Here is a 71,502-nt window from a genome sequence, read left to right on the forward strand (position 1 = left end):
AGGAGGAGAGCGCCGCGGCGAGGCGGCAGAGAAAGAGAACCGAGCCGAAGCTGGGCAGAAATCGCTAGAGAGAGAGCGACATGTACGCGGCGAGCAGCACGTCGTGGGCGGTAGAGGCCGAGCGAGCGTCGGAATCCTCCCGAAGACCAACCAGCCCGGCTATATATTTCGTACTCAGACCCAGAAGAGGATAGTCAACGCCCGGCCCTCAGCGAGAAGAGTCAATGCCCGGCCCTCAGCGCGAGCAGTCATTCAATGCCCGGTCTTCAGCGCGATCATTCAATGCCCGGCCTACAAAACAATAGCCGATAGTCAACGCCCGGCCCTCAGCGAGAAGAGTCAATGCCCGGCCCTCAGCGCGAGCAGTCAACGCCCAGTCTTCAGCGCGATCATTCAAGGCCCGGCCTACAAAACGATAGCGGAGAGTAAACGCCCGGCCTTAAAAGTGATCAGTCAGCGTTCAGCCATCAACACGGGACGAGATCCAACGCTTAAATCAACGAACCCAGCACGACCAGGACCACAAGGACAATTCCAAGGACAACGATAGCAAGGACTTTCGACCAGGACCCCAAGCAGCAAGGACGCCAAGGACGCCTCCACTGGACAACCGTGTTAACCGTACATACGCCGTGCTTCCGTGACTAGCCCCAAGGACTCCGGTATTCAGTGCGTGACCTAAGAAAAGATTCTACCGGAGGCTCAATACGTGATACTACCGTCGGAAACGCGAAAGACCTCGAAGTGCCAGTTCGACCACCGTGCTTCGACATGGGGGTACAGTGGATTTCGTATCGGCAATCAGTGACAATCACCACCAGCACCGCTTCCCCGAGGAAGCCGGAACTTCGCGACCCGGAAGGGAAGAAATTTCCTTCGCCGCCCTGGCCGATAAGCTGCGCAATTGGGGTCTGAAGTTCGACGGACACTCGGATGCGCTGGCTTTCATCGAACGGTTGGAAGAAAGGGTCGACTCATATGGCGGAAGCCCAGCACAACTGCCGCGAGCCATCTCCGGGCTACTAACTGGCAAGGCAGAAGGATGGTTTAGGACGTTCCAGATGCAAGGCAAGCCATGGACCGAGTTCCGGAAGGAGTTCTTGGAGTTCTTCCTACCCCCGCGATACTTTCAGCGCTTGGAAGATACGATCCGCGCCCGTCGCCACCGACCCCGAGAAGCCATTCAGGACTACTTGATCGACCTCCGACTCATGATGCAACGAGCTCAGTATACTCCAGACAGGGAGCTGGACAGGATCTACGAGAACCTTCGGCCGGAATACCAACTGTTCACCCGTAGACATGAGTTCGAGACGTTGCGAGAACTGACCCAATTGATAGTAGCGTACGAGACAACGCAGGACCGCGAACAAACCCACCCAGCTAACGACCGCCCAAATACGAAAGCCAGAACGCCATCATACCAATTACCCGGATTATCCACCCCACAGCATGCTCCTCCAGACGACACCGGGCCCTCCCGGAGCGCCGAGAAGTTCTGCCGCGTAGTGACCCAGGATGGAGACCGGCCGGTGAACACACGCCGGGCCTGCCGTAATTGCGGGGAGGAAGGTCATTTCAGCAGTTCATGCAGGAATCGGCGAGTGCTATTCTGTTGGGAGTGTGGCCGCCGCGGCATCCGGACGATCGACTGCTGTAGGCTATCCGAGTCGGGAAACGGGCCGAGTCTCCGCTCGTCAGGAAACCGATCGGAGACATACCTCCAGGGCCCCAGGAGTAACTCATCCCTTAAGTTTGGAAGGAGGCAGAATCGCCGCGCTAGTAACCATCGAGGAGTACCGCTCACAGCTACCCTCGACACGGGAGCAACGCGGTCGTTCGTCAGTCATCGCATCGCTCATGAAGTAAGTACCGGAGGGAACGCACGGAATATAAGGACTACCGTCCGCCTGGCGGACGGTACAGCAAAGGAGGTGACGCAAGCAGTTTCGGTCAAGGTACGTCTGGATCAACAGGAAACGCTGGTGATTCTATTAGTCCTACCCATGGTAGTGGACGACATCATACTGGGGCTCGATTTCCTTTGCGACGAGCGTACTTGCAGTTGACCCAGCGGGCGATCCGGGAAACCAACCCGATCCCCACATCATCCTCGACCCGGCCCCGCATGGTTACTTTTAGTGACGAAAGTCCCGCGACTGCATCCGCTGGTCCTACCCACTCGACCAATCCAACGGCAACCCACCGGACGAAGACAACGCACCAGAATCCCAACCACGGCAGACCCAGCAACGTACCAGTGACAACGCACCAGAATCCCAACCACGCCAGACCCAGCAATGTACCAGTGACAACGCACCCGAATCCCAACCACGCCAGACCCAGCAATGGACCCACGACAACGCATCAGGATCTCGAACACGCCAGACCCAGCAACGCCACCCGAACCCAACCCACGATTCGATACGACCGCGCCAGAACCATCAACGAAGATTCGACGGAGACGACTGCGACACCGCTGGACACACCCTGGGCCAGTCCGTCCGCCTCGAAGAACACCCAAAGCAACGAAGACGACTGCGACACCGCTGGACACACCCAGGGCCAGTCCGTCCGCCTCGAAGAACACCCAAAGCAACGAAGATTCGACGGAGACGACTGCGACACCGCTGGACACATCCAGGGCCAGTCCGTCCGCCTCGAAGAACACCCAGAGAAACGAGGATTCGACGGAGACGACTGCGACACCGCTGGACACACCCAGGGCCAGTCCGTCTGCCTCGAAAACCACCCAGAGTATCCCTACCAAGACAACGGAGCTAAGCCACGACCACGCCAGAACCAGCAGTAACCTCAGGACAACGTTTCTAAGTTTCGACCACGCCAGACTCAGCAGCAATACAAGGACAACGCATCGAAGCCTCGACCACGCCAGACCCAGCAGCAATACAAGGACAACGCATCTAAGCCCCGACCGAGACGGACCCGGCGGCGCTAAAATTATAACACGATCGACGCGAGCCAAATCAGAAATGCGCAGCAGTGCGGCTCAATCAGAGCGAACGACCCCACGGGAAACCAGCATCGCTCTACACCACGACCCGCTACGCCTGGAAGACCACGGCCCCGAAGGACATGGGCGGGTCAAGGTAGACCAACTCGCACCTCACCCCCCAACGAATTATCAACTCGCCCCGTTAGCCGATGCCGCGGCCGGTCGACAACGCAACCCTTTTCGAAGATCAGACTCGACTTACCCAGTTACCGTGAACCTCGACTACAGGTTCATCAAGGCAAACGAAGGAAAACTGCGAGTTTAGCCGACTTAAAGGCGTTCCACGGAGTGGACCACCCCGAGGAGAACCCAAGTAATTATGGGAAAATGTTTCTCTTGTTTCGTGTCGTTTGCAGCCTGACCGCTATGTGCCCGGCTCCCCCATTTTTCGCGACAGCAGTCCAGCGCGCCCCGCCACCTCAGCCTCAGGGGCGCCTATAACAGCTTCTTCTTGTGACAGTTGAGAACCTTGACGGCACTGGCGTTCCTTACACAGGAGTCATCACTGTAGCCGTTCTAATAGGTGCAAACATAGCATTCGAGTGCTGCAAGAGAGGGAGAGAGAGAGTGAGAGAGAGAGAGACATAGAGAATATTGAACGAGGTCATGACGCTGCTATGCCTTTCGCTTTCGTTTCGTTGTTTTTCTGCTTCATTAAATGTCGCCTTTTGCTGAATACAAATCCACACCGCAAATATCTTGTATGGTAATCCAAGAAAACTCTTTTCACACACCATATGAATGTCAAAGGGTGTTCAGGAGGTAGTCTTTCTTTCTGGTTTTCTTTGAAGAAATTCCCTGAGCGCGTAAAGGGAGCTGGCTGGCGGTAAATAAGAACAAAGTGAACCACAGCCGTGGCCACCCATTTCTGGGGGCCTCTGTTGCTTATGGCCCGCTGTGGTGGCAAACTGTCAAGTGAGCATCGCCTGCACCTACACGCCCCACCCCACCCACATCGTGGCACCTCAGCGGGACCGCCGACTGGAGGAATGCTTTCAACATTTCTTTGGGTGACTCGCAATTGGGATCAAGTCAATATTTGCAGAGTAAAAATAAAAATTACTTCCGCCCGAAACTCGAGCGCTTCTTAAGTATGTCACATCCACCACTCTCCACCAGGATGGATGACCCGCCGCTTGGCGCCGCTGTGACGAGAGCAGTGGAGTGGCGGACGATTCCAGTGAACTGAATAGCGGCTCACTGGGACCAGAGTTGTCGCCTAGTCGAAGGAGAGCGTATAACAAAAGATGCAAAGCAGGGTTGAGTTGGAGACGGGGACCAGTCGCGAATGGGAATGGTTTTGAATAATTTTCATAGGCATTTTTGCAAAATTTGCACTTGAATTTTCGTGTTGTGCCGCACTTTATCAATGAATAAAATATGAAATCAAATTCCTGGTCTCATTTCGACGGAGGAAATGGTAATTAAATAATTGAAGCATTGAATTAAATAAGGAAAGTAATTAAATTCAGGGAAATTCTTCGAAAAGATAGCCACGAATAGAGTTCGATATGGATACATATACTTCATACATTCGTACATCCGATGTAAATACATATACACCCCCAAAACGACAAGTTTTTGTTTCACGGCTGGCCCCTGACCTCACATCTAATGCTGTAATTGCTTTTATTCAAAGCAAAATAAAAGCCGTGGGTTTAAAGGTGGAGAAATTTAACTTCTCTTATGCCAGGGAGATAGCCTCGTTTAAGATAAGCATCCCCCCAACTCAATTTGACACCATTTGCTCCGCCAAATTTTGGCCGGAGCATTTGGTGGTGAAGGAGTTTAAGGCTAAGAAGAAGAATAGGCCCCCATATCCCTTCCAAATCTTTCCAGTGTGCCACCCTCAACCTCAACTTCCTCTTCCTCAACTTCCCGTCTTGCTTCCACCTTTCCAAAAAACTAACTTCTCTTTTAGTAACCTATCAGAATGTAAGAGGCTTGCGTAGTAAGCTCAGCATTCTTTTCCGGGATAGTGTTGCATTTGCTTCCCACGTTATTGTGTTTACTGAAACCTGGTTAAAGCCGGACATTCTTAGTTCCGAGGTTGGGTGGGTTCTAATTGCAGTGGACTCTTACTTCACGTCGGAACACTTCACAGTCCAAGTTCAACAGGAACTGGAATTCCTGTGTGTAAAACTGACTCTTCCCGCTTTCGTTATATTCATTACTTGCTCGTATATCCCACCTTCTTCGGATATTTCAATTTATGAGCAGAACTTGTCCGCTTTAACCGCTGTTTCTTCCTCGCTATCTGATAAAGATCGTATGATAGTTCTTGGTGACTTCAACTTGCCAGGAACTGTTTGATCTTCGGTATACGAGTCTAGTATCCTAGTGCCCATGTTACGACATGACTTTGCTGACGGCTTGCTTGACCTGTCCCTGTCTCAAGTCAACCATGTGAAAAATTCCTTGGGTCGATTGCTTGATCTGTGCTTTGTATCGGATCCGACCATAGTGTTGTTAACCCGAGCCCTTCCGCTCACTATACCTGAAGACGCCTACCACCCTACTTTCGAGGTGTCGCTAGATATAGGACCAACTGTATTGGATCGGTCGAGTAGGCTATCCGAACGTGTCCGCTGCTTTCGTAAAGCCGAGTTTGCGAAGCTTAATAACCTCATTAGGGATTTTGATTGGTCCGCTTTGTACTTGTGCACTGATGTCATAAAAGGCACAAACATTTTTTACAATGCTCTTGGCACATTTTTCGATTCTTGTGTCCCGCTTTGTTGTCCGACTAGATCTGGAAAACCCCCTTGGTTTACCAAAGAGCTATCCAGTCTAAAAAACTTAAAATCAAGACTTTATAAAAAATTTCAAGAAGTGGGTTCTCCTACTTCTCACTCACGCTACGTATTAGCTCGGTCAAACTTTTCAGTTCTTAATGCTCAATTCTATAAGAACTACCTATCTCGATGCAGGATACGTTTTTCTCAGGACCCTAAACAGTTTTACAGCTTCGTAAACAGTAAGCGTAGAACGTCCGCACACCCATCCTCGCTATCATTTTGTAATACGTCGGCAAATAATGATCAGGCAATTGCCGATCTTTTTGCCCAATTCTTTTAAACCACCTATTCTGAGGAAAGCTACTCTGGTCATCCGTACCCATACGGTTTACCGAGGTCGAACGTCATTTTCAGTCCCTTGTTAAATGAATGTTCCCTACTTCATGACCTTCGACTAGTTAAGCCGGTGTTTTCACCGGGTCCAGACGGGGTTCCAGGTTGTGTACTCAGGTACTGCGCCGCGGCTCTGTGTGGACCTTTGCTTAAACTATTCACCCTGTCTATTGATTCTTCTTGCTTCCCCCCTCTCCATAAAAAAGGTAGCAAGTCTGATGCAAAAAATTATAGAGGTATAGCAAAGTTATCCGCTATTCCTAAAATGTTTGAGAAGGTTTTAACTTCGCACTTGCAACATCTCTGCAAGTCACTTATATCTCCAACTCAGCATGGATTTATAAGGCGGCGATCAACCACCACGAACTTGTTAGAGTTTACCTCTTTCATTATTAAAGGCGGATGTTATTTACACCGACTTTAGTAAAGCATTCGACTCTGTAAACCATTCCCTTTTAGCGCATAAACTTGACCTTTTAGGGTTTCCGCCCAACCTCCTGAGATGGATTTCTAGCTATCTTTGTTCTAGGTCTCAAAGAGTCCTCTTCAAAAACTCCCTCTCTTTACCAGTAAAGGTTTCTTCGGGAGTACCACAAGGCAGCCATCTAGGCCCCTTACTCTTCACACTCTTTATTAATGACTTACCTTCAGTATTAACATACTCTCGAGTACTTATGTATGCGGATGATGTTAAACTCTGTGTCCAGTACAAGGACATTTCATTTCATTCTCGCTTGCAATCCGATCTCAATAACTTTCAGTCATGGTGTTGTGCAAACTTGTTACACCTTAATGCCTCGAAATGCAAAGTTATGACATTTCATCGTTCTAGCCCTTTGTTGGCTCCCTATACCCTATTTGGTGGTTCTCTTGAGAGAATTACCCTGGTGGATGATCTGGGTGTTATGTTAGACCCCAAGTTAAAGTTTTCCGAACACATTTCTACCATGGTAAATAAGGCCATGGTCAGGTGGTCAAAGGAATTTGACGACCCCTATATAACAAAGGCTCTCTATACCTCGCTTGTTCGTCCGATCTTAGAATACGGCTCCTGTGTATGGTGCCCTCAGTACAAAGTACACCAGGACCGTATAGAATCAGTACAGAAAAACTTTTTACTCTTTGCTCTGCGGGGCCTTAACTGGGATGCGGGTGTAAGACTCCCATCTTACTCTAGTAGACTACTATTAGTAAACCTCCCATCCTTAGTTAACCGTAGAAAAATGCTTGGTGTGATATTTATGCACAACTTGATCAGGGGTGACATAGACAGCCCTGATCTGTTGAGCCGCATAAACTTCACGATTCCTATTAGACTGACTAGAAATTTTATACCGTTGTTCCTTCCACTTTGTAGATCGAATTATTCCTTGCATGAACCGTTTAGAGTCTTATGCTCGGATTATAATTCCCTCTACCATATTATATCCACCACTAATTCTCTTCCTCTTATTAAATTATTAATCCTTACACACCTTTCTATTAATTAGTAACTGTAGTGGTATTTGTATTTTGATTGCATGCTTAGTTTCTTAGTAAGTTCAGTACTAATTTTCCTCGAATGTTAGTCTAATAGCTATCTTTCTTGCATGTTCGCGTTTGGTTCGGCTACGCACCGCGCGTCATGCGGCAACGCCCCTCGGTCGATTGGGCGGGAGGAGGGCTGCGTTTTGCCTGGGATCCGCGCGTAACAGCCTTCTGCTGGTGTCACACGGGCCACTTGACGGTGCAGTAACTGCATCGCCTCTTGAAAGATGCAGTCATTGCATGTCAACGTCCAAAGAACATATGTACATACGTTTCTACCCACAAATTATTATTATTTTTGATGTGTGAAGGATGCTCACATACACAGAAAATGGATTGCCCTGAATGGTGTGTGGAGCGGGCGTTCATTTTGTAAAAATAATTGCTTTGCTCACGGATTTTTACAGAAATGATTATTGATGAGCACTTTGGCCTATTTTATCAAAATCAAACCCGACACGACAACGTCACCGCCGGCATCCGTCCGTCCCGCTGTCCGTTTGGTTTTCCCGTCGCTGGCAAATGAAGCGTGAAATGTGGCCCGACACCGCGGCACCGCGCCAGCATACATTAAATCTTTCGAAAGTTTTGCATCAGCTCCGCCCCACGTACACCCTCTGGCCGAGTGCTTAGCACACCTCAGCGCGGGGAAAGGGCCGGTTGGATGGGGTTTTTGGTAAGTACCGAGACGGCAGATGACGTCAAGAGGCCGGCACGGCAGACATAGACCGCAGACCAATCCGACTAACCATCCGACCAGCCATAGATCCCCCTCGGACTGTGTGTTCCTCTTGGGTAAGCCACAGCGGAGGCGACAATTGCTTCCAGGAAATCCCCATGATTCACTCGAGGATGATGTCGCCGCGGGCTCGGATTTACTTGAGATGTGTAAACAACACAGTCACTCAAATTTCACGAGCCCTGCGCGATGATTCGATGAGGAATAAGGAAAATGCCTGGAAAGCCAAAATTTTGCAGGAAGTCAAGCCGAGGCTTTTAGCCAGGCGACGCGTGCCAATCCGCAAGATCTTCTCCCATGTACACTTTTTTTTTTTCTTTTTTTTTATATTCATATACTTATTTATTTGCTCTATAATATATACTATACAATTTATATTTAACTTAATTTAACGGACAAGAGTATGTTGGGACTAGGGGCCACGCGGACTGCGGTTCTGCCGCAAAGCATTGCTTCGCAGTGGCGTGGACACCTACTCCGTCTGCTCCTTCCGCCTTCTCGCCAAGGACCTAAGCGTTCGCATCACGCTAGAGGCAAACTCCGCGGCCGCTTCCCACACCTTCGGGTCTGCCAGCATCAGCGGCACCAGAGTCTCGGTGCTGACCCTAGACCCTGCTGCTGTCTCCAATGTCTGACGCTCGAGGTCAAACCTGTGGCAGTCGAAGAGGACGTGGCGAGCGTCCTCTATGCCTGTGCCACACTCGGGGCACCAGTCCTCTGTCTCGTGGCCGAAGCGCTTGAGGTAGCCGCGGAAGCAGCCATGTCCGCTCAGTGCCTGGGTAAGGTAGAAATCCACCTGGCCGTGCTTCCTTTCAACCCAGCATGCTATGCTTGGGATGAGGGTGTGGGTCCATCGGCCTTTGGGTGAGTGGTCCCATCGAGTCTGCCATCTGTCTATGCTGGTCCTTCTGGCGGCGTCCTTAATTTCTGCCTTGGAGCGTACCTCGGCTGCACTGTCCGTCATGGCATCATGGATCTCCTTCCTCTCCCTTATCAGCTCCCTGAGCGGAACTTGCCCGGCAATGACTAACGCGGCTTCGTCTGAGATGGTCCGGAACGAGCACGCGATCCTAATGGCGCACAGTCTGTACGTTGCCTCCACGTCTCGCATGTAGCTCCTCACCTTCGCGGCTTCTGCCCACACCGGTGCGGCGTAAAGCATCTGCGACGTCACGACGCTCGTCAGCAGCTTCCTCGTTGCCTGCTTTGTCCCTCTGGTGTTTAGCAGCCAGCTCCAGCCCCGCGGCGGCTAGCCACGCCTCGACGGCTTGTATAGCGACGTTGGCAAGCTCCTCCACTGCGGCAAGTTCCTTCGCTACCGCCACTATTGCGACGTCGTCAGCGAAACCCACCAGGTTAGTGTTGGCTGGCATCGGGAGCCGTAGGACCCCGTCGTACATGGCGTTCCAGAGCAGAGGTCCCAAAACGGAGCCCTGGGGGACTCCGGCTGAGACTTCGTATGCCTTAGAGCCCTGACATGTGTCCATTGTCAGCACCCTATTGCTGAAATAGCTGCGCGCTATATTCAGTAGGTAGCCCGGGATGTTGAAGGACCTCAGTGCCTCCAGCGTCCGGGTCCAGTCGGCCGAGTTGAAGGCGTTCCTTATGTCCAGTGTCACCACCAGACAATAGGACTTGGTTCCGCCTCTCCACCTAGTCCCAGCAATGGCTTCCTCCGCCGTTTGTACGACCCTCAAGATGGCGTCCAGCGTCGACCTCCCTTTCCTGAACCCGTATTGGTTCTGGGAGAGACCGCCTGCTGCTTCGATGGCTGCGCTCAGCCTCGCACCGATCACCCTTTCGAAGACTGTAGGAAGAGGCCACCCCTGGCGGCTTGCCCGGCTTGGTTAATAGTAGCAGCCGTTGCCTTTTCCACCTCTCGGGGAACGTCTTCTCCTGGAGGCATTTGTTGAAAAGGCCCGCAACTTCCCTCGGGAGTAGAAGAAGTGCCAGCTTCAACGAGCTGTTGGGGATCGCATCCGGACCCGGAGCCTTCCTAGGTATCAGGTTTCTGCCTGCCTGCACCACTATGCTCGAACCGCAGGGAGCTAGGGATCTGCCGTCCTCGAGGAAACAGTGCCCTGACTATACCCTCCAGTGCCTCTGGATCTGTTGGAGCTTTGCTGCCCGCGTTCAGCCTCTTCACCACCATCCTGTACGCGCCTCCCCAGGGGTCCTCTTCGGCGGCATCACACAGCTTAAGGAAGCATTCCCTCTTGCTATTCCTTATGGCGGTCTTCAGATCCTTCCTCGCCGCTTTGTAGGTCTCGCTGCATCGGGCCAAGCGCGGTGTGCCTCTGGCTCGCTGGAGCAGCCTTCTGGCCCGGTGGCAGGTTCTACGGAGAACCGCAATCGCTTCGCTCCACCAGAAAACTGGATCCTTGTGGTTCCGGAACGTCCCTCTCGGTAGCATGCTCTGGTCGCAGGCGCCTTCAAGTGCGTCCGCCAATTTGGTCGCCATATCGTTGGCTCCGACTGCATCGTTTGCAGAGTAGCTCTCAAGGGCGCCTGCAGTGATTCAGGTTGAGTTGAATCAACTGCATGTCGTCCTGGGTTTGCCGAGCCCGCTTCGCGTGGCTGGGCAGTTTTTAGTGCCTGCCTGGTGCGTGACCTACTTCTTTCCAGCTGCTGAGCAGATGAAGCACGCAGGCTCTTTTTTGCATTCGGCAACTTTGTGCCCTTTCTCCCCGCATTTGATGCAGCAGCCACTCCTGTCCACTGTACTCTTGCAGTTCCGTGCGATATGCCCGTGCTCCAGGCATCGGTAGCACCTTGGGAGTCCATCTCTTTCCCGGATCCTACATATGGTCCAGCCGATCCTCACCTTGCCGCCTTTCAGGACCGCTTGGCCCAGGGAGAAGGGCAAGCTGACCACCGCCAGCTGGGACTCCGCGTATCCGCGGCGCAGACTGCGGACTCTTACTCGACCCTCGTCAATGTTGAATTGGCGAGTTAGAGCGGCACAGATCTCCTGCTCCGTCGCGAGGGAGTCGATGTCCCGTATCTCCAATATGACCACCTTCGAGTCTTCCGTCATTGCGCGCACAGATGCTCCATCGCCGAGGACACGTGCGATGCTGGCTTTCATGCCCTCAGCACTCTCCACGCTGTCTTTTGCCACCTCCAGCAGAAGGTTGCCGTTTATGGTGCGGCGTACCTTGGAGACGCAGCTTCCCAGGTCGGAAAGCTGGTTGTCGTGTCGTCTGGTGACCATTGCCAGAACCTCGCTGTACGACTTCCCGGGGGCCTGAACTATGACCGCGTCTGGGCGAGCGCGGCGTGCTGCTCTCGGCCTCTTGGCCACCACGCTCCATTCGCTGTCCGGGATTCCGGGGCTCTTGGGCTGCCTCATGGCGCTGGTCGTCGCCACGTCTCCGTGTGGCCGCAACGGGGCCTTTTTAAGGGTCCTCTTGATTGCGATAGCTCCTGTTCGCTGCCTTGGGCGCGTAGGTGGGGTTCCCGGCTCCCCCATTGGACCTTCGGCCACGGATGGCTGGCTAAGTCTACGCCACGGTTCGGTTTGCGCTGCGGCATCTTTCCTCCAGACGGTCGTTGTCTGCTGCTCCTTGTCTGCGCTCCGCGTGCTCTGTGAGCATTTCGGGCACAGGCCTTAGGCGTCGGAGCCTTCCTGCAGCGCGCTTCTACCCGCTGCAGCCTCTTGGCTCGATTCGGTGATGTTCGAGTGCAGCTCCTTTATGCGCACGAACAGTGCTCTGGTGGCCATGTTGATGTGGCGCGTATTTTTGTCCATCATCCTGGTCTGAACCTCAACAAGGATTTTTCCCAGCTCCGAGAGGTTCTCAAGGCAGGTAGCCTCCTGGGGGGCCTTGCTCTTCTTGGGCGGCGTTTGCCTCTGGGAACTTCCCGGGCTGGCTGGGTCCGGAACCCTCTTGGGGGTCTCCCTAGAGTCAAGGTCCCGACTCTGCGCCGCTGCTGCTGGCGATGGAGATGGCTCGGGTGCCGACGATCGGGCGAGCATGCTACCCTTCCTGAAGGCGAGCTTTTCATCCTCCTCCATTCCTATTGTTTACTTTAGAATTTGAATTTCGAAATCTCCCTCCGTTGGCGCGCAACTCCAGCTCTCTCCAACACTCTGGCAGCCCTGGGTCGATCGGGACTGTCTGGCAACACCGTCCGTGTGGCAACTCTACGCGATCACCTGTCTGGCGGCGCGATCAGCTGCTGTGTGTGAAGCTCCATGTACACTTGTACGTGTGTGTGTGTACACGGATATGTGTGAATGTAATTTCATAGCTGACAGACGACGCGGCATTATCTACTCTATATGCGAGTGTGTGGCAACAAATATCGCCTGCTGAATGACCAGACACATTTATTTGTTGCCGCTGCCTCATCTTGACAATCAATTAATTTTCCCCCTCCCAAACCGGAGGCAAGGCTCCCCCGCTCCCTCTCCCGCTGTCGACAAAGGAAAGTGGCGTCGCGGGCGCTAATTTTTTTTAATGCAAATGGAAAAGGATTTAATAGCGAAGGCGAAACACATAAAGAATGGATTTTTAAAACCATTTCAATTATGCCACAAGTTCCCCATCAATCTGGCTGCGTGCCTCTTCTACTTCTGCCGCCTGATGACGCCTCTGTTCCAACTGCTATGACGTCAACGATTGCAACACTCTTCAGCTGTGCAGCCAGTGCATCCCGTCTCGGCCGGATTTGTCTGCGCCAAAGTTCACTGACACTTTCATGAGTTTTCTTGGGTCGACGAAAATAGTTTTTCCACATTTCGCATTCGACCGAGTGGAAATGAAATCCCCTTGGAGCATAGATAGAATATTTCAGAGCAGTGCTCGCTGCCAAAAGCTTACTGTTACACATTCGTTCTGCGAAACGAAATCCAGTTAATTAAAATGTGGCAAGCAAATAATCAACAAGCAATTAAAACTAGAAAAAGACCACAATTCTGCTTCCTCTCTGCCTTTGCCTGCCGTAAATGGCCGTCCAATTGGTAATGGCTCGACAAAAATCCCACATTCATATTTACGAACCATAAATATGGACTCGTACTTCCAAAAAAAGGAAAGGAAAAAAATAAAAGGAGGTTAACCAATTTGTTCGCTTGCGGCTGCTGTAAGTGACAACAAAAGAGGTGGTGGAGCCGGTCAAGGCATTGTAGCTTTTTACAAATGAGTTTCCGTATTTCATTCGGATTCCATGCATATTGCGTTTTCTATAAATACAGTATTTGCCAACTGTTCTTTTTTATTTTCACTCTCAAACTGAGTCAATGCAGGGCGTGGGCGGAGGTGCAGATGCAGCTGCAACAGCAACAGCAACAGCATCGGAGTGGCAGCATCAGCACCGAAAATAAATTTCAAATATGTCACAAGCAAAATGAGATAGAATTTTTAGGCGAATATTCGCTGTGCCATGCTGCGTGGGCAGCGATGGCCAAATACAGGGGAAGTCAATGCGCTCTAGCCGAAAAAGTGAAAGCCAGCATCAATCATGTGAGCAGGCGAGGGGATATAGTTGTCAATCGATTCGCAAGAAGTGCAGGGTTGCCTACTGAACTGAACCGTTCGACAATAGTTATCTACGATCCAGACTACAAGGTGGCAAAACAATAACACTCCCCCACACACCAGACGTGCGATGTCTCAGCTAATTTTCATTGCCACAAGCGCGGACGGGCGTCCTTCAGGGCCTGCCAAATTCTAAATTTTGGCTAATTTGTCAACAGCCCCCAGCATTATCCGCACATATCCGACAATTTGGGTAGAACCAAACATCTAACAAAAGCTGTACACATTCGCTACTTACACTATATGGATAGTACAAAATCCGTACGGATTGAATTACTGGAACCATGTGTCCGCTATAGAGAGCTTAGCTTGTACATACATAAATGGGCACCTAGCACTATTATATTTTGCATGCAAATTCCAGGACACAAGTGTGTACCCTCACGAAAAGATGATGCCAGAAATTCCAACTGACGAAGCAGATATGCGATACACTGCATCAGCAGTAACCTACCAAGATGAGGCTCCTCCGTGCTTAGCCGCCTCCTTTGGCACTGACACTTGGCATTTCGCAACCTTCTCGAGCCAAGGCGAGCACTTCAGAAAATTGAAACTTTCAGTTTTATGCCACCATCGAGCACACAGCACAGTACTTTTACATGGCCAAGTGCAACTCTTTTGGCTGACTTTTCAATTTTCTAATATGCTTTAAAGCTTCTGCTTGATGCTGTTGGGAGCGGCGCCTATTGCTTAATTCGATTTTGCTTGACTTTGATGCTGGCAAACTTCATTTGTCCGACTCTAAAAGCGTGAAATAGGATTAGGCCGACGGAAATGCATTCATGACTTAAATCCATTTCTAGTTGGGCAACGATACAAAGTACCAATTAATAATCTATAGGAAATCAGATTTGAGAGGAGTTAGGGAAGAGAGAGTTGCAGTGCACGCAGCTTATGGAAGAGATCCAAATTAAATTAAGACTGCCAGAAGTATTCCACAAATAGCCATAACCAGAATGAAGTTACTTTGGGCCAAAACGATGACGGGTCAATACTTTTTTCCAGGCTTGTGGATAGATCAGCGTCAGTGCGGCGCCTTAATGCAAGTCTGTGCACGAATTGTATTTGGTAAATTTTCTTTACAGCAATCCGAAAGGATCGAACAAGGTGAAAATGAGCAGTGTACGAATTAAACATTTTACCATTTAACCATTTGGTAATTTGGTAAACCATTTTTTTGTGAAGCTCAAGACTCAAGCCGAACACGGAGTACCATTAATAATACGAAAATGTACAGTAATTAGTATCTGATCTACATCCATACAACATTGAAATGCAGCCCTGAATATCGCTCCGATTATAATCGGGAGTCAGCTCTGCTTTTCACTTTGAATTCCGGTTTGAGCAGGCGACGACTTTTAGTGTGAAAATCCGAACAGTCATCCTTTCGAAAATTGTGCCAGCGAGCGGAGCTCATGTAAAGTGGAAAATTAAATATAAAAATTAAAATTCCTCTCAGAGTCGTAGTGAGAAGTGTCGAACAAAATATTCTAAAACTGTATTTAGCACGCGCGTGTTCTCAAGTAAGTTCACACATATTTAAAGTGAAAAATTTCGCATTTGCCGCACACACGAACACACGCACGCACACACAAACGCCGGTTTTGTGAACTCACTTGACGAAAAGAAAGCGAGAAGAAAAAAGTTGCCAAATCAAAATGGTCACCGAGCCGAAGTCCGTTGAGCCCAAGGGCTGCACCAAGGAGGCGAAGTGCCAGTCATCAGACTGCGAGACTTCCCAGCAGGAGCCGGTCTCGCAAGTAAGCAGCCCGAAGGGCGACCGTGTGGGGATCTTCAATGCCGAGAACTTCTTGTCGCGTGCTCAGATGAGCACCAACAACCCATCGCCGGTAAGTGAAATTCCAAGCAACGTGAAAGTTTCTTCAGTTTTCAGACATTTTGTTTTACAAAACTGCCGCATCATCGCGCTAGCAGGGTATCAACAGCGAGTTAACAGCCGCCGCAGTCTTAACAGCTCGGCAAGAGCAGCATTGCCACATCACCTCATTGCCCTCTCCTGTTATTTCAGACCTTCTTATTTTCCGTCTCGCTCTTTTCCACCATTGCTCTCTTACTTTTCGACTTTAATATTCGAATTTTCCTTCTCTATTCCCCCCTCTTCTCTTCTCTTCTAATACTATTCAAAATAGTTTGGTTAATTTCTATAAAAATCAAATGCAAATTGGGAAAAACGCACACACGTATGTAAATACATATATGTATGTATGTATGTATATGCATGCGTTAACAGGATGTCGACAGAATGTTAGCAACAGTTGCAAAGTCATTCGATTTCTGCGCTGCTGACACTTTCTCTCGTATCTGTCGTTTTCTCTCCTGCCGGTATTCAATTATTTTCTGGCACTTTCACTTCCTCACCTCTTCATTTCCTTCCGGATCTAACTTCCGCTACTACCTCTCGCCTTCTCATCCTCCTCCCTTAGCAAGCAAGCTTGCGTGTCGGCATGACTGGGGGGCAGCTGTCCCAACGCATGAGCAACATCTCGCTGTCCTCCCCCACGGACTCCGTGGGCCACATGGATCGCGGCAGCAGCTCCAGTCTCGCTAGCAGTGCCACCGTTGGCACCAACATCATCACCAGCGGCATTTCCAAGGAGTGCGCCAATTACCCCGTCGGCAGTCAGTCGGCCCGTCCATACGTCCAACTGCCGGGCATACACATTTCCAACCATCCCCAGTACGGGCCAGGGAATATGCAGGAAATAGACGCTGGCAAAATGGCGCACAACGGCAAGGCACTCACAGGGCGCTACAATGCCACGCCCACCTATGGCTTCGACAACGAGCAGAACTACTGCCTGGTAAGAGGCTCCTGCATATCTGTTAATCTAGCCGATTCTATGCTCAATCTCAGAATTCCCAACAGTTGCCGTCTCCAATGCCCCCTCCACCATACGCCTTGGCACGCGTGAGCAGCACACGCAACTTCGAGCTCGAGAACCACACACCGCCGGCATGTCCCGGCTCTGGACCCATTGCCATGACGAACGGCACCATCCAGTTGCGCCTCCGCGGTGAGTGTGGACGCCCCCAGCCCCTTGGCTCTTCTTTAAGACCGACCCCTAATGTTAATACCTTTCTTTGCATGGGGCAGCATTGACATGACTCTGGACAAGGCGGTGCGCGTGCTCAATCAGCGCAGCATGGTGGCAGTTGCTCTATCACGCAACTGCAGCAACTCGGCTTTGATCCACCCCAATGGACGCATCTTGCAGAGCGGCGCTAAAGTCGAAATAGTCACCTACGACGGCATGAAGGGCAATAACTTTGTGTGAGTGGGAATGGCCCTTACCCCAACGTGGCATCTTTTGAATCCTTTGAATTATCTTCCCATTACAGTCGCTATGCCAAGATGTGGTACAAGGGTGTGAGCTTCACCAGCGAGGCGTGCGCTCTCATCTACCTGGTGGACACAGCCGGGACGCGCACCACAACCGACACTTTCACCGATCTGACCAAGGACTACACCCTGGCAGTGTTCTATGAGTGAGTCCCCCCGGCCAATTGCATCGCTTCTTATTTGGCTAATTTCGATTTAATTCCCGAACTTCTCGCAGCGACTCGCGCCATGGTCCCTCTTATATGGCTGAAGCCCATGACGTGACTGCCAATTCAGCTTACACCTGTACCGAGGATGGCACTGAGATCTATGACATAAACGGATTTCGCATCACCCAGGCAGCCGATGGCCTGGTGAAGGTCACTCGTGTGGACAACAAGTGCTTGATTCGCACCAGTCCCGGCAATGGATCGGCCACTTTGACCACACCTGGCATCCATTGCACTGCCTCTCTGGGCAAGACCTCGCATCTGTTTGTTCGGTGAGTGTCAAACCGATGCTCTCAACCTCCCCCTCCCCCTCCCCCACGCCCGTCATCCTGCTCTGCTAACTTCCGTTCTGTTCTGTCCTTTGTAGTCGCAATGAGAAGCGCATGCACTTCGATGGATCCTGTTTCATTGTACGCAACGCCGGACACTCCGCCGGCTTCAATGAGAACAACCTGCTCATTGTCTACTGAGCGGCGTTCGTAGCCCATCTCACACGCACACACTCACACATGTCAACACATTTCACCTGGAACACATACATAGACACCTACAGCAGCACACTTGAGGGACCTTGACGTGGAGAGAGGGATTCAGTTAGGATCCCGGAATTTAGGAATATCAAAATCAATTTGGGAAATAAGTTAGAAAGCAAATATGTTCGTACAAAAACCAGCACCACACCACACCACACACACACACCTCAGCGAAGGAACTCAGCCCAGTCCTATCTGGGTTCCGATTGCTCGACATGGGCGCAACACAACCACACCACCAACCCCCAGGGAATACTTGTTGTCTTTCGTTTACCATTGCCTACATATATATCATGCCGTATATATGCGTGTATTACTAGTTGTTATTGCAAATCGGGAGCGCTTTCCTGCTTCCCCAAATCAGTTGGCCAAATCAGACCGATCTCAAGCTGAAGCGGAACCAATCAGAGCCGAATCGCATCGAACAGGGCCGTGCCAGCGTTTGGTGTTCAAAAAAAGAAACATCGTTTTTCTACTCGTTTCCATTTCGGCTTTTTCAGTTCTTCTAAATTGTTTCTTTTACGCAGTTCAGTTCTAAATTTTGTTTGATAGACTTTAAAAATGGCAAAACTCAAGAAAAAAAAGTTTAAAGAAATATCTCCCAAAAAAAAATTTACAAAATTATGCACAGTTGGTGCGTCTGACTAAGCAACGTGTTTTCAACAATTATAGTAGATCAGAGGACTAGTTCTCTTGGGCGTTACGTTTAGGCAACGCAACGCCAGTGCCGATACATTATTTCTAAGCTACCAGTTCTTTCAATGCAATCCAATAATGTTCATCCACACCCGTAGCATACAGACACTCGAACACGTAACCCATAATCACACACACCGCACACTCTTTACAAGAGGCAAAAGAAAGTGAATTATTTGCAAGTGGCACAGCGCCAGCCACAGTTAAAACAGCCACAGGACACACATGAAAAATAGAACAGATCCTGTGAAAGGTAGAAAGAGTTTATTAAATTAACCCCAATTGTAATTTGATTAATATACACTTGTCCTGTGAGGAGGACAATGAAAGAAACCCCCATACAAACACAAAACATAGGCTTAATATATACATAAATACGATGGGATGTCCAATTATAATACAAAGTTAAGCCCAGTGTAAAAAACCGGGATTAGCCTCACGTCAATCTCCAACACCTAAAGTTTCTATCATGTAAAGAGAAATTCATGTGCCCCAAAATCAATACTATGAAGTATAATAAATTTAAAATGCAATCTGTTCATTCAATAAATTAATTTATTCCTCCAAAAGAATGGTGGAGCAATGGAGCTCGTTTCGTTTCCTACCCTCCATCCTTTGCTAATTTCTTGGTGGAAAGAAAATGTCGACTGCCTCCTGCCCCGTGCCTTTATGTGTTCGAGTATTTATGTACCTTCTGTCATACATGGCCGGGGGTATCGTAAATTTACAACAAAATTGTTTTATGGCCCCACTCCATGGGCCCTCCTGGCCCCCCTCAGGCGGAGCTTGGCGTTTACGCCGTCACCTGAAGTGCCATCAGGAGTTGGACAATTTCAGGCCCTAGACGACAGTTTGGTTCGGTTTCCCATCTTTAAGAGCACTTGGAATTGAATCATTTAAATTTCTGTGAGGATTTCCAAGAAAATAAATTTGAATATCTGCCGCTATAGAGTTTATATTTAAATCCGATTTAATGTAAAAGCGGATTACGCTCTTCCATTTTGAAGGGACTTCGGATAAGCCCTATCTTCGGAGACATCGGGATATGGAAGACCTTTTTGATCTCCAAAAACCAAGATTCGCGGGGATACAAATATTTCGTTGAATTTTTAATCGCACATTTACGACACAGCTGTTTTTATTTTATCGTGGCGTGACAGCCCTGGGCGGCCAGTGTGTACACTCTTTTGGACTACAATATTGTTTGTCTTGCTGTTGACAGCGGTAAATTAGGCAAATGGAAGGAAAAGTACATTGATATTTAATTAGTAAAATGTCTTGAGCCTTGTCGTTACCTGCAAACAAATCAAAATGCACAGGGATATCGGATCGACTGTCATGCCGACTAAAGTTTCCAACAAACTTAACCTGGAGCTGGAGGTGGAGGTAGGCACGCGGCGCGGATGCTACAGCGCTGGCTGTGGCTGTTGATAAAGATTATTGGATAATGTCTTGGCGGAACTATCTGCCACGTCTGTCTCTGTCATAAAAAGAAAGTTGTTACATGGTTAGAGATACACAAAGAGAGAGAAAGAGAGATGCATACGGAAAGTGTGTGAAAGCGTGGAGCAGTGAGAGCGGGTGCAGAAGCCACAGCGTGGATACAGAAGCAGCGGTAAGTACAAATAGCCCAACCAGGAAAGGATCAAAATATTGATGTCTGGAATGGCTTTATTCAAGTGTGAGAGCCTAACTGGGACTCGTGCGAGCAAAGGACCGACCCCACATATGTATCTGTGGCATATTCAATGCTCACACTTGTGTGACTGCGCCCCTGAGAGTCCTTGTCTGCATCCATTTGCCGCTCGCACCCGTGTGCCCAAAATCAAAAGCTTTTCACACTTAATTGGGCGTAAAATTAAATCAGAATTGATTAGAACACTTGAATGACAACAGCCGTGGCCGTGTTGCTGATGTCAATGGCATCAGAGAGAGCCGCATCCTGCCAGCATCAAAGCCCCCAAGCCTCCCAGCTCCCAGCTCCCACTCCACCTCCTGCCAGCAATTCCGCTGGCATTCTAAGCATAAGCAAACTTTTTGGTTTCGATTTTCCCCAGCTGACGCACGGCACGACAAGGCACGGCACGTCGGTGACGTCGGCCACCTTCCTGCCGCTTCTCGGGGCTCCTGCCACTTCCGAAGCCGGGCACTCCCGAGACAGAGCGCACTAATTACTGCTGGGAACTTCCCTGGGGAGGCTCCCCCGCAACCCTGTTTTTCATCCGAAAGTTTATGAAATTCAATTTCCCCCAAAAATGGGGAATGGAATGGAAAAAGGCCGGGCATCAATTTTCCTGCATTATCGTTTAATGAGCCGACAATTATGCGAGGCCCCTCTGCTTCGGCACCATGCACGTCTATAGATATTCAATTAACTTGAATTCACAGCCATAACTCTCCGAACGAGTTCATTCCACATGCATTTGGCCAGGGCATAGGGCAAGTCAACTCGATTTCCGGCTATTAAGACATGGCTGAATTTCAGACGTGGAATGCAACGCCATGGAGTGCCGAGTCCAGGCAGGATAATTACATTTTAACCGGGTGATTCGAGCGGAGAGGAGAGTCGACAGCAACGTCAACGGTAATGGAAAATGCACATCTTCCGCCGCCCTGGGGGTCCTGGGAGCCGTCCTGAGGCACGGCACATTTAATGGGAAATGAATGGCAATGTTGGAGGTAGAAAATTATGAAAACGTTCCCAGGGGTAAGTTGTACGAAAACCAGCACGAAGTGCCCTCCATAATCTTCCACTTAAAGTTGATAAAAAATGTAAACGACTTTCATTTCGCCCGGGAGCGATACCTCTGACGAGGACTTCAAAGGACAGCTGGAAGACCCAGGGCAAACTCGAGGCGAAAGTGAGTAGCTCATTGAATTGGATGGATTGTCATCCCAGTCGGTGACAGCAATCAAATCAATCACACCAGCCTCCACCTGAGTAGAGCAGGCAGGTCAAAGTGCGGCAGCCTTGGAGGATAAAGAATGGACCCCTTTTATGACATTTGGTGATGTTTTGCGATGCAGCAAGAGGGAATTCCTACACCGATTGGGGCAAAACTTGGGCTAGGTACAGCTGGCAAGGCCGATAGCTTGATCCGATTCATAAATAATATACAGCTAAGAGTACTATATGTTTGGATTCATTGGGAATCCGTGCGTGGTGATGTCTAATGCAATTTGCGTAATTGAAACCCACTCGAAAGCAATTAAATTTCCTGTGGTTGGACCACTCTCCGGCAATGAGATTCGTTGGAGTAATTTCAATCGAGATTGCCAACTAATCTTCAGGTAAAACCATCCATAATGGAGCAGAAGTTTTGTTCGCACTCGGCATTTATCAAGTTTGAAGTTTTAATTTGCTTTCGCCCCAACAAAAACAACTACAGAATACAGAATAACAAAAGTGTCAACACGATTTTAATTGAGTTTAATTAAGCCGCAAAGTAAAGCCTCTCAGCACTCTTGTCTGTGGACCGACCAACAGAAATTTAAAATATTTGCGCTAATCCACTTGGCAACGGCCTAACAGAAATGAACAGCTGGTGCCAGTCCAGGCCTCTTCAATGGGCCAACTTTCGGATAAAAGAGGTACGTGCCAAAGGCTTCAAATATTCGTATTTGCTGGGGCCAAAGTACGTACAATAAACTCGAAGCAATCCGAAGAGCAAAGTTGCGATCTGGAAATTTATGGATGGCGAAGGCCAAAATGTTTTGCTGCCCAAAACCCAGGCTGAACCCATTTGTTGGCCCAGCTCTGAAAATGTCACATGCTCCTCACACCCACAGCTACACCCACACCCTGTGTGGTCTGGGTCTTGGCCGTCTGGGTCCGTCTCGGCCGGATTTGTCTGCGCCAAAGTTCACTGACACTTTCATGAGTTTTCTTGGGTCGACGAAAATAGTTTTTCCACATTTCGCATTCGACCGAGTGGAAATGAAATCCCCTTGGAGCATAGATAGAATATTTCAGAGCAGTGCTCGCTGCCAAAAGCTTACTGTTACACATTCTTTCTGCGAAACGAAATCCAGTTAATTAAAATGTGGCAAGCAAATAACCAACAAGCAATTCAAACTAGAAAAAGACCACAATTCTGCTTCCTCTCTGCCTTTGCCTGCCGTAAATGGCCGTCCAATTGGTAATGGCTCGACAAAAATCCCACATTCATATTTACGAACCATAAATATGGACTCGTACTACCAAAAAAAGGAAAGGAAAAAAATAAAAGGAGGTTAACCAATTTGTTCGCTTGCGGCTGCTGTAAGTGACAACAAAAGAGGTGGTGGAGCCGGTCAAGGCATTGTAGCTTTTTACAAATGAGTTTCCGTATTTCATTCGGATTCCATGCATATTGCATTTTCTATAAATACAGTATTTGCCAACTGTTCTTTTTTATTTTCACTCTCAAACTGAGTCAATGCAGTGCGTTGGCGGAGGTGCAGATGCAGCTGCAACAGCAACAGCAACAGCATCGGGGTGGCAGCATCAGCACCGAAAATAAATTTCAAATATGTCACAAGCAAAATGAGATAGAATTTTTAGGCGAATATTCGCTGTGCCATGCTGCGTGGGCAGCGATGGCCAAATGCAGGGGAAGTCAATGCGCTCTAGCCGAAAAAGTGAAAGCCAGCATCAATCATGTGAGCAGGCGAGGGGATATAGTTGTCAATCGATTCGCAAGAAGTTCAGGGTTGCCTACTGAACTGAACCGTTCGACAATAGTTCTCTACGATCCAGACTACAAGGTGGCAAAACAATAACACTCCCCCACACACCAGTCGTGCGATGTCTCAGCTAATTTTCATTGCCACAAGCGCGGACGGGCGTCCTGCAGGGCCTGCCAAATTCTAAATTTTGGCTAATTTGTCAACAGCCCCCCAGCATTATCCGCACATATCCGACAATTTGGGTAGAACCAAACATCTAACAAAAGCTGTACACATTCGCTACTTACACTATATGGATAGTACAAAATCCGTACGGATTGAATTACTGGAACCATGTGTCCGCTATAGAGAGCTTAGCTTGTACATACATAAATGGGCACCTAGCACTATTATATTTTGCATGCAAATTCCAGGTCACAAGTGTGTACCCTCACGTAAAGATGATGCCAGAAATTCCAACTGACGAAGCAGATATGCGATACACTGCATCAGCAGTAACCCACCAAGATGAGGCTCCTCCGTGCTTAGCCGCCTCCTTTGGCACTGACACTTGGCATTTCGCAACCTTCTCGAGCCAAGGCGAGCACTTCAGAAAATTGAAACTTTCAGTTTTATGCCACCATCGAGCACACAGCACAGTACTTTTACATGGCCAGGTGCAACTCTTTTGGCTGACTTTTCAATTTTCTAATATGCTTTAAAGCTTCTGCTTGATGCTGTTGGGAGCGGCGCCTATTGCTTAATTCGATTTGGCTTGACTTTGATGCTGGCAAACTTCATTTGTCCGACTCTAAAAGCGTGAAGTAGGATTAGGCCGACGGAAATGCATTCAAGCTGACTTAAATCCATTTCTAGTTGGGCAACGATACAAAGTACCAATTAATAATCTATAGGAAATCAGATTTGAGAGGAGTTAGGGAAGAGAGAGTTGCAGTGCACGCAGTTTATGGAAGAGATCCAAATTAAATTAAGACTGCCAGAAGTATTCCACAAATAGCCATGACCAGAATGAAGTTACTTTGGGACAAAACGATGACGGGTCAATACTTTTTTTCAGGCTTGTGGATAGATCAGCGTCAGTGCGGCGCCTTAATGCAAGTCTGTGAACGAATTGTATTTGGTAAATTTTCTTTACAGCAATCCGAAAGGATCGAACAAGATGAAAATGAGCAGTGTACGAATTAAACATTTTACCATTTAACCATTTGGTAATTTGGTAAACCATTTTTTTGTGAAGCTCAAGACTCAAGCCACGGAGTAGCATTAATAATACGAAAATGTACAGTAATTAGTATCTGATCTACATCCATACAACATTGAAATGCAGCCCTGAATATCGCTCCGATTATAATCGGGAGACAGCTCTGCTTTTCACTTTGAATTCCGGTTTGAGCAGGCGACGACTTTCAGTGTGAAAATCCGAACAGTCATCCTTTCGAAAATTGTGCCAGCGAGCGGAGCTCATGTAAAGTGGAAAATTAAATATAAAAATTAAAATTCCTCTCAGAGTCGTAGTGAGAAGTGTCGAACAAAATATTCTAAAACTGTATTTAGCACGCGCGTGTTCTCAAGTAAGTTCACACATATTTAAAGTGAAAAATTTCGCATTTGCCGCACACACGAACACACGCATGCACACACAAACGCCGGTTTTGTGAACTCACTTGACGAAAAGAAAGCGAGAAGAAAAAAGTTGCCAAATCAAAATGGTCACCGAGCCGAAGTCCGTTGAGCCCAAGGTCAGCACCAAGGAGGCGAAGTGCCAGTCATCAGACTGCGAGACTTCCCAGCAGGAGCCGGTCTCGCAAGTAAGCAGCACGAAGGGCGCCCGTGTGGGGATCTTCAATGCCGAGCACTTCTTGTCGCGTGCTCAGATGAACGAGAAAATCAACATCTTGCGCTCGCCCACCAAGCCGCCCAACGGGGTGCGCCAGCGCTCCGTCTACACCAACAACCCATCGCCGGTAAGTGAAATTCCAAGCAACGTGAAATAAATTTGAATATCTGCCGCTATAGAGTTTATATTTAAATCCGATTTAATGTAAAAGCGGATTACGCTCTTCCATTTTGAAGGGACTTCGGATAAGCCCTATCTTCGGAGACATCGGGATATGGAAGACCTTTTTGATCTCCAAAAACCAAGATTCGCGGGGATACAAATATTTCGTTGAATTTTTAATCGCACATTTACGACACAGCTGTTTTTATTTTATCGTAGCGTGACAACCCTGGGCGGCCAGTGTGTATACTCTTTTGGACTACAATATTGTTTGTCTTGCTGTTGACAGCGGTAAATTAGGAAAATGGAAGGAAAAGTACATTGATATTTAATTAGTAAAATGTCTTGAGCCTTGTCGTTACCTGCAAACAAATCCAAATGCACAGGGATATCGGATCGACTGTCATGCAGACTACAGTTTCCAACAAACTTAACCTGGAGCTGGAGGGGGAGGTAGGCACGCGGCGCGGATGCTACAGCGCTGGCTGTGGCTGTTGATAAAGATTATTGGATACTGTCTTGGCGGAACTATCTGCCACGTCTGTCTCTGTCATAAGAAGAAAGTTGTTACATGGTTAGAGATACACAAAGAGAGAGAAAGAGAGATGCATACGGAAAGTGTGTGAAAGCGTGGAGCAGTGAGAGCGGGTGCAGAAGCCACAGCGTGGATACAGAAGCAGCGGTAAGTACAAATAGCCCAACCAGGAAAGGATCAAAATATTGATGTCTGGAATGGCTTTATTCAAGTGTGAGAGCCTAACTGGGACTCGTGCGAGCAAAGGACCGACCCCACATATGTATCTGTGGCTTATTCAATGCTCACACTTGTGTGACTGCGCCCCTGAGAGTCCTTGTCTGCATCCATTTGCCGCTCGCACCCGTGTGCCCAACATCAAAAGCTTTTCACACTTAATTGGGCGTAAAATTAAATCAGAATTGATTAGAACACTTGAATGACAACATCCGTGGCCGTGTTGCTGATGTCAATGGCATCAGAGAGAGCCGCATCCTGCCAGCATCCAAGCCCCCAAGCCTCCCAGCTCCCAGCTCCCACTCCACCTCCTGCCAGCAATTCCGCTGGCATTCTAAGCATAAACAAACTTTTTGGTTTCGATTTTCCCCAGCTGACGCACGGCACGGCAAGGCACGGCACGTCGGTGACTTCGGCCACGTTCCTGCCGCTTCTCGGGGCTCCTGCCACTTCCGAAGCTGGGCACTCCCGAGACAGAGCGCACTATTTGCTGCTGGGAACTTCCCTGGGGAGGCTCCCCCGCAACCCTGTTTTTCATCCGAAAGTTTATGAAATTCAATTTCCCCCAAAAATGGGGAATGGAATGGAAAAAGGCCGGGCATCAATTTTCCTGCATTATCGTTTAATGAGCCGACAATTATGCGAGGCCCCTCTGCTTCGGCACCATGCACGTCTATAGATATTCAATTAACTTGAATTCACAGCCATAACTCTCCGAAGGAGTTCATTCCACATGCATTTGGCCAGGGCATAGGGCAAGTCAACTCGATTTCCGGCTATTAAGATATGGCTGAATTTCAGACGTGGAATGCAACGCCATGGAGTGCCGAGTCCAGGCAGGATAATTACATTTTAACCGGGTGATTCGAGCGGAGAGGAGAGTCGACAGCAACGTCAACGGTAATGGAAAATGCACATCTTCCGCCGCCCTGGGGGTCCTGGGAGCCGTCCTGAGGCACGGCACATTTAATGGGAAATGAATGGCAATGTTGGAGGTAGAAAATTATGAAAACGTTCCCAGGGGTAAGTTGTACGAAAACCAGCACGAAGTGCCCTCCATAATCTTCCACTTAAAGTTGATAAAAAATGTAAACGACTTTCATTTCGCCCGGGAGCGATACCTCTGACGAGGACTTCAAAGGACAGCTGGAAGACCCAGGGCAAACTCGAGGCGAAAGTGAGTAGCTCATTGAATTGGATGGATTGTCATCCCAGTCGGTGACAGCAATCAAATCAATCACACCAGCCTCCACCTGAGTAGAGCAGGCAGGTCAAAGTGCGGCAGCCTTGGAGGATAAAGAATGGACCCCTTTTATGACATTTGGTGATGTTTTGCGATGCAGCAAGAGGGAATTCCTACACCGATTGGGGCAAAACTTGGGCTAGGTACAGCTGGCAAGGCCGATAGCTTGATCCGATTCATAAATAATATACAGCTAAGAGTACTATATGTTTGGATTCATTGGGAATCCGTGCGTGGTGATGTCTAATGCAATTTGCGTAATTGAAACCCACTCGAAAGCAATTAAATTTCCTGTGGTTGGACCACTCTCCGGCAATGAGATTCGTTGGAGTAATTTCAATCGAGATTGCCAACTAATCTTCAGGTAAAACCATCCATAATGGAGCAGAAGTTTTGTTCGCACTCGGCATTTATCAAGTTTGAAGTTTTAATTTGCTTTCGCCCCAACAAAAACAACTACAGAATACAGAATAACAAAAGTGTCAACACGATTTTAATTGAGTTTAATTAAGCCGCAAAGTAAAGCCTCTCAGCACTCTTGTCTGTGGACCGACCAACAGAAATTTAAAATATTTGCGCTAATCCACTTGGCAACGGCCTAACAGAAATGAACAGCTGGTGCCAGTCCAGGCCTCTTCAATGGGCCAACTTTCGGATAAAAGAGGTACGTGCCAAAGGCTTCAAATATTCGTATTTGCTGGGGCCAAAGTACGTACAATAAACTCGAAGCAATCCGAAGAGCAAAGTTGCGATCTGGAAATTTATGGATGGCGAAGGCCAAAATGTTTTGCTGCCCAAAACCCAGGCTGAACCCATTTGTTGGCCCAGCTCTGAAAATGTCACATGCTCCTCACACCCACAGCTACACCCACACCCTGTGTGGTCTGGGTCTTGGCCGTCTGGGTCCGTCTCGGCCGGATTTGTCTGCGCCAAAGTTCACTGACACTTTCATGAGTTTTCTTGGGTCGACGAAAATAGTTTTTCCACATTTCGCATTCGACCGAGTGGAAATGAAATCCCCTTGGAGCATAGATAGAATATTTCAGAGCAGTGCTCGCTGCCAAAAGCTTACTGTTACACATTCGTTCTGCGAAACGAAATCCAGTTAATTAAAATGTGGCAAGCAAATAACCAACAAGCAATTCAAACTAGAAAAAGACCACAATTCTGCTTCCTCTCTGCCTTTGCCTGCCGTAAATGGCCGTCCAATTGGTAATGGCTCGACAAAAATCCCACATTCATATTTACGAACCATAAATATGGACTCGTACTACCAAAAAAAGGAAAGGAAAAAAATAAAAGGAGGTTAACCAATTTGTTCGCTTGCGGCTGCTGTAAGTGACAACAAAAGAGGTGGTGGAGCCGGTCAAGGCATTGTAGCTTTTTACAAATGAGTTTCCGTATTTCATTCGGATTCCATGCATATTGCATTTTCTATAAATACAGTATTTGCCAACTGTTCTTTTTTATTTTCACTCTCAAACTGAGTCAATGCAGTGCGTTGGCGGAGGTGCAGATGCAGCTGCAACAGCAACAGCAACAGCATCGGGGTGGCAGCATCAGCAGCGAAAATAAATTTCAAATATGTCACAAGCAAAATGAGATAGAATTTTTAGGCGAATATTCGCTGTGCCATGCTGCGTGGGCAGCGATGGCCAAATGCAGGGGAAGTCAATGCGCTCTAGCCGAAAAAGTGAAAGCCAGCATCAATCATGTGAGCAGGCGAGGGGATATAGTTGTCAATCGATTCGCAAGAAGTTCAGGGTTGCCTACTGAACTGAACCGTTCGACAATAGTTCTCTACGATCCAGACTACAAGGTGGCAAAACAATAACACTCCCCCACACACCAGTCGTGCGATGTCTCAGCTCATTTTCATTGCCACAAGCGCGGACGGGCGTCCTTCAGGGCCTGTGGATAGATCAGCGTCAGTGCGGCGCCTTAATGCAAGTCTGTGAACGAATTGTATTTGGTAAATTTTCTTTACAGCAATCCGAAAGGATCAAACAAGATGAAAATGAGCAGTGTACGAATTAAACATTTTACCATTTAACCATTTGGTAATTTGGTAAACCATTTTTTTGTGAAGCTCAAGACTCAAGCCACGGAGTACCATTAATAATACGAAAATGTACAGTAATTAGTATCTGATCTACATCCATACAACATTGAAATGCAGCCCTGAATATCGCTCCGATTATAATCGGGAGACAGCTCTGCTTTTCCCTTTGAATTCCGGTTTGAGCAGGCGACGACTTTCAGTGTGAAAATCCGAACAGTCATCCTTTCGAAAATTGTGCCAGCGAGCGGAGCTCATGTAAAGTGGAAAATTAAATATAAAAATTAAAATTCCTCTCAGAGTCGTAGTGAGAAGTGTCGAACAAAATATTCTAAAACTGTATTTAGCACGCGCGTGTTCTCAAGTAAGTTCACACATATTTAAAGTGAAAAATTTCGCATTTGCCGCACACACGAACACACGCACGCACACACAAACGCCGGTTTTGTGAACTCACTTGACGAAAAGAAAGCGAGAAGAAAAAAGTTGCCAAATCAAAATGGTCACCGAGCCGAAGTCCGTTGAGCCCAAGGTCAGCACCAAGGAGGCGAAGTGCCAGTCATCAGACTGCGAGACTTCCCAGCAGGAGCCGGTCTCGCAAGTAAGCAGCACGAAGGGCGCCCGTGTGGGGATCTTCAATGCCGAGCACTTCTTGTCGCGTGCTCAGATGAACGAGAAAATCAACATCTTGCGCTCGCCCACCAAGCCGCCCAACGGGGTGCGCCAGCGCTCCGTCTACACCAACAACCCATCGCCGGTAAGTGAAATTCCAAGCAACGTGAAATAAATTTGAATATCTGCCGCTATAGAGTTTATATTTAAATCCGATTTAATGTAAAAGCGGATTACGCTCTTCCATTTTGAAGGGACTTCGGATAAGCCCTATCTTCGGAGCCATCGGGATATGGAAGACCTTTTTGATCTCCAAAAAACAAGATTCGCGGGGATACAAATATTTCGTTGAATTTTTAATCGCACATTTACGACACAGCTGTTTTTATTTTATCGTAGCGTGACAACCCTGGGCGGCCAGTGTGTATACTCTTTTGGACTACAATATTGTTTGTCTTGCTGTTGACAGCGGTAAATTAGGCAAATGGAAGGAAAAGTACATTGATATTTAATTAGTAAAATGTCTTGAGCCTTGTCGTTACCTGCAAACAAATCCAAATGCACAGGGATATCGTATCGACTGTCATGCAGACTACAGTTTCCAACAAACTTAACCTGGAGCTGGAGGTGGAGGTAGGCACGCGGCGCGGATGCTACAGCGCTGGCTGTGGCTGTTGATAAAGATTATTGGATACTGTCTTGGCGGAACTATCTGCCACGTCTGTCTCTGTCATAAGAAGAAAGTTGTTACATGGTTAGAGATACACAAAGAGAGAGAAAGAGAGATGCATACGGAAAGTGTGTGAAAGCGTGGAGCAGTGAGAGCGGGTGCAGAAGCCACAGCGTGGATACAGAAGCAGCGGTAAGTACAAATAGCCCAACCAGGAAAGGATCAAAATATTGATGTCTGGAATGGCTTTATTCAAGTGTGAGAGCCTAACTGGGACTCGTGCGAGCAAAGGACCGACCCCACATATGTATCTGTGGCTTATTCAATGCTCACACTTGTGTGACTGCGCCCCTGAGAGTCCTTGTCTGCATCCATTTGCCGCTCGCACCCGTGTGCCCAACATCAAAAGCTTTTCACACTTAATTGGGCGTAAAATTAAATCAGAATTGATTAGAACACTTGAATGACAACAGCCGTGGCCGTGTTGCTGATGTCAATGGCATCAGAGAGAGCCGCATCCTGCCAGCATCCAAGCCCCCAAGCCTCCCAGCTCCCAGCTCCCACTCCTCCTCCTGCCAGCAATTCCGCTGGCATTCTAAGCATAAACAAACTTTTTGGTTTCGATTTTCCCCAGCTGACGCACGGCACGGCAAGGCACGGCACGTCGGTGACTTCGGCCACGTTCCTGCCGCTTCTCGGGGCTCCTGCCACTTCCGAAGCTGGGCACTCCCGAGACAGAGCGCACTATTTGCTGCTGGGAACTTCCCTGGGGAGGCTCCCCCGCAACCCTGTTTTTCATCCGAAAGTTTATGAAATTCAATTTCCCCCAAAAATGGGGAATGGAATGGAAAAAGGCCGGGCATCAATTTTCCTGCATTATCGTTTAATGAGCCGACAATTATGCGAGGCCCCTCTGCTTCGGCACCATGCACGTCTATAGATATTCAATTAACTTGAATTCACAGCCATAACTCTCCGAAGGAGTTCATTCCACATGCATTTGGCCAGGGCATAGGGCAAGTCAACTCGATTTCCGGCTATTAAGATATGGCTGAATTTCAGACGTGGAATGCAACGCCATGGAGTGCCGAGTCCAGGCAGGATAATTACATTTTAACCGGGTGATTCGAGCGGAGAGGAGAGTCGACAGCAACGTCAACGGTAATGGAAAATGCACATCTTCCGCCGCCCTGGGGGTCCTGGGAGCCGTCCTGAGGCACGGCACATTTAATGGGAAATGAATGGCAATGTTGGAGGTAGAAAATTATGAAAACGTTCCCAGGGGTAAGTTGTACGAAAACCAGCACGAAGTGCCCTCCATAATCTTCCACTTAAAGTTGATAAAAAATGTAAACGACTTTCATTTCGCCCGGGAGCGATACCTCTGACGAGGACTTCAAAGGACAGCTGGAAGACCCAGGGCAAACTCGAGGCGAAAGTGAGTAGCTCATTGAATTGGATGGATTGTCATCCCAGTCGGTGACAGCAATCAAATCAATCACACCAGCCTCCACCTGAGTAGAGCAGGCAGGTCAAAGTGCGGCAGCCTTGGAGGATAAAGAATGGACCCCTTTTATGACATTTGGTGATGTTTTGCGATGCAGCAAGAGGGAATTCCTACACCGATTGGGGCAAAACTTGGGCTAGGTACAGCTGGCAAGGCCGATAGCTTGATCCGATTCATAAATAATATACAGCTAAGAGTACTATATGTTTGGATTCATTGGGAATCCGTGCGTGGTGATGTCTAATGCAATTTGCGTAATTGAAACCCACTCGAAAGCAATTAAATTTCCTGTGGTTGGACCACTCTCCGGCAATGAGATTCGTTGGAGTAATTTCAATCGAGATTGCCAACTAATCTTCAGGTAAAACCATCCATAATGGAGCAGAAGTTTTGTTCGCACTCGGCATTTATCAAGTTTGAAGTTTTAATTTGCTTTCGCCCCAACAAAAACAACTACAGAATACAGAATAACAAAAGTGTCAACACGATTTTAATTGAGTTTAATTAAGCCGCAAAGTAAAGCCTCTCAGCACTCTTGTCTGTGGACCGACCAACAGAAATTTAAAATATTTGCGCTAATCCACTTGGCAACGGCCTAACAGAAATGAACAGCTGGTGCCAGTCCAGGCCTCTTCAATGGGCCAACTTTCGGATAAAAGAGGTACGTGCCAAAGGCTTCAAATATTCGTATTTGCTGGGGCCAAAGTACGTACAATAAACTCGAAGCAATCCGAAGAGCAAAGTTGCGATCTGGAAATTTATGGATGGCGAAGGCCAAAATGTTTTGCTGCCCAAAACCCAGGCTGAACCCATTTGTTGGCCCAGCTCTGAAAATGTCACATGCTCCTCACACCCACAGCTACACCCACACCCTGTGTGGTCTGGGTCTTGGCCGTCTGGGTCCGTCTCGGCCGGATTTGTCTGCGCCAAAGTTCACTGACACTTTCATGAGTTTTCTTGGGTCGACGAAAATAGTTTTTCCACATTTCGCATTCGACCGAGTGGAAATGAAATCCCCTTGGAGCATAGATAGAATATTTCAGAGCAGTGCTCGCTGCCAAAAGCTTACTGTTACACATTCGTTCTGCGAAACGAAATCCAGTTAATTAAAATGTGGCAAGCAAATAACCAACAAGCAATTCAAACTAGAAAAAGACCACAATTCTGCTTCCTCTCTGCCTTTGCCTGCCGTAAATGGCCGTCCAATTGGTAATGGCTCGACAAAAATCCCACATTCATATTTACGAACCATAAATATGGACTCGTACTACCAAAAAAAGGAAAGGAAAAAAATAAAAGGAGGTTAACCAATTTGTTCGCTTGCGGCTGCTGTAAGTGACAACAAAAGAGGTGGTGGAGCCGGTCAAGGCATTGTAGCTTTTTACAAATGAGTTTCCGTATTTCATTCGGATTCCATGCATATTGCATTTTCTATAAATACAGTATTTGCCAACTGTTCTTTTTTATTTTCACTCTCAAACTGAGTCAATGCAGTGCGTTGGCGGAGGTGCAGATGCAGCTGCAACAGCAACAGCAACAGCATCGGGGTGGCAGTATCAGCACCGAAAATAAATTTCAAATATGTCACAAGCAAAATGAGATAGAATTTTTAGGCGAATATTCGCTGTGCCATGCTGCGTGGGCAGCGATGGCCAAATGCAGGGGAAGTCAATGCGCTCTAGCCGAAAAAGTGAAAGCCAGCATCAATCATGTGAGCAGGCGAGGGGATATAGTTGTCAATCGATTCGCAAGAAGTTCAGGGTTGCCTACTGAACTGAACCGTTCGACAATAGTTCTCTACGATCCAGACTACAAGGTGGCAAAACAATAACACTCCCCCACACACCAGTCGTGCGATGTCTCAGCTCATTTTCATTGCCACAAGCGCGGACGGGCGTCCTTCAGGGCCTGTGGATAGATCAGCGTCAGTGCGGCGCCTTAATGCAAGTCTGTGAACGAATTGTATTTGGTAAATTTTCTTTACAGCAATCCGAAAGGATCAAACAAGATGAAAATGAGCAGTGTACGAATTAAACATTTTACCATTTAACCATTTGGTAATTTGGTAAACCATTTTTTTGTGAAGCTCAAGACTCAAGCCACGGAGTACCATTAATAATACGAAAATGTACAGGAATTAGTATCTGATCTACATCCATACAACATTGAAATGCAGCCCTGAATATCGCTCCGATTATAATCGGGAGACAGCTCTGCTTTTCACTTTGAATTCCGGTTTGAGCAGGCGACGACTTTCAGTATGAAAATCCGAACAGTCATCCTTTCGAAAATTGTGCCAGCGAGCGGAGCTCATGTAAAGTGGAAAATTAAATATAACAATTAAAATTCCTCTCAGAGTCGTAGTGAGAAGTGTCGAACAAAATATTCTAAAACTGTATTTAGCACGCGCGTGTTCTCAAGTAAGTTCACACATATTTAAAGTGAAAAATTTCGCATTTGCCGCACACACGAACACACGCACGCACACACAAACGCCGGTTTTGTGAACTCACTTGACGAAAAGAAAGCGAGAAGAAAAAAGTTGCCAAATCAAAATGGTCACCGAGCCGAAGTCCGTTGAGCCCAAGGTCAGCACCAAGGAGGCGAAGTGCCAGTCATCAGACTGCGAGACTTCCCAGCAGGAGCCGGTCTCGCAAGTAAGCAGCACGAAGGGCGCCCGTGTGGGGATCTTCAATGCCGAGCACTTCTTGTCGCGTGCTCAGATGAACGAGAAAATCAACAACATCTTGCGCTCGCCCACAAAGCCGCCCAACGGGGTGCGCCAGCGCTCCGTCTACACCAACAACCCATCGCCGGTAAGTGAAATTCCAAGCAACGTGAAAGTTTCTTCAATTTTCAGACATTTTGTTTTACAAAACTGCCGCATCATCGCGCTAGCAGGGTATCAACAGCGAGTTAACAGCCGCCGCAGTCTTAACAGCTCGGCAAGAGCAGCATTGCCACATCACCTCATTGCCCTCTCCTGTTATTTCAGACCTTCTTATTTTCCGTCTCGCTCTTTTCCACCATTGCTTTCTTACTTTCCGACTTTAATATTCGAATTTTCCTTCTCTATTCCCCCCCTCTTCTCTTCTCTTCTAATACTATTCAAAATAGTTTGGTTAATTTCTATAAAAATCAAATGCAAATTGGGAAAAACGCACACACGTATGTAAATACATATATGTATGTATGTATGTATGTATATGCATGCGTTAACAGAATGTCGACAGAATGTTAGCAACAGTTGCAAAGTCATTCGATTTCTGCGCTGCTGACACTTTCTCTCGTATCTGTCGTTTTCTCTCCTGCCGGTATTCAATTATTTTCTGGCACTTTCACTTCCTCACCTCTTCATTTCCTTCCGGATCTAACTTCCGCTACTACCTCTCGCCTTCTCATCCTCCTCCCTTAGCAAGCAAGCTTGCGTGTCGGCATGACTGGGGGGCAGCTGTCCCAACGCATGAGCAACATCTCGCTGTCCTCCGGCACGGACTCCGTGGGCCACATGGATCGCGGCAGCAGCTCCAGTCTCGCTAGCAGCGCCTCCGTTGCCACCAACATCATCACCAGCGGCATTTCCAAGGAGTGCGCCAATTACCCCGTCGGCAGTCAGTCGGCCCGTCCATACGTCCAACTGCCGGGCATACACATTTCCAACCCTCCCCAGTACGGGCCAGGGAATATGCAGGAAATAGACGCTGGCAAAATGGCGCACAACACAGGCACTCACAGGGCGCTACAATGCCACGCCCACCTATGGCTTCGACAACGAGCAGAACTACTGCCTGGTTAGGGGCTCCTTCATATCTGTAAATCTAGCCGATTCTATGCTCAATCTCAGAGTTCCCAACAGTTGCCGTCTCCAATGCCCCCCCCACCATACGCCTTGGCACGCGTGAGCAGCACACGCAACTTCGAGCTCGAGAACCACACACCGCCGGCATGTCCCGGCTCTGGTCCCATTGCCATGACGAACGGCACCATTCAGTTGCGCCTCCACGATGGCGTGCGGTGAGTGTGGACGCCCCCAGCCCCTTGGCTCTTCTTTTCCGGTATACGCCAGCTCAAACATGTAACCACTAACCATACAGTATATAGATGTGCAAGTTCATACAACGAAAGCCTCACACACTGGCTAGCGCGTTCAGTACCCCAGAGTGACGTCATCATGAGAGAGAGAGCGCAGAGAGAACATCTTTGCATGTGTTAGTACACACGCAATATGTTTCGACAAAAATATGTGATTGTATGCTTTTTCAGATTTTTTGAACTCTCTCAGGTCTGGATCTGTTTTGCCACCAGCATGTTTTAGTGTATGGGTGCACATGCATTCTCACGTACTTTGCGTGTGTGTGTTTAGTATTGCTGGCCGCTAGAAATGAAATTTGAGTTTGATTCTTGTTTTGGGTCTGTTGATGGACTGACCTACCGCCACAAAATAAATGAAGAATGGGCAGGGGGTGGGGGTATGGTACACTAGGGCGCGGGAAATGAAATAAAAGCTGTTATTTGTTTGATTTATACCACAAAATATAAAATATTACAATAATATAATTACACATTTATTTCCTTATTTTAAACAGGTTTATTATAAATTATAAAAATTATGCAAACGCCGTCGGTTCTCGACTTTTTTGTTTATTATAACTATAACAATGATGTATCTAAATATACAATATAAGAAAAAATATATATATACTTAAATAAATTTGCATAAATATATATATTTCTTTCTATAAATAGAGGATATGCCTTAAGAATGTTCATATATGTAACTACATATATATACGTAAATACATACATATGTACTTAAAGTCGCCGCTCAAATTGGCTCCCGATTGAAGATCGGTACCCAGGGAACACCACGAGGAGGCCATTATATATTAAATGGGGTCAAAAATTAATCTGACCTTTGAGTCGACTTTTAAGTAATTAAGTCACATCCATGTTCCCCGCCTAAAATTAAATCTGTTAGATATATGTACATACATATAAATGAAAATAAAAAATAAGCAAAATATAATAAACTTATACAAGTTACATTTTTATATTAATAAACTCAACGTATTGAGTTTTCTTGCGGACGAAGTCCGTGTTCTTTATCTGACGAATAATTAAAGACTAAAGGTAAGATAAAAGTTGCACTTTTGTTGGAAAAATTCTATTGAATATACATATAGTGCAGAGCAGTAAACTGTGCTATAAAATTAAAACAGAAAGTTTCTATGAATGCGTACATAAAATCACCCTAAAGTCAAAATTTCAGAAACACTGTGAACATTTGAACAGTAATAGCATTTCTTGACGAATCGCGAAAAATGTTTTTAAACGAAAATTTGCGAAATCGGCCCAGGATCGTGATGCCGAAACAGGAACAACTGGAGGCAGTACCACTGCCTAATAAGAATGCTGATATCGTTTGGCGCGGGGTACGCGGGCGACGGTACGACTCACGTGCAGCTCGGACAGTACCACTGGCCTTCCATCCGTACCGTGGTTCCGGAAATTTTTCCCTGGATCTAACCTCGTCACAAAAAGCCATGAGTCCCGTTAATAAATTAACGTACTTCACCTTGCAGTTGTTTTTGTCCGACCTGCCTCCGGGTAAGTAAGGCCGTGTCGGTCTCACTGCTTAACAAATATGCTTTATAAAACAGATAAAAGACATTTAATATTCAAACACCGCAGAATTTGATTTAAGCCGATCTCTCATTTTGTTTACCTAGTCTTTCTTACGTTTGCTGATCGCTACAGATGCCGCTCTGACTGGAACAACTTGTAGCGGCCTGTCCAACTCTTCTGGAGCTGTGAGCCCAGCCTTGCCGCGGTAATCTTGTGACAAAATATTTGCCGTCGCTAGCATGACCGACGGACCTGTGCAAACTGGACATCTAGAGGAAGTAAGGACGGGATCGGAGTCAGCCGTAGTTTGAACCGCGTGGGATCACCGAACAAATTTTGTTTATTTTATGCATTATTTATCCATAATTGCCAGTGTAAGTCGTTAATAATGCGGTTCCAGTCGGGTTCCAGGTTATCAATGCATTATTTCAGTACTGCACGTTTGCTTAATGAGTATGTGTGTTTTTTCTGTCTTTTTGTCTGTCAGGTCAGAACTGTTTTTAATTGAATTTAAATTCGTGAAACAGAAACTGAAACTTTTCCCATCCGAAAGCAAAGAAAGAAACACTCTCATTTCCTGAAGTCCTCGTGTGGCGGGGGCGGGCGCTTCGTACTGGGAGCTTGTCGGGGAGAATCAAATCGAAAGCTTTTGCAAACAGACACGAACGGCCACGGCCATTACTCAGAGCAGAGCAGAGCGAAGCTTGAATACAAAACAACCGCAAAAGTGAGATAAAACTTACTGGCATGGCACTCCATTCGCATTCGCACTCGCAGTCGCGCTCACTCTCGCACGCGCTTGCTCTCCGACAAAAGAACTTTCTATTTTTTCATAATAAAAAGGTTATAACTAAATCATTGGCCGTTTAGTCGGGTAGATGCTAAGGAAAGGAGCGCGACACTGAACACTAGCCGATAAATAAATCAAAATAATTAACAATTCAATTCTTAGTTCGTTTTCCAACAATCATTGTGATCCATCCTAGCCGTATACGCTAAAAAGCCAAATCAAATCACACCTACATATATCGTTTAGTTACTACTATCCAGAGCCAATTCCAATCAAACAATCCAACAAAATGAAGCCCCAAGCCAGTGAACAAAATGGCAGCCATCAAAATGGGGATTCCTGCGCCGCGGATGAAGCTTCCGTTGCCGTTGAGGCTGCCGCCGCCGCGATCCCGACAGCGGCTTCCGCCGGCGCCGTCGTTCCTGTGCTAGGCACCAAAAACAGTCAACAGCTGAAACTGGAAATGCTCAACATGAGCAACGGAAACAACGGTGAGTTGAGTGTGGAAGGACAGAGATGGAGTTGGACCGGAGAGAGTTTGAATTGATTTTGTTTCCTGAATAAACCAAAACTAAGCCCAATCTTTAGCTCCTGTACCGAATACTCCTCTATCGAGCTCCCTTAGATAAATGAAGCTAAGGTTGATCTGATCTCATCTGATCTTGATCTCCCAGTAGTTTCCGAGAGATACGTCACGCATTTAAGGCTGCAGGTGGCGTCTGATCGCAATCTCGCCAAGATATTGAATCACTCCATCCGAGGCATAGATTAGAGCAAATTGGAATTCAATCCGATGCGTATAATGAGCCGACTCCGATTTCCGGCGATGCTGCATGTGCCACACATAAAACCGCTGTCTTCACACATACTACATATACCGCAGACTGAAAACAAATTTCAGTACTCTTCTTCAAACAATTATACACAAAAACAAACGAGGGGGAACGTTGTGAGTTGCTGCGGAGACCGCAACTCTACAGTTATACCCGATACTAAGTCAGTATGGCTCTCCTCCGGCAGACGCCGCTAATATTAAACGACACGACAAAGAGAGAGACAGAAAATCAGTCTGAGCTTGTCGTCGGGCGCTGCGTGGCCACTGCAAATTGATTTCTTGCTTTTGGCTACAAAAATGATCCGATCTGATCCAGATTCAGCCATCTGATAGATATGGTCATTATCTATGATTCTGCGTTTTTAGTTTTCTCGAATGTGCAATATTGTGGATGCAACATATTTTCGTCCTTTGTGGGGGCGGAAGGGGGTGGGGCGAAATTCTGAGGTATACGTTTTATAGTGAAATCTAACAGAAGTGCGGATACCAAATTTGGTTACTCTAGCCTTAATAGTCTCTGAGATTTGTGGATGCCCCAGATTTTCGTCCTTTGCGGGGGCGGAAGGGGGTGTGGCGAAATTTGGACACGAAACGGTCAAGGTCCGATATCACAGGAGTGTGGATACCAAATTTGGTTGCTCTGGCTCTTATAGGTTCTGAGAGCCTTGAACTCATATTTTGCAATTGACAAAACCGACCATGAAACCTGTGTGTTAGAGAGAGACAGAGCGAGAAAGAATGAAATTGTTTTCTTGATTCTGGCTATAATCATTATTCGATCTGGTTCAGATTTTGCACTGTAGAAGATATGATCATCCTCACCGATTCTGCGTTTTTGGTTTTATCGTATCTTTAAAAATGTGGATGCCACAGATTTTCGTTCTTTGTGGGGGCGGAAGTGGGCGGGGCGAAGTTTTGAAATATTTTTGTAGCAGTGACATATCACAGAAGTCTGGATCCAAAACATCGTTGCTATAGCTCTTATAGCCTTTGAGCACTAGGCGCTGAAGGGGACGGACGGACGGACGGACGGACGGACGGACGGACGGACGGACGGACGGACAGACGGACAGACAGACAGGGCTCAATCGACTCGGCTATTGATGCTGATCAAGAATATATATACTTTATGGGGTCGGAAACGATTCCTTCTGGACATTACACACATCCACTTTTACCACAAATCTAATATACCCCAATACTCATTTTGAGTATCGGGTATAAAAACGAGGGGGAACATTGTGAGTTGCTGCGGAGACCGCAACTCAACAGTTATACCCGATACTAAGTCAGTATGGCTCTCCTCCGGCAGACGCCGCTAATATTAAACGACACGACAAGGAGTGCGTGCGAGAGAGACAGAAAATCAGTCTTAGCGTGACGTCGGGGGCTGCGTAGCCAGTGCAAATTGATTTTTTCCTTTTGGCTATAAAAATTATCTGATCTGGTCCAGATTCAGAAATCTGATAGATATGATCATTATCTATGATTCTGCGCTTTTAGTTTTTTCGTATCCCCAATATTGTGGATGCAACAGATTTTCGTCCTTTGTGGAAACGGAAAGGGGTGGGGCGAAATTTTGAGATATACGTTTTAAAGTGAGATCTAACAGGAGTGCGGATACCAAATTTGGTTACTCTAGCCTTAATAGTCTTTGAGATTTGTGAATATCCCCAGACTTTCATCCTTTGCGGGGGCGGAAGTGGGTGTGGCGAAATTTTAAAACAAACTTGTCTTGGTCCGATATATTAGGAGTGTGGATACCAAATTTGGTTGCTCTAGCTTTTATAGTATCTGAGATCTAGGCGCTAATGTTTTACTCTAGGCAAAGCCGGCTATGCTACGTGTGTGTTAGAGAGAGACAGGGCGAGAAAAAATGAAATTGTTTTCTTGATGCTGGCTATAATAATAATACGATCTTATTCAAATTCTGCAGTCTAAGAGATATGGTCATTCTCTACGATTCTGCGTTTTTGGTTTTATCGTATCTTTAAAAATGTAGATGCCACAGATTTTCGTCCTTTGTGGGGGCGGAAGTGGGCGGGGCGAAGTTTTGAAATATTTTTGTAGCAGTGACATATCACAGAAGTCTGGATCCAAAACATCGTTGCTCTAGCTCTTATAGTCTTTGAGCACTAGGCGCTGAAGGGGACGGACAGACGGACAGACGGACGGACGGACGGACGGACGGACGGACAGACGGACAGACAGAAAGTGCTCAATCGACTCGGCTATTGATGCTGATCAAGAATATATATACTTTATGGGGTCGGAAACGATTCCTTCTGGACGTTACACACATCCACTTTTACCACAAATCTAATATACCCCAATACTCATTTTGAGTATCGGGTATAACGAGGGGGAACGTTGTGAGTTGCAGCGGACACCGCAACTCTACTGTTATACCCGATACTAAGTCAGTATGGCTCTCCACCGGCAGACGCCGCTAATATTGAACGACACGACAAAGAGTGCGTGCGAAAGAGACAGAAAATTAGTCTGAGCGTGTTGATTTGTTCCTTTTGGCTATAAAAATGATCTGATCTGATCCAGATTCAGCAATCAGACAGATATGGTCGTTATCTATGATTTTGCGTTTTTAGTTTTCTCGAATCTGCAATATTGTGCATGCAACAGATTTTCGTCCTTTGTGTAGGCGAGATCTAGGCGCTAATGTTTTACTCTAAGCAAAGCCGCCTATGCTACGTGTGTGTGCTACGAGAGAGACAGGGCGAGAAAAAATGAAATTGTTTTCTTGATGCTGGCTATAATAATAATACGATCCAATTCAGATTCTGCAGTCTAAAAGATATGGTCATTCTCTACGATTCTGCGTTTCTGGTTTTCTTGTATCTTTAAAATTGTGGATGCCACAGATTTTCGTCCTTTGTGGGGCGGAAGTGGGCGGGGCGGAAGTGGGCGGGGCGGAAGTGGGCGGGGCGAAATTTTGAAATATTTTTGTAGCAGTGACATATCACAGAAATCTGGATCCAAAACATCGTTGCTCTAGCTCTTATAGTCTTTGAGCACTAGGCGCTAATAGGGACGGACAGACGGACAGACGGACGGACGGACAGACGGACAGACAGACATGGCTCAATCGACTCGGCTATTGATGCTGATCAAGAATATATATACTTTATGGGGTCGGAAACGATTCCTTCTGGACGTTACACACATCCACTTTTACCACAAATCTAATATACCCCAATACTCATTTTGAGTATCGGGTATAACGAGGGGGAACGTTGTGAGTTGCTGCGGACACCGCCACTCTACAGTTATACCCGATACTAAGTCAGTATGGCTCTCCTCCGGCAGACGCTGCTAATATTAAACGACACGACAAAGAGTGCGTGCGAGAGAGACAGAAATTCAGTCTGAGCGTGACGTCGGGCGCTGCGTAGCCACTGCAAATTGATTTGTTCCTTTTGGCTATAAAAATTATCTGATCTGATCCAGATTCAGCAATCTGATAGATAGGGTCGTTATCTATGATTCTGCGTTTTTAGTTTTCTCGAGTGTGCAATATTGTGGATGCAACAGATTTTCGTCCTTTGTGGGGGCAGAACGGGGTGGGGCGAAATTCTGAGATATACGTTTTATAGTGAGATCTAACAGAAGTGCGGATACCAAATTGGGTTACTCTAGCCTTATTAGTCTCTGAGATTTGTGGATGCCCCAGAATTTCGTCCTTTGCGGGGGCGGAAGGGGGTGTGGCGAAATTTGGACACGAAACGGTCAAGGTCCGATATCACAGGAGCGTGGATACCAAATTTGGTTGCTCTGGCTCTTATAGGTTCTGAGATCCTTGAGCTCATATTTTGCAATTGGCAAAACCGACTGTTTGTAGTGGGGCGGATCGAAGCTCAACTCTCCCACAACGCAATTGCTGTAGCCGTCATAAGAAATGAAAACCGTTACTGCTTAACTCTATGCCTTGTGGTGCTTTTTCTGCCGTGAACGCCGTGTGGATCGTGGATTGTGGATCCGAGCGCCCCTCCGAGCGCGCGAGAGCGAGTTGGGACCGGGGCGCACGGAGTTGGCACAGTGCGCGGAAATTGTTTACGGCTGGCCTGAACATCCTCCCCCCCCTTGCAGGATGGGGTGGCCTATGGCTGGGCGTACGCCCCGGACCCGATTCATCCCAAAAAAGGCGCTCTGGACTTGACAAGGACGTCGACTCAGTGTCGCTCCACGGTCGGATAGGCGTGAGGATGCGCAAAACGGGGGTTGCTCTTGAGGAATCTGTGGATGGCGCCGTGGTTCCTACGACGGGGCGGCTCGCGGGGAGACGAGTGTGTCGTTCGTCGTGAGCCGATGTAGATGGCGACGGTACAGTCGCGGCTGAGCGGGCTGGACGACGAGGGCGGCGTTTTGCATGGTTCGATTTAGATGGCGACGATGCTCCCGAGGCTGAGCGGGCCGGACGACGAGACGTGGGTACGTGGAGTAGCGTGTGGTTGTTTTTGCCGGAGTGTTGGTGAGCCAGGCAGTTCCCGCAATACTGGTTGATAAGGTCAGCTCGGAGTTTCTCTTCGGGGCTCAGGAGAAGAAATTGGTGGTAGGTCCGTAGCGGATGGACTCCTTGGCAGATTCGGCAACGGTAGGAGCCAATTTCCCGAGCACGTCGGTTCTCCCTGGTGCGGTTGGCGCGGTGACGTGGGGCCATATCTGGGTGCGGAGAACTAAATTGAAATAAAGGCGTCGAAGACACATTAGTAACGATCTTGGAACGGGTGAGAGGCACATTTAAGACATTGGAAATTGCCGCCCGGTTACATAGTCTGGTGAGGCTATGTTGATCTAAGGACGGATTCACCTTCGAGTTCAGGCTTGAATTCGGACCGGAGCGTAGAGCTTTCATACAGTGCATATTTTGGAAATATTTCCGTCGGTCAGGAGACCGTTCGAGAACTTCTGCGGAGGGAGCTGGAAGAAAATTGCTGTCGTAAAAAGACCCCGAGTTTTCTACCAGTGTGATAGGTCGTCTGGAAATTTGACTCGAGAACGATGAGATTCGATTCATCACCTGAGGCACTGGACCTGTGAGTACCCAGCCGAAAATGGTCTCCTGCCCGAGGAGAGAGCCACAGATGTTGGTCAGTGAGCCACTTAACTGAATGGACGGAAGGATATCCGCTCCAATCAGGATATCTATTTGTGAACTCTCATAGAAGGTCGGATCCGCCCATGAGAGGTTCGGCAGGTCTCTCAAGAACCCTTGCGAGATCGGATGCGATGGAATATTCGCGGCCAATTCCGGAATAACGTAGGCTGTGGCATTTAGTTGTAAGCCCGGCTTAGTCGGAGAACGGATGGAAAAACTGCAGAGCTTCTTTGACTGAGCGGATGCGGCATTATTTAGGCCGGAGACCTGTGCCTGGATACGTTGGAATGGCAGTTTGATCATGTCCACAAGACGTTCTGTAATGAACGTCGCCTCTGAGCCAGAGCCGATCAGAGCGCGGGCGTGGAAAGTTTTTCCCAGGTGGCAAATATTAACGATGGCCGTGCCTAGGAGGACAGCACTCGTACCGGAGGCGAAATATGACTGAACGTTTGGCTGGGCTTCGGACGAACTTGGATTTTGTACGCTTGGTACTCGTAGATGTAGCTCGGGCCACGCTGAGGAATTTTGTGCCGTTGTGGAAATCGCCTCGCTGGAGTTTGCTGGATTGCTACGGTGCAGAAGCGTATGGTGCCGGTCTCCACAAATTATGCAATTGTGGGCGCTTTGGCATGCTCGTATCTGGTGGCCCCTTGCAAAGCAGTTCAAACAAAGCTGCTTTTGCTTAATGTAGTCGGAGCGAGCGCCATCGGGCATTTGAAGGAAGTAAGGGCATAACCGGATTGGATGATACTCTTTGGAGCAGAGATCACACGTGCTCCTCGTTTGATTCACTGTGGTCTCGAACGAGTGGGCACTCCTAGGATAAGGACTTCCTTGAGACCGAAACGGATTGCTTCTCGAATTGTCTGCAGTGCGTATGCTCGCCCTGGAGTGGGCCTGAGTCTCCATGCCTGGATGGTCGTCCTCGGTCACTTCGACAGACAGGTACCGCTCCGCCAGGAACTTGTCCATGGCGTGCCAGGTGGGAATTTCGGACTTGTGCGTCACGGATTGCTCCCAAAGCTCTAAGGTCGTCTTTGGCAGCTTAACGGAAATGAGGTACACTAAAACTCCGTCAGCGAAAACGCTGTCTGTGGAGACCTCGGAATGGGTGAGTGTCGTGAGGCACTTGTGGACGGCCCTCTGGAGCTCTTTTAGCGCTGCTGCTGACTCGGTACGGATTTAGGGCAGACTGAAAAGGATCTTCAGCTGGGCCTTGAGTATCAGCCTCTTGTTTTGGAAACGCTCACGGAGGGCGTTCCATGCGGACGCGAAACCCTCGTTCGTAAGTGGAGCCTGTGCCACTATGTCGTGGGCTTCACCGCTGGTCTTTTTGTTGAGGTGGAACAGTTTTTCCACTGGAGCCAACCTTGGGTTTTCTATGTAGATGGCGGTGAACAGGTCTCGGAACGTGGGCCACTGCTGGTAGTCCCCACTGAAAACTTCAGTGTCACATGGAGGGAGGCGGCAACCGCCGGAAGTCGGCACTTGAACCGCCAGTTGCGGCGTGTGAGGGACAGTCGGGGGCTCGAGCTGATCGTTCAGTTCGGCCAGGCATTGCGCGTAGACCGCGTAGCAGTCATCGTACATCTCTTGGACATAAGCTACACCCTCTGGATCCTCTTCCGCCATCGTCACCGAACAGGCCGCCAACTCCGCGTCCACCTTTGCCCACAGGCTTCGGAGTTGTTCTCGATGGACTTGGGAGAGCGAGCGGGTTGGTGTGCTAGCATCTGGAGCGCTGAGCTTCTGGTCGAAGCGGGGCAGTCTGCTTGCGGCCAAGGCAAACTTAGACTGTGCGGAACTGGCGGCCATAGTGCTAGGAGCCGTGCGAGGGACTCCCGAGGGGAGCAACAAATCCTCGAAGGCATGTGGTGCGTGAGCCCTGGACGTGGTCGGACCTCGCTCAGCTGGGGCCGGACGGGAAGATGTGGGCGTAGTGGCTGAGCCGTTGGAGCTGGGTGGATGGATCAAACTCAGCGAACTCAACCGCTTAAACTTCTTGCGAGATTTATTCTCAACAGTGGGCATGTTTTGCTGATGGATCTGCGATAACGCGTAGTAGAGTCGCAAAGGTAGGTGAGCGGAAAAGGCGACGTGGAATTTCAGAACTACGAGCCGTGGATATGTGGTTTTGGTGGAATTTATTGCGAGTATTTAAATTATGGAAATAGTACACCGTGGCCGGAATATATAGATATAAATACTACGATTGAACTACGGTTGAAAACAATATACTCTCGAAATGCAGGGTAGCGCGTCACTTGGCGTTCCGTTACAGTCAAGCGCGGCACCGAAAAATATTCTCCCAACAACTACAACGCAGGCAAACGGTGGAAAAGCGAAAGCGAAAAGAAAAACGAAAAGAATGCACCGCTGCTGCTGCTTGTATGTGTGTATGTATGGCTGTAAGTGCTATGTACCGCGGCTTGGGTTGAAGAGATGTCAAACAACGGGTAAAACGGTGGATAACCGTTTTATATACAATATGTATATTATATAGATGTGCAAGAATATGCTAATTTAAAATGCGTACGTATAGATATGTAAGATAAATACATACATATGTATGTGCAGTATGTATGGATCGTTATTTTGTTGGTAGTATAATTAGTTAAATAAGGAGGCGCAGGCAACCGACAAACTATGGAACGTTGAGCATGCACGGAATAAACCACAAAAATAATTGCAAGAATATGCCTTTATGTTTGTTGCCAGCCGCTTGGATTGCGTTGCGATGTGTACATACATGTATGTACATATGTATGTATGTTAGCAACGAAAGCTCAGCTGGTAGCTGGAGAGGTAAGAATATTATTTACACTGGATCGGAAGCTGAACGCAGGAGTTAGCAGGGATCAAATTAAACCTTTGGAGAAGTAGGAAGCCACAACCGTTGGCAGGACGAAGTATGGTTTAATTTGGAGCTAGAGCGAGAAATAAATACATACACATGCATGTACATATGCCACGGGAACTCGGACTGGGATGGAAAACTCGCACAAAATCACTGCACTGTTGTTAGGCACAATCGAAGAGTACTTATCTTGAACTTGGAGCGATCCGCCGATGCTGGCTGGGGTGAGCTTCTCCTTATGGGGAAGGCGAAGATCCGGCTCGAAGGACCAATGTTTGTAGTGGGGCGGATCGAAGCTCAACTCTCCCACAACGCAATTGCTGTAGCCGTCATAAGAAATGAAAACCGTTATGTTTAGTGGTATATATATAATTATGTGTGTGTATTTGGTTGGACGGTCACGCGGTAGATCGGCCGTCTGAAGCGGGGGTGAAATCGTCACTGCTTAACTCTATGCCTTATGGTGCTTTTTCTGCCGTGAGCGCCGTGTGGATCGTGGATTGTGGATCCGTGCGCCCCTCCGAGCGCGCGAGAGCTAGTTGGGACCGGGGCGCACGGAGTTGGCACAGTGCGCGGAAATTGTTTACGGCTGGCCTGAACACCGACCATGAAACCTGTGTGTTAGAGAGAGACAGAGCGAGAAAGAATAAAATTGTTTTCTTGATTCTGGCTATAATAATTATACGATCTGGTTGAGATCTTACATTCTTAAACATATAGACATCCTCTACGATTCTGCGTTTTTGGTTTTATCGTATCTTAAAAAATGTGGATGCCACAGATTTTCGTCCTTTGTGGGGGTGGAAGTGGGCGGGGCGAAGTTTTGAAATATTCTTGTAGCAGTGACATATCACAGAAGTCTGGATCCAAAACATCGTTGCTCTAGCTCTTATAGTCTTTGAGCACTAGGCGCTGAAGGGGGGGACAGACGGACGGACGGACAGACGGACAGACAGGGATCAATCGACTCGGCTATTGATGCTGATCAAGAATATATATACTTTATGGGGTCGGAAACGATTCCTTCTGGACGTTACACACATCCACTTTCAACACAAATCTAATATACCCCAATACTCATTTTGAGTATCGGGTATAAAAACCACACAGACAGAATGCCGGAGGAGCATATGCATACCACTGGCTAACTGCCCGGGAGTGGTAATGGGAATGGGAATGGACCTTATGAGTATTGACATTGACATTGAAAGATTTGCTTCGCACTTACCGCAGATCGGTTTCGAACGGATCGGATCGGCAGGTTCAATGAGAGCAGCGATAAGATCTCTGGGCCATGGGCCATGAGCCATGTACAAGTACAGAGCCAAAGCCATAGCCACAACAGCAGAGGCAATGGCAGATATGACATAAACTCCTCGTCTTAATCCGGTATTTGGCCAACGGTCTTGGTCTTCCAATCGGAGCGGGAGCGTGTAGTGCAGAGCGTTCAGGGGGAGCAGTGGGGAGACCTGAACTAATTTTGTGAAGGTTAAAAATCGTTTAATTGCGAGCACCGCACCGCACCGGCCAAACACACGGGCCTTTGCCAGCAGCAGAGTCTAAAACGGTTTCGATTCGTGGGCTTCGTCGATATTTCTGTGGCCGTTTTCAGTTTCTTTGTTTGTGTGACTAATAAGCCCCCTCAGTCCCAGCGCCCAGCCCACGGCTCAGTCGCCAGTACTTCACATTTGAGCGATTGCGGTCAATACAAAAAAAACGAGGGGAACGAGGAGTTTTGCTGCGGAGACCGCAACTCTAAATTTATACCCGATACTAAGTCAGTACGGCTCTCCTCCGGCAGACGCAGCTAATATTAAACGACACGACAAAGAGTGCGTGCGAGAGAGACAGAAAATCAGTCTGAGCGTGACGTCGGGCGCTGCGTAGCCACTGCAAATTGATTTGTTCCTTTTGGCTACAAAAATGATCCGATCTGATCCAGATTCAGCAATCTGATAGATATGGTCATTATCTATGATTCTGCGTTTTTAGTTTTCTCGAATGTGCAATATTGTGGATGCAACAGATTTTCGTCCTTTTTGGGAGCGGAAGGGGGTGTGGCGAAATCTTGAGATACACGCTTTATAGAAAGATCGAACAGGAGTGCGGATACCAAATTTGGTTACCCTAGCCTTAATAGTCTCTGAGATTTTTGAATATCCCCAGATTTTCGTCCTTTGCGGGGGCGGAAGGGAGTGTGGCGAAATTTTGAAACAAACCCGTCTCGGTCCAATATATTAGGAGTGTGGACACCAAATTTGGTTGCTCTAGCTTTTATAGTCTCTGAGATCTAGGCGCTAATGTTTTACTCTAAGCAAAGCCGCCTATGCTACGTGTGTGTTAGAGAGAGACAGGGCGAGAAAAAATGAAATTGTTTTCTTGATTTTGGCTATAATAATAATACGATCCAATTCAGCTTCCGCAGTCTTAAAGATATGGTCATTCTCTACAATTCTCCTTTTTTGGTTTTCTCATATCTTTAAAATTGTGGATGCCACAGATTTTCGTCCTTTGTGGGGGCGGAAGTGGGCAAGGCGAAGTTTTGAAATATTTTTGTAGCAGTGACATATCACAGAAGTCTGGATCCAAAACATCGTTGCTCTAGCTCTTATAGTCTTTGAGCACTAGGCGCTGAAGGGGACGGACAGACGGACGGACGGACAGACGGACAGACGGACAGACGGACAGACAGACAGACAGACAGGGCCCAATCGACTCGGCTATTGATGCTGATCAAGACTATAAATGCTTTATGGGGTCGGAAACGATTCCTTCTGGACGTTCCACACATCCACTTTTACCACAAATCTAATATACCCCAATACTCATTTTGAGTATCGGGTATAAAAAGCGGAAACGAAGCAGAGTTATCAGAATTTTAGGTTGGATGGTGGGTCCAGCCATTAGCGCATCATTCAGTGATACTCCAGACGCTGTTTTGGCAGAACCATCGAACACTACGCGTAATTTGGTGGTTGTACTATCCTGCTTGTGGACGCAATGGTGAGGCAAGAAGTACTGCGGGAGGTCTGACTGCCGCGAAGCTGGCGACATGTGTCCTAAATCACGATACTCCTGGAGAATCTACATATATTTTGCCTTAAGCTGTGCATTTTTTGCTAGCTTCCTCTCCAAATTGAGAAATCTACGTAGCGCCTGCTGATACGATTCTCCTAATTCCTCTAGACTGAATTTGGTTGGCAAACGCACGGAGTAAGCTCCGGACTCTAGGCGAATGCAGTTTGTGACGAAATGCTGTTCGCAATGAACATCTTCCTCCGAAATTGATGAGGGCGAATAATCTCCATCGACTTCCCAAAACCGCCTTACAATATCGCACAAATTAGTCTCGCAAGCGGAGATGACAGGGGGATCTTCAACGGCTGCTAGCGCCGCACGGGCTTTCTCAGAGTTTTTAATACTTCCTGACACTATCCAGCCAAGTTTCGTCTTCTGCAATGTTGGCAATTGGTCTGACAGTCGAATATGTCCAACGCACATTAATTTGAAGAACAAACCAGCACCTATCAACAGATCGACACGCTGGGGCTTGGCGAAATTAGGATCAGTCAGTTTTAGATTATTTGGCATTGGCCAATCCTTTGTGTCTATGCCGAAGTTAGGCTGCATTCCTGTGATTGAGGCAGTGATAAATTCAGAGAGGAAACCGCGATAGCTTTCGTCTTGAGATTGCAGGACGATGTCCACAGCCTTGCTGGATGGTAGAATTGACTCTCCAATACCGGCGATTTTAACGTGAGACGGGTGAGGATCTAACTGCAGCTGATTGGCGAGTCTCGATGTTATAAAGTTAACCTGAGAAGCGGAATCTAAAATGGCACGACATGGAATAAGCGATCCAAAACGGCCCCTGACATATACGATTGCAGTAGCTAGCAGCACGTTTTGGCTAGGCAGAGATTTTTGACTCGAGGGGGGAGGGCTAATATATTTGCTTGCTACTAGGGCACTTGCAGGATCATGCTGGGTCGATTCCGTGCTCGGCGACGGTAACTCAGCGTCAGCGCCCGACTGCATGTGGAGCAGTGTGTGATGCTTGGCTTGGCAATTTCTACATGCCCCTGACTTGCAGCGTTGCAATGAATGGCCTTTGTTGAGGCAGTTTAGACATAAATGGCGCTTCTTCACCTCCTTGTATCGAGAAAAAACAGGGAGATCTATAAATGCCTGGCATCGGGATATGTAGTGATCGGAGGATTTGCAATACTTGCATGTTGAGCTATTATGATCGTTAATGGAGGTGATAAGGGGGCTAGGTTTACTTTCTCCCACCTGCTGGCTAGGAATTGTTACCATAGCCGATCCCAAATTTTCCAGCATCCGACATCTTGCTTCCAAGAATGAGGCCATGCTTGACCACCGAGGCAATCCTGACGTCGGCAAGTTCTCTTCCCATTTCTCCTTGGTCTTGTGGTCCAATTTCGTGCCTATGATGAAGATCAGCAACCCATCGGAAATCTCCTGCGGGGTCGCCAAGGCTGAAGTGCACGCAAGTGCGAATTGATTTTGTCGCTGAGCGTGCGCAAGCCGATAGCTGAGCTCTTCTCCACCCCTTGCAGCCCGAAAATAGCCTTGACGTGTGCCTGAAAATGTAACAGTTTATTATCGAATCGCAACATTAGTAAATTCAACGCCTTGTCGTAATTCTACTCAGAAAGTTGCAAGGAACGAATCGTATCCAGCGCAGCACCATCTAGACATCCACGAAGATATTGGAATTTTTCGATGATTGGTATACGATGGTCTTTGTGCACCATTGTCGAGAACATCGAGTGGAATTCTGGCCAATCCATGTAGTTCCCGCCGAATCGCGGAAGCTGCAACTCGGGCATTCGAGAACGGCCTATAATATTATAGGCGAACAACGACGAATTCCCCTCGAGAGTATGCCGAGCGGCATCGAAATCCGCATGCATTCGCTCGATCTGCTCTAAGCGAGCTTGAAGTTCTGCCTCATCTAACTCGGCAAGCTCTTCCTTGTTGAGAAAGCGATCCATGGCCTTTAGTTGGCGCGCGATGGACTCGGCCTTGTGCTTGTAGAAATCTACATCACTCGGCATTGCTGCGTTCGCGACATTGGTAGGCTCAGGTGCTGCCATGTTGAGGTTTTAAAAGAGTCACTCAGCACGACCGAAAAAGACACCCTGTATACGTATAAACGTGGGAACCGAAAGCAAAGGGATTACAGCTAATGCCTTTAGCTGTGCTGCTGTGCGAGCTGTCCGATTCCGCTTTGTACTCCGCTTGTGTGTATTAGTGAGTTCGCTGCACTGCCTACCGCACTGCACTGACCGAATTGTCGCGACAGAGAAATTAATAGCCAGCAATGCGTGTATGTAGGTGTATGTAAGTGTGTTTTAGCACCGAATTGTGCTTAACCGCCGAAAATTTTCTAGGGCTAACGAATGTCGATCGCGAATGATTATTAATTGACACTGCAACTCAGAGATCACGTCGGGGTCACCAAATTGTATGTGGAGATAATGTTTTTTGTCCCCAATCGGCCGACTAATTATTTCGAATTAAACAAAACTCGGCGCAGAAATAAAATTACGATATGTTCTTTAATGCGTGACATCCAAATTGCAAGTGTGGCTTGCCTGCCCTTTACATTGCCGCTCCGATCGCTAAGCGCAGCTTCGCTCGGCCGACGTCGTTAGGCAGACGCAAAGCGGAGATAGCGAAGAGCGAGCTGGCAGAGAGCGTTTAGCAGGGCAAGCAAGCGCAGAGCTTTAACAAACAAATGAGTGACATAGACATAAGTAACAAACAAAATAAGCGGCTGAGGGCCAAGCTATTTGGCAAGCAGCTATTTGGCTGGGTTCTGCTCCGAACACCAGTGATATCAACAAAGTTGGATGGTAAGGATCTTCAGGGAGAGATATTGGGCTTGCTCTAGATACCGTAGCAAGAGAACCATCGTTAACAAAAACGAGGTCAAGAAGTCTGTCCCTAATGTTTTTAACGGCATTAATTTGGACAAGGGAAATATCCGTTAGCCCATTGATAAAGTCATTATGGCAATTGGGAAACAACAGGTTAGCGTCATTACAAGGCAGCCAAGAAAGAAATGGGAGGTTAAAGTCCCCCATGACAATAATTCGATCATTGCACCCTAATGCAGAAACAACATTATTAATTGCTGAGAGGTGGTGTAAGTAAAGCTCAGCATCAGACCTGGGAGGAATGTAAGAGCAGGTTAAATAGAAAAATGCGGAGCTAACACGAACTTTGACTGCAACAAATTCAATTCCATGAATGTTATTAAATGGGAATAACTCAGATGAGAAAACAGATTTAACTGCAACCAGAACCCCACCTGCAAAAGATGGGCGGTCCATTCTATAAATAGTGTAACTATCAATGAAAATTTCATGATCATTGACAGAGGAGTTAAGCCAGGTTTCGGTAAACGCGATGGCATCGAAATCAAAGGACGCGCTATTAGTATGAATTTGACGCAATTTTCCCAGCAAACTGCGAACGTTCTGATAGTGCATGAAAAAATAGTACATCAGTTTTTTGGAGCATGTTCGGTAATTCTTGGATTCGAGTTCGAATCTTTGAGAAGGAACTCATGCACAATTGTATGCTCAGGCCATATTGACGGTTCTAGAGAACAGGATAGTAAAGAATCAGGGAGAAGAATTTTAAAGGATGATATGTTGCGCTCATGTTTAAATGTAAATTTAGTCACAACTATATCAACAGGCGAAGTGTTAAGTTTAGCGGCAAGATGTTAGCGGCAACATCCTCCGTTGTAGCCTCAGGAATAAGACGAGAAACAAATACTGCTTTCCGAGGGACCACTGCTCTAAGTTGAAGTCCCGAGCGAGATCGAGATGGTGGAGCCACTCCTAAAAGAGATCTCGGTACAAGGGCAGAGGAATTGGCAGCAATGGCTGTAGCAGGAATTGGAGTAGGAATTCGAGCAGGAATTGGAGCAGCAATTGGAGCAGGAATTGGCAAGACGTCGTCAGCAACCAGCACACCCGCACTAGGAGCACTCACCGCGTCAGAAGTGACGGCCACAGAAACTGCAGGGATGGGATTGAGGCGGCTTTGCTTAGAGTAAAACATTAGCGCCTAGATCTCAGAGACTATAAAAGCTAGAGCAACCAAATTTGGTATCCACACTCCAAGATATCGGACCGAGACGAGTTTGTTTCAAAATTTAGCCACACCCCTTTCCGCCCCCGCAAAGGATGAAAATCTGGGGATATTCACAAATCTCAGAGACTATTAGGGCTAGAGTAACCAAATTTGGTATCCGCACTCCTGTTAGATCTCACTTTAAAACGTATATCTTAAAATTTCGCCTTACCCCCTTCCGCCCCCACAAAGCACGAAAATCTGTTGCATCCACAATATTGAGGATACGAGAAAACTAAAAACGCAGAATCATAGATAATGATCATATCTATCAGGTTGCTGAATCTGGATCAGATCAGATAATTTTAATAGCCAAAAGGAACAAATCAATTTGCACTGGCTACGCAGCCCCCGACGTCACGCTCAGACTGATTTTCTGTCTCTCTCGCACGCACTCTTTGTCGTGTCGTCCAATATTAGCGGCGTCTGCCGGAGGAGAGCCATACTGACTTAGTATCGGGTATAACTGTAGAGTTGCTGTGTCCGCTGCAGCTCACAACGTTCCCCCTCGTTTCCTTTTGTTTTGAATAAACAGCCGGTGTTTTCCTAAATAAACTTTAATTAACTTCCTAACCAGCCAACAATCTGGAAACCTATTCTATTCCGCGAGTGCATGCCTTTTGCTTTGTGTTAAAACATTATTTAACTTTTTATTTTTCGGCTTCGGCTTGTCGTGTGTGTGTTGTTGCAGTGAGTGAGTACGCATTACATTGCATTGCAGTCCGCTCTCGTCTGGTAGCTTTTGTTGTGTTATCACTCTCTCCCTATCACCTAAACTTAAATAACTGTTCTTTCTCTCTCGCTCTCGTAACTTTCTGTTCAGTAGCTCTCTCTCTCTCATTAGCTGCTGCTGCAACTGTTCTCCTCTCCTCCTATTAGCGTTTGTCTGGCACACAGGTTTGATAGCCATTTGTTTTAAAATATTATTTGATTCTAATTTTGTTCAAATTTCTTATTATGGAGTTTTCTGTTGTATGTGCCAAAAAATCATGCAATAAGCAGATCACCCACGATCAGCCGATTATCCCCTGCTGGCTCTGCGACAGCGTAGTGCACGAAAAATGCGCTGGATTTTCTGGCCTTGTGAGTGATGCCATTTCAAAACGTAATGGTTTGCGAGGCATGCCGTGCGGTGGAGAAAGACATGGTGGCTTTCATGAGGCAGACGCGGAAGGGCTTTAAGGAGCTGACCGTTGGCTTTAAAAAGCAATACGATCGGCTCCTAGCCATGGAGTCTCAATTTGGCAGTCTGCAACTGCTGAATGAGTCTCCGTGGCGTAAAAAGGTCACTCCGCGGGATCTGCAAGTGCCAACCGTCACTCAGCCGTGCGCCGCCGAAAAACTGACTCCGACCCCTCCAAGGGTGCAGCAGTTGATCTCGTTTGCCACTCCAAGGGCAACGACAGCTGCTGGCGATGCAGATTCGGTAGCCGAATTCATCGCCTCGGAGAATGTGCAGCCAAGTACGTCTGCAGCGTCCGTGTCCGTGGTGTCCGCAAGTTCGCTAGTTGTCCCGTCCATCCCGATCCCACCAGTAAATAGACCTTCCGGGACTCCGGATATTGCCACCACAGGTACTAGGCCTGTGGTGCCCAAACCACTGGCGGGAGTCCCACCAAAACGACAAGTTTTTCTCTCACGGCTGGCCCCTGACCTCACATCTAATGATGTAATTGCTTTCATTCAAAGCAAAATAAAAGCCGTGGGTTTAAAGGTGGAGAAATTCAACTTCTCTTATGCCAGGGAGATAGCCTCGTTTAAGATAAGCATCTCCCCAACTCCATTTGACACCATTTGCTCCGCCAAATTTTGGCCGGAGCATTTGGTGGTGAAGGAGTTTAAGGCTAAGAAGAAGAATAGGCCCCCATATCCCTTACAAATCTTTCCAGTGTGCCACCCTCAACCTCAACTTCCTCTTCCTCAACTTCCCGTCTTGCTTCCACTTTTCCAAAAAACTAACTTCTCTTTTAGTAACCTATCAGAATGTAAGAGGCTTGCGTAGTAAGCTCAGCATTCTTTTCCGGGATAGTGTTGCATTTGCTTCCCACGTTATTGTGTTTACTGAAAACTGGTTAAAGCCGGACATTCTTTGTTCCGAGGTTTTGGCAGGTCGGTACACAACTTTTAGAAAGGACCGTTCGTCTCGACGTGCAGGGGGGGTTCTAATTGCAGTGGACTCTTACTTCACGTCGGAACAACTCACAGTCCTAGTTCAACAGGAACTGGAATTCCTGTGTGTAAAACTGATTCTTCCCGCTTTCGCTATATTCATTACTTGCTCGTATATCCCACCTTCTTCGGATATTTCAATTTATGAGCAGCCTACTTGTCCGCTTTAACCGCTGTTTCTTCCTCGCTATCTGATAAAGATCGTATGATAGTTCTTGGTGACTTCAACTTGCCAGGAACTGTTTGGTCTTCGGTAAACGAGTCTAGTATCCTAGTGCCCATATCACGACATGACTTTGCTGACGGCTTGCTTGACCTGTCCCTGTCTCAAGTCAACCATGTGAAAAATTCCTTGGGTCGATTGCTTGATCTGTGCTTTGTATCGGATCCGACCATAGTGTTGTTAACCCGAGCCCTTCCTCTCACTATACCTGAAGACGCCTACCACCCTACTTTCGATGTGTCGCTAGATATAGGACTAGATATATAGGATATTGGATCGGTCGAGTAGGCTATCCGAACGTGTCCGCTGCTTTCGTAAAGCCGAGTTTGCGAAGCTTAAAAACCTCGTTAGGGATTTTGATTGGTCCGCTTTGTACTTGTGCACTGATGTCATAAAAGGCACAAACATTTTTTACAATGCTCTTGGCACATTTTTCGATTCTTGTGTCCCGCTTTCTTGTCCGACTTGAAAACCCCCTTGGTTTACCAAAGAGTTATCCAGTCTAAAAAACTTAAAATCAAGAGTTCATACTTCTCACTCTCGCTATGTAATAGCTCGGACAAACTTTTCAGTTCTTAATGCTCAATGCTATAAGAACTACCTAACTCGATGCAGGATACGTTTTTCTCAGGACCCTAAACAGTTTTACTGCTTCGTAAACAGTAAGCGTAGAACGTCCGCACACCCATCCTCGCTATCATTTTGTAATACGTCGGCAAATAATGATCAGGCAATTGCCGATCTTTTTGCCCAATTTTTCCAAACCACCTATTCTGAGGAAAGCTACTCTGGTCATCCGTACCCATACGGTTTACCGAGGTCGAACGGCATTTTCAGTCCTTTGTTAAATGAATGTTCCCTACTTCATGATATTCGACTAGTTAAGCCGGTGTTTTCACCGGGTCCAGACGGGGTTCCTGGTTGTGTACTCAGGTACTGCGCCGAGGCTCTGTGTGGACCTTTGCTTAAACTATTCACCCTGTCCATTGATTCTTCTTGCTTCCCCCTCTCCATAAAAAAAGTAGCAAGTCTGATGCAAAAAATTATAGAGGTATAGCAAAGTTATCCGCTATTCCTAAAATGTTTGAAAAGGTTTTAACTCCGCACTTGCAACATCTCTGCAAGTCACTTATATCTCCAACTCAGCATGGATTTATAAGGCGGCGGGCTACCACCGCGAACTTGTAAGAGTTTACCTCTTTCATTATTAAAGGCTTTCAAGGTAACTTACAGACGGATGTTATTTACACCGACTTTAGTAAAGCATTCGACTCTGTAAACCATTCCCTTTTAGCGCAAAAACTGAGATGGATTTCTAGCTATCTTTGTTCCAGGTCTCAAAGAGTCCTCTTCAAAAACTCCCTATCTTTACCAGTAAAGGTTTCTTCGGGAGTACCACAGGGCAGCCATCTAGGCCCCTTACTCTTCACACTCTTTATTAATGACTTGCCTTCAGTATTAACATACTCTCGAGTACTTATGTATGCGGATGATGTTAAACTCTGTGTCCAGTACAAGGACATCTCATTTCATTCTCGCTTGCAATCGGATCTCAATAGCTTTCAGTCATGGTGTTGTGCAAACTTGTTAAACCTTAATGACTCGAAATGAAAAGTTATGACATTTCATCGTTCTAGCCCTTTGTTGGCTCCCTATACCCTATTTGGTGGTTCTCTTGAGAGAATTACCCTGGTGGATGATCTGGTTGTTATGTTGGACCCCAAGTTAAAGTTTTCCGAACACATTTCTACCATGGTACATAAGGCCATGGGCGAGCTTGGGTTTATAAAGAGGTGGTCAAAGGAATTTGACGACCCCTATATAACAAAGACTCTCTATACCTCGCTTGTTCGTCCGATCTTAGAATACGGCTCCTGTGTATGGTGCCCTCAGTACAAAGTACACCAGGACCGTATAGAATCAGTACAGAAAAACTTTGTCCTCTTTGCTCTGCGGGGCCTTAACTGGGATGCGGGTGTAAGACTCCCATCTTACTCTAGTAGACTACTATTAGTAAACCTCCCATCCTTAGTTAACCGTAGAAAAATGCTTGGTGTGATATTTATGCACAACTTGATTAGGGGTGACATAGACAGCCCTGATCTGTTGAGCCGCATAAACTTCACGATTCCTATTAGACTGACTAGAAATTTTATACCGTTGTTCTTTCCACTTTGTAGATCGAATTATTTCTTGCATGAACCGTTTAGGGTCTTATGCTCGGATTATAATTCCCTCTACCATATTATATCCACCACTAATTCTCTTCATCTTATTAAATTACTAATCCTTACACACCTTTCTAGTAATTAGTAATTGTAGTGGTATTTGTATTTTGATTGCATGCTTAGTTTCTTAGTAAGTTTAGTGCTAATTTTTCTCGAATGTTAGTCTAATAGCTATCTTTCTTGCATGTTCGCGTTCGGTTCGACTACGCACCGTTCGTCATGCGGCAGCGCCCCTCGGTCGGTTGGGCGGGAGGAGGGCTGCGTTTTGCTTAGGATCCGCGCGTAACAGCCTTCTGCTGGTTTCACACGGGCCACTTGACTGTGCAGTAACTGCATCGCCTCTTGAAAGATGCAGTCATTGCATGTCAACGTCCAAGAATATACAGGTACATATATGCTACGAATACACTATACATATAGCCATATAGTATGCGGGGAAGCGGGCTCTTGTGGTACTGCTGTAAGATGATTTTATGGTACTCACGTTCTGGACGAGGCCATTGATGCGGTTCCCATCTGCATCTGCAGCTCCTGTCCTGGCTCCTGTGATGCGAGCTGCCCCTGTTCTAGTTTCTGCGCTTCCAGCGGTTTCAGTTTCAGCACCAGCAGCAGCCCTTTCTCGTCCCCTTCCCCGTCCAGTGGCCGTTGCCGCTGACGCTGCCGTTGCCGATGCCGCTTCCGTTGGCTTTAATGATAAGACCGCGTTAGAATGCGGCAAGACAGCAGCAGATGTGGGCGATGACAAGGAATTGGCGGCTTGATGCTGGTAGGGATTGGTGTATCTGGAGTTGGAGGTAGGCAGGGGAGAGGTTGGCGGTGTGGGTTGTTGTGGAACTGTGGGGCCCGTTCCGTTGCGTAAACGGGCCAAGGCACTCCTTAAACCCTCCGTATTGTCTTTGTCGGGGCCCCTTCCAAATGAAATGCATCCGCACAGAACTCTCCCAGCCTCCGCCTCGGCCTCACTTCAGCTGCCCTGCCACGTTCGACTCTCAGGTGTGTTTGCCTCTTGGATGGAACTCGACTCGTTCGTGCAAATGTAGAAAATGGTTACGGCTAGCCTCAAAGTTTTGGACTCATCTCTGGAAACCCCAGCCACAAGTGCAGCGGTCTGGGCCAATTCAGAAAACTAATTCCAACTTTTGTGTCTCGTCTCAGCACGTAAGGCCTGTGTGTGAGTGTGCGCCTAGACCTTATGGCACTTTTAAGCGAATTAAAATGTTCCAGAAGCGACTGTACTGGAAGGTAGTAGCTGCAGACAGAGCCCGACAGTTTTCTCCGGAAAAATAAGCAGTTCGGAGAGTGGCTGCAAGAAAAGAATGCAAATTAATCGACGATTGTGCCAAATTCTAAATTGTGCTGATCGGAACAGTGGGTTTCTTCAAGCTTTTTTTATTAACGTCCAGAGAAATGTCAGAGAAATTAAAATAAAATAAAAGAAGTGCATTTCATATTTTAATTAAATATATTTCATATTTAAATTAAATACATTTAACAGTTAAATATTATATATATGATATATTTGTTTGAGATGCCAAGCTTTTTTGGCACCTATGTGTTTCAAAAATGAAAAGAGATTTTGGGTTAAACTTTATAATTCGTATTTAATCTTGGTGGCTTAGCGGAAGACGATTGCTTGCGAGATCGATATGCAACCAATGCGCAGAGGGGTTAGCATAGAACTAAACTATAGACGACGGCGTTAGATCAAAGTGATTGCCGAAGTGGCGGCAGCAGATCAAAGTAGTTGCCGAAGTGGCGGCGGCAGAGAGCCCCTTTAGCGGGAGAGCGCAGCAGCTCTGCAGAACGTCAACGTTTTACAACATAGGCGGCTCTCTCTGCTCATACAATAATAATGTTAAAGTTACGGTTATTCTTCAGCGGCTGGCCCGAACAATATTATATTTAAATTTTTATTTCCTACAAATTTAATATACCAACATTAAATGTTTATTAATAATATAGTTGAGGAAAAGAATAAAAACTACGTAAATGATGGTTAGAAAGATGATTAGATGGAAAAGGTAATTGAAATATCATCCAAATGGTATTTCAATATTATAAACTTTTAGGGGTAAAAGAACGCTTTTCTGTTTCTGAAATGCCAGAGATTTCCTAGCTGTCTTTATTGCTCTCACAGCATTGGGTCAGATTTCATTCCCGGACCAGTGATGACCCTACGCCTTACTGGGAGAATCCATGTGATTGTAAAACGACAACTTTTGGCAGCAAATGTCCATTAAATTTGTCCCCAAGGAGGGAGCCGAAAGTACACAGGAAAGTCGAAAACAAGTCAAAGGCCAAACGTTGGGGGTAAAGTTTTGGCTTTCGGCTGAGTCTGCATGGATACCCAGAATGGGGGCGTACTTCAGTTGAGAAGCCCTCCTGGGGGAAAAAAGGTTGAGGACGCTGAAAGTGAAACATAATTTCCGACACACAATTAAAATCATGTCCCAATGGCTGTGTCCCCTTGGCCCTCTGACAATGCCTCACATTCCAGCCACAGGCTGCTTGACTCTGTCCCCGTCGCAGCTCCTGTCTCCGCTCCTGTGGCTGCTCTTGTGGCGTATGTTGTTGCCATTTTAACTGTGCATGTGCGCCCCAGGGCTGATGGTGGGAGGGTGCGGCCGCAGAAAGAAGAGGAAACACACAATGAAATTTAAATGGCCTCCGAGTAGCCATGCCCTGAGTGAAAGGACTATTTAATGCAGCAAAATTCTGCCAGGTATTCTCTACATAAATGCTTTTTCCTGGAACAGCTGCCGACAGCCATCTGAAAAATGTGGCGAGGGCACACAGAGATACTTATACCTCCCAACAGGTGGAAACTTTGATAAACGCTTGAATACCAGAACAGTTTGCTGGCTGCCAGCTAAATGCCTAGCAACGGCTTATCATATTTGATACACTGAAATTCCATTCAGACACTGCATTTCCTTTGAACTCCACTGACTGCTGGCTCTTTATGGGGAAATTGACAACGAACCAGTGACCTCTACTGATTCCAATCTGCGTCCAAGAGTTGCAGAAAGAACAGTCGAGAGGAGGATAGAACGGATACCAAGGTCACTATGGACATTCAGCTCATCATATCACAGGCCACTGCCCTCTCTTTTCAGAGGAAACTCAACTTATTTCGATAGAATTATCCCTTTACCCTCCACACAACACACTTTACCACCACTAAGGTTGCGAATGCCCAGGGGTGGCCATATACCGAGCATTCATTTTAATGCCCCTCCACTCGCTGCTCCTCAATAAAAGAGCAAAGAAATAAAATAAACTTTAAGGACCGCAAGCAAAAGCTGAAACAGCTGATAATCATGAATTATGGGAAATGAGTAGCGAGGTGGCAGGCCAATGACAGCAATCGACTCGAGGCAGGAACGTCCTTTTGGCATGGAACGAATGCTTTGGTCAAACCAGAAAAGAGGCCAATAAACACGGCCATAAAAACACCCACTCCAGCACCCTTGGCTTTTCATCAGATCAGGGAAATGTAGGAACGAAAGAATGAATGTGGGGAAGCCATTGTAAACGAAATCATTTTCTGGCTTTGCTATTTAAAAAACTTTTTTGCAGATTCATCATTGTTGGACGAGGATATGTGTGTGGTGTGTGGAGTGTGGAGCGTGGCGTGTGGCGTGTGGCCTGGTGTGCTTTGGTCCGCTTCGAAAGCAATTTGCCAGCCAGCCATAGAAGCAATTATTTTCTCATATTACGTATACGCAATGCGTGCCCAATGCGCTGCTAACAGATTTATTCCTTACTTAGAAGACAAACAACCGCTTTCCATTACGCTGCTGCCGTTTCTTATTAAAACTCAAACAGAAGCGAGAGACCAGCTGCAGAAGCCCTCGCAAATTGCGCGCCCAGCTTTATTTACATAATTTTTTCTTGAGGGACAATAGTGGCCCCAAGAAACGCAACAAAATTCTCATTAAAAGCCAGAAAACTGTACGCCCATTTAGCTTGGGGCCAGCTTGGCAACCATCAGAGTGGGTCCAAGAGTCCTAGAGTCCTGCCAAGTGTTCCGAAAAGCATTGCCGGCCTGGACAGTAGTATCGCCTCCAGCTCGAATTTGCATTCATATTAAACATTGCTCGGTCGTAAGCTGATTATGTGCAGAAATACATGTAGTACTTAAATCACCTGTAATTGATTTCTACCCTCCATTCGCACTCCATCATGGCAGCCCTGTAAACCCTCAACACGACCGCTGACAGGTAAATAATCATAATCACAATCAAAATGGTCATCATCGTGATGAGCAGCCTCGCAATTACCCCCCACAGCTCCACGGATTCTCCCCAGCTTCCGCCCACATGTGGATCATCGATTATTTCCCATCGGTTTTGATTGATGTCTGCTTCCGCAGACCGATAATGATTATGTTTATGATGAAGCCACTAATTTATAATGCGGCGAAAACAAAGCCACCGTACCTGGCCAGCTAATAAATCAAAATCGAAGTTTTCATGGGAATGCCATTTTCAAGAGTTCCGGTGGAACGGAAGCATTATTTGTGTTCATGGCTGAATAATTTAATGGAAAATGCGATTGAGTGGCCTGCAGTTATCCAATTGAATCCTATGGATTCAAATGAAAATGTAGCTTTGATTTTGCCGTATCAGGCAATTAAAATCAGGGCATGTTCGCGATTGGTTTTCCGCTAATAAATTGGAAGCGTGCCATGGGAAAGGATGCGAGCTATTCACCAACAGCACCACAAAAACTTTAACAATGAGAGAAACAATTTCTTCGAACTGTTGCATATTTATATTCATCCGAGTACAACATCTACAATTCCTCTGCAAGTACTGGGTACACTCGAATTGGCAAGAATAATTAAATTCAGCAAAAGCTCATAAAAAATATATGTGGGGCCCTAAAAGGATTCCAAAAGACCACCCTCAAGCCGAGGGGTGGAGCTGGTGGCGGCTCTTTTCAGTTTGAAACTGAACTTTGATGACAGCTGGGGCTCGGCCCCCCTCCCCCCACCAAGTAATAGCCACTTAATTAGCAGTATACAGACCAAGCTATGCCGGCTCTGTTCGGGGGCAAAGTAACTTTATTTGTTCGACAAGAGGGTAGCGGTTTCTAAGGGATAAACCGAGCCAAGTGCTGAAACAAAACAGTGAGCCACAATAGTAGCAGGACCAGTGGCAGTGCCAATCCAAGGGCCAGGGCCAGGGCCTTCCCACGCCCGAGTCAAAGTCCCACTCATTCAACATCAAACGCATTCGGTAAAGGCGAAGCGTTGTTTGTGCGAATGAGTTCCAGTTCAATGAATGGGCCAACATATCGGCAGCAGATACCGCACTTACAGGCACACTCCCCCGTAACAGTACCCCACACAGAAAGGAATCCTCGTGGTAGGGATGGGCCGGCTAAGATATTGGTCCCTCCCTCCCAAAGTGGTTTAGAGCTCGATGCATAAATTCCGGCGAACTTCGAATTGATTCAATGGCTTTGGCTCGTCTCTGTCTCTATCTCTATCTCTGTCCCTGTTCCTGTCCCTACACTCTGGTTACATTTCCACATTGTGTTTGTTCAGAGTGTCTTTGGCTCCGGGCTATATTTTCCGCTTGGGTTTAATCAAGCTTGAAATTGTCTAATGTCGGTGTGCAGGGACCCCATGATTGGGTTGTTGACTCGACAGCTGGATCGAAGGAGTTAGGGAGTTGATATTACTGGGTGCTCAATCTCTCTGACTTCGAAAGGGGCTATAAAGAACGGTCTTAATTTCTGAAGTGCTCAAATTACACCGCCCCATATCTCTGTAATTAATTTATCCTACAGTCAAATGCTTTTGAATTGACATTCAACTAAAATGCTCTAAAAACGCAAACCCCTAAAGTAGCGCAAAGAAACGTAAGTCATAATTGTTTCCCGGTATTATGGAGCTGCTTTCCCGCTGTTCCAATAATAAAGAGAATCCGCTTACCATGAAAGGAAATTGTTCTAAGAAAAACACGTAGCTGCTCTCCAACTCAAGAAATCGCCTTTCATTTTTATACCCGATACTCAAAATAAGTATTGGGGTATTTTAGATTTGTGGTAAAAGTGGATGTGTGTAACGTCCAGAAGGTATCGTTTCCGACCCCATAAAGTATATATATTCTTGATCAGCATCAATAGCCGAGTCGATTGAGCCCTGTCTGTCTTTCCGTCCGTCCGTCTGTCCGTCTGTCCGTCCCTATCAGCGCCTAGTGCTCAAAGACTATAAAAGCTAGAGCAACGACATTTTATATCCGGACTTCTGTGATATGTCACTGCTACAAGTATATTTCAAAACTTTGCCCCGCCCACTTCCGCCCTGTGAGGGAGCGTACGCTCCGCCCACAAGTCGCGATCACGGCGGACGCCACTGGCTTTTCAGAACCAAACCCAACAACAACGACGCAGCAGCAGCCAAAGAGAGAGGGGAATACACCAAGAACCGAAAACCAACGGCATCGACGCAGCAACGGCGAGGAATACACCGAGAAAGCAGAAACCCAACGACAACGACGCAGCAGCAGCCAAAGAGGGAGAGGAATACACCAAGTATCGAAATCCAACGGCACCGACACAGCAACGGGGAGGAATACACCAAGAATCGAAATCCAACGGCACCGACACAGAAACGGGGAGGAATACACCAAGAAACAAAACCCAACAACAACAACGCAGCGGAAGCCAAAGAGAGAGAGAGGAATACACCAAGAGCCGAAACGGTAGCCAACAGCATCAATTCAGCGACGGCCGAAGACGAGAAGCGCCGAAAAGATAAGCCGCCAGCGTCGACGCAGCAACGAAGCGCCGAAACGGTATGCCCACAGCAGCAACGGCAGAAGAGAAACGCGGAAAACTAAGGCGAAGTAACGACGCGCCAGCAGCGAAAAGGAGAGGCAAAAGTCACCGGCGCAGCGTACACGCCGAACGACGGCGCCAGCCCTCTGCCGCCGCGAGAATGACGACGCTGGCCGCCCACGCTGTTGCTGGATCGGGAGAGTTCTGAGGCTGGAGAAGAAAAACGTGGATGAGAAAAATTCGTTTGGGAGCAGTCGTAGGAGTCGGACGTGTTCGCGGAAAAATTCGAGTGGCTTGGAAAAAGTAAACACGTGGCGGCCCGGATCCACGCCAACGCTATCAGTGACACGGGGAAGATCCGGCATCGACGCTGCGCTTACGGGGAGAAGACTCTGCATCGATACTACACTTACGGAGAGGAGATCCTGCATCTACGCTGCACCCACGGGGAAGAGGAGGCTTTCGACGAGTACAAGCGTGGGAGTTCAGGGGTAAGCTAGTCTCTAGACGTGTATACGGGCTGCTGAGCGGTGCGATAGGTAGAGAACCAAGAGAGAATAAAGTGAAATGTAACGAATATAACAGAAACATAGCCCGACTACCAACTATCTATACACTAGGGAACCTGGAGGCCCTGGGCTTCATCTTCTCTGCCCTTCCTCCCGCCTCTTGCCCGAGCCTGCGTGCTTCCATCCAGTAGTTCGTAGCCCGACAGGATCCTGAGGCCGCTGTCCGGCGATTGCCTAGGCGTTCTCGGTGACACCTGTCGGCGTTCCCTCCGCATGATTCCCTCCCGTAGTTTGTGACCTCGCAGGGTCCCGAGGCCGCTATCCGACGATCGTCTAAGCGTCCCCGGTGACGCCTGTTGCTGTCTCGCCTGATCCCCGTAGTTCCCTGGGTTCCGAAGGGGCTGTCCGGCGATTGCCTAGGCCCCTCGGCGATACCTGCCCTGTATGATAAAGACTTTCGCAGTAATGTTTAGCCCGATAGTGTCCCGTGAGTGCTATCCGGCGATTGCCTAAGCACTCTCGGCGATACACGTCGGTATTCTCGTACTCGTAGTAATTCTTAGTTCGGCGGTGTCCCGTAAGTGCTATCCGGCGATTTCCTAGGCACTCTCGGCGATGCCTGTCGATATCACCGACCCCCGTAGTAATTCTTAGTTCGACAGTGTCCCGTAAGTGCTATCCGGCGATTGCCTAGGCACTCTCGGTGATGCTCGTCGATATCCCTGACCCTCGTAGTAATTCTTAGGCCGACAGGGTCCCGTAAGTAACGTCCGGCGGTAGCCTAGGTACTCTCGGCGACACCTGTCGGTATTATCGCATATTAAAGTCCTCCGTATTGATTCTGACTTCGGTGGGGTCCTGAAGGCGCTATTCGGCGATAACCGGAGTGCTCTCGGTGAAACCAACTGCCACGTCCCACGCTACGATCGCTCCCGTCCGCGGGACTGCTGCGTCCCCCATCGTCGGTCCGAAATACGGAGTCCCGGCAAATTATAAATATTACTGTAATTTCGACCCTGGAGTAGACTGAGATATGTACCCCAGCCCAGGATCGCTTCCTTACAGATGGCGCCCGAGCAGGGACTCCGGGATTCCGTTATGTTTTGGGGCGCTAAGTGGAACAGTCGATCAGAAGAAAGAGTAGCAGGGGGAATCGGGACTGTACCATGCGCAAGCACGGCCAGTCGGAATCATTAGGACAAGAATAGCTGTATATCTCTGTAAAAAAACCTCACGTGAGGTCGCCCATTATTCACGTACAGCCGAGGCTGGCTTCCCTAACCTCCCTAGCAATAGCGTCAGCACGTGGCCGCTGCGCCCACATGAGGAGGAAAGCGCCGCGGCGAGGCGGCAGAGAAAGAGAACCGAACCGAAGCTGGGCAGAAATCGCTAGAGAGAGAGCGACATGTACGTGGCGAGCAGCGCGTCGTGGGCGGTAGAGGCCGAGCGAGCGTCGGAATCCTCCCGAAGACCAACCAGCCCGGCTATATATTTTGTACTCAGACCCAGAAGAGGATAGTCAACGCCCGGCCCTCAGCGAGAAGAGTCAATGCCCGGCCCTCAGCGCGAGCAGTCATTCAATGCCCGGTCTTCAGCGCGATCATTCAATGCCCGGCCTACAAAACAATAGCCGATAGTCAATGCCCGGCCCTCAGCGCGAGCAGTCAACGCCCGGTCTTCAGCGCGATCATTCAATGCCCGGCCTACAAAACAATAGCCGATAGTCAACGCCCGGCCCTCAGCCAGAAGAGTCAATGCCCGGCCCTCAGCGCGAGCAGTCAACGCCCGGTCTTCAGCGCCATCATTCAAGGCCCGGCCTACAAAACGATAGCGGAGAGTAAAAGCCCGGCCTTAAAAGTGATCAGTCAGCGTTCAGCCATCAACACGGGACGAGATCCAACGCTTAAATCAACGAACCCAGCACGACCAGGACCACAAGGACAATTCCAAGGACAACGATAGCAAGGACTATCGACCAGGACCCCAAGCAGCAAGGACGCCAAGGACGCCTCCACTGGACAACCGTGTTAACCGTACATACGCCGTGCTTCCGTGACTAACCTCAAGGACTCCGGTATTCAGTGCGTGACCTTAGAAAAGATTCTACCGGAGGCTCAATACGTGATACTACCGTCGGAAACGCGAAAGACCTCAAAGTGCCAGTTCGGACCCGTGCTTCGACATGGGGGTACAGTGGATTTCGTTTCGGCGCAAGGACGAATTGCAGGCCATCGCCGCCGAATTCGGCCTCGGTGAAACCGGGACAGTGGACGAACTGCGCAGCCGGATCTCGGCCTTTATCTCGCGCGGTGAGCATCCGACTGGGATCGAAAAACGGATCAAAGAGCTCGGAATGGTCTTCGACAGCGCGCCCAGCCCGAGAAGCCCGAGGAACACGTCCCCGTCGCCGGGACCGAGTCAGCGAGAGCGGAAGGAAGGGATCTGTGCGGAGCAGCCTCTATCTATCATAATTCCCGAGTTCCCGCGCGCAGCTCACGGCGACTCTGGCCGGCTTGAAACCACGACTGACCGGCGACATGGTGACAATCACCACCAGCACCGCTTCCCCGAGGAAGCCGGAACTTCGCGACCCGGAAGGGAAGAAATTTCCTTCGCCGCCCTGGCCGATAAGCTGCGCAATTGGGGTCTGAAGTTAGACGGACACTCGGATGCGCTGACTTTCATCGAACGGTTGGAAGAAAGGGTCGACTCATATGGCGGAAGCCCAGCACAACTGCCGCGAGCCATCTCCGGGCTACTAACTGGCAAGGCAGAAGGATGGTTTAGGACGTTCCAGATGCAAGGCAAGCCATGGACCGAGTTCCGGAAGGAGTTCTTGGAGTTCTTCCTACCCCCGCGATAATTTCAGCGCTTGGAAGATACGATCCGCTCCCGTCGCCAACGACCCCGAGAAGCCTTTCAGGACTACTTGTTCGACCTCCGACTCATGATGCAACGAGCTCAGTATACTCCAGACAGGGAGCTGGACAGGATCTCCGAGAACCTTCGGCCGGAATCCAGACTGTTCATCCGTAGACATGAGTGCGGGACGTTGCGAGAACTGACCCAATTGATAGTAGCGTACGAGACAACGCGGGACCGCGAACAAACCCACCCAGCTAACGACCGCCCAAATACGAAAGCCAGAACGCCATCATACCAAGGACCCGGATTATCCACCCCACAGCATGCTCCTCCAGACGACACCGGGCCCTCCCGGAGCGCCGAGACGGCAAGCCGCGTAGTGACCCAGGATGGAGACCGGCCGGTGAACACACGCCGTAATTGCGGGGAGGAAGGTCATTTCAGCAGTTCCTGCAGGAATCGGCGAGTGCTATTCTGTTGGGAGTGTGGCCGCCGCGGCATCCGGACGATCGACTGCTGTAGGCTATCCGAGTCGGGAAACGGGCCGAGTCTCCGCTCGTCAGGGAACCGATCGGAGACATACCTCCAGGGCCCCCAGGAGTAACTCATCCCTTAAGTTTGGAAGGAGGCAGGATCGCCGCGCTAGTAACCATCGTAGGAGTACCGCTCACAGCTACCCTCGACACGGGAGCAACGCGGTCGTTCGTCAGTCATCGCATCGCTCATGAAGTAAGTACCGGAGGGAACGCACGGAATATAAGGACTACCGTCCGCCTGGCGGACGGTACAGCAAAGGAGGTGACGCAAGCAGTTTCGGTCAAGGTAAATCTGGATCAACAGGAAACGCTGGTGATTCTATTAGTCCTACCCATGGTAGTGGACGACATCATACTGGGGCTCGATTTCCTTTGCGGCGTCCAGGCCATAATACAATGCGGACGAGCGTACTTGCAGTTGACCCAGCGGGCGATCCGGGAAACCAACCCGATCCCCACATCATCCTCGACTCGGCCCCGCATGGTTACTTTTAGTGACGAAAGTCCCGCGACTGCATCCGCTGGTCCTACCCACTCGACCAATCCAACGGCGACCCACCGGACGAAGACAACGCACCAGAATCCCAACCACGCCAGACCCAGCAATGTACCCGTGACAACGCACCCGAATCCCAACCACGCCAGACCCAGCAATGGACCCACGGCAACGCATCAGGATCTCGAACACGCCAGACCCAGCAACGCCACCCGAACCCAACCCACGATTCGATACGACCGCGCCAGAACCATCAACGAAGATTCGACGGAGACGACTGCGACACCGCTGGACACACCCAGGGCTAGTCCGTCCGCCTCGAAGAACACCCAAAGCAACGAAGATTCGACGTAGACGACTGCGACACCGCTGGACACACCCAGGGCCAGTCCGTCCGCCTCGAAGAACACCCAAAGCAACGAAGATTCGACGGAGACGACTGCGACACCGCTGGACACATCCAGGGCCAGTCCGTCCGCCTCGAAGAACACCCAGAGAAACGAGGATTCGACGGAGACGACTGCGACACCGCTGGACACACCCAGGGCCAGTCCGTCTGCCTCGAAAACCACCCAGAGTATCCCTACCAAGACAACGGAGCTAAGCCACTACCACGCCAGAACCAGCAGTAACCTCCGGACAACGTTTCTAAGTTTCGACCACGCCAGACTCAGCAGCAATACAAGGACAACGCATCGAAGCCTCGACCACGCCAGACCCAGCAGCAATACAAGGACAACGCATCTAAGCCCCGACCGAGACGGACCCGGCGGCGGTAAAATTATAACACGATCGACGCGAGCCAAATCAGAAATGCACAGCAGTGCGGCTCAATCAGAGCGAACGACCCCACGGGAAACCAGCATCGCTCTACACCACGACCCGCTACGCCTGGAAGACCACGGCCCCGAAGGACATGGGCGGGTCAAGGTAGACCAACTCGCACCTCACCCCCAACGAATTATCAACTCGCCCCGTTAGCCGATGCCGCGGCCGGTCGACAACGCAACCCTTTTCGAAGATC

At 48.0% G+C, this 71,502-nt stretch overlaps 3 protein-coding genes across 10 annotated transcripts in view; all 3 read left to right on the forward strand.

Moving 5' to 3' along the window:
• The first annotated feature begins 15,531 nt into the window (after window positions 1–15,531).
• Window positions 15,532–18,029, forward strand: LOC117194920. Its single transcript, XM_033399385.1, has 7 exons — window positions 15,532–15,806; window positions 16,401–16,778; window positions 16,844–16,991; window positions 17,032–17,248; window positions 17,317–17,463; window positions 17,535–17,798; window positions 17,894–18,029. The coding sequence occupies exons 1-7, from the start codon at window positions 15,615–15,617 to the stop codon at window positions 17,994–17,996; spliced, it is 1,449 nt and encodes a 482-aa protein (XP_033255276.1). The 5' UTR covers window positions 15,532–15,614; the 3' UTR covers window positions 17,997–18,029.
• Window positions 18,030–29,891: 11,862 nt separating this feature from the next.
• LOC117194940 lies at window positions 29,892–36,389 on the forward strand. Of its 8 annotated transcripts, none has more exons than XR_004474940.1 (3): window positions 29,892–30,232; window positions 30,487–30,949; window positions 31,392–31,563. XR_004474940.1 is itself a non-coding variant. In XM_033399405.1 (3 exons), the coding sequence occupies exons 1-3, from the start codon at window positions 29,975–29,977 to the stop codon at window positions 36,348–36,350; spliced, it is 876 nt and encodes a 291-aa protein (XP_033255296.1). In that variant the 5' UTR covers window positions 29,892–29,974; the 3' UTR covers window positions 36,351–36,389. The 8 variants fall into 8 exon arrangements, 7 of the variants coding, with proteins under 7 accessions (XP_033255296.1, XP_033255300.1, XP_033255301.1 ...); XM_033399405.1 differs by lacking the exons at window positions 30,487–30,949; window positions 31,392–31,563 and adding exons at window positions 35,680–36,055; window positions 36,109–36,389; XM_033399408.1 differs by lacking the exons at window positions 29,892–30,232; window positions 30,487–30,949; window positions 31,392–31,563 and adding exons at window positions 34,651–34,684; window positions 35,680–36,055; window positions 36,109–36,389.
• A 30,143-nt stretch (window positions 36,390–66,532) lies between these two features.
• The window catches only part of LOC117194941, a 6,529-nt gene continuing 1,559 nt past the window's right edge, over window positions 66,533–71,502 (forward strand). The window contains exon 1 of the mRNA XM_033399411.1: window positions 66,533–66,563. The gene's annotated coding sequence lies outside the window, so the exon portion shown is untranslated. The remainder of the gene's footprint in view (window positions 66,564–71,502) is intronic.

Source organism: Drosophila miranda, assembly GCF_003369915.1.
Source record: "Drosophila miranda strain MSH22 chromosome Y unlocalized genomic scaffold, D.miranda_PacBio2.1 Contig_Y4_pilon, whole genome shotgun sequence".
NCBI classification, from domain to species: Eukaryota; Metazoa; Arthropoda; class Insecta; order Diptera; family Drosophilidae; genus Drosophila; species Drosophila miranda.

Excerpts from the sequence above, each read along its gene's own strand:
- LOC117194920 (XM_033399385.1), top strand. The coding sequence starts at position 15,615 with ATGGTCACCGAGCCGAAGTCCGTTGAGCCCAAGGGCTGCACCAAGGAG. Across the intron at positions 16,779-16,843 it reads ACGAGCAGAACTACTGCCTG|TTGCCGTCTCCAATGCCCCC; the intron begins GTAAGAGGCTCC and ends AATTCCCAACAG. Across the intron at positions 16,992-17,031 it reads CATCCAGTTGCGCCTCCGCG|ACCGACCCCTAATGTTAATA; the intron begins GTGAGTGTGGAC and ends CTCTTCTTTAAG.
- LOC117194940 (XM_033399404.1), top strand. The coding sequence starts at position 34,820 with ATGGTCACCGAGCCGAAGTCCGTTGAGCCCAAGGTCAGCACCAAGGAG. Across the intron at positions 35,081-35,679 it reads ACACCAACAACCCATCGCCG|CAAGCAAGCTTGCGTGTCGG; the intron begins GTAAGTGAAATT and ends CTCCTCCCTTAG. Across the intron at positions 36,056-36,108 it reads ACGAGCAGAACTACTGCCTG|AGTTCCCAACAGTTGCCGTC; the intron begins GTTAGGGGCTCC and ends GCTCAATCTCAG.